At 41.6% G+C, this 72,089-nt stretch overlaps 2 protein-coding genes, 1 long non-coding RNA gene and 1 pseudogene across 4 annotated transcripts; 2 read left to right on the forward strand and 2 right to left on the reverse strand.

Moving 5' to 3' along the window:
* The first annotated feature begins 2,715 nt into the window (after window positions 1-2,715).
* Window positions 2,716-3,426, forward strand: LOC102968102 (annotated as a pseudogene).
* Window positions 3,427-27,702: 24,276 nt separating this feature from the next.
* LOC122233023 lies at window positions 27,703-47,504 on the reverse strand. Its single transcript, XR_006210445.1, has 3 exons — window positions 47,344-47,504; window positions 28,308-28,482; window positions 27,703-28,069 (listed from the first exon to the last, which is right to left on the reverse strand). It is a non-coding gene; the product is annotated as an uncharacterized LOC122233023 (long non-coding RNA).
* Window positions 34,624-37,980, forward strand: LOC102969290 (procathepsin L-like). 2 transcript variants are annotated; one of them, XM_042963967.1, is made up of 7 exons: window positions 34,624-34,753; window positions 35,288-35,403; window positions 35,502-35,636; window positions 35,832-36,056; window positions 36,503-36,665; window positions 37,311-37,428; window positions 37,880-37,980. In XM_042963967.1, exons 1-7 carry the CDS (start codon window positions 34,624-34,626, stop codon window positions 37,977-37,979), a joined length of 987 nt encoding a protein of 328 aa, XP_042819901.1. In that variant the 3' UTR covers window position 37,980. The 2 variants fall into 2 exon arrangements, with proteins under 2 accessions (XP_042819901.1, XP_042819900.1); XM_042963966.1 differs by having other exon boundaries at window positions 34,624-34,749; window positions 35,281-35,403; window positions 35,502-35,648.
* A 1,671-nt stretch (window positions 47,505-49,175) lies between the features above and the next one.
* LOC107178968 (procathepsin L-like) lies at window positions 49,176-53,023 on the reverse strand. Its single transcript, XM_042963911.1, has 7 exons — window positions 52,898-53,023; window positions 52,486-52,605; window positions 52,249-52,383; window positions 51,826-52,050; window positions 50,963-51,125; window positions 49,948-50,065; window positions 49,176-49,466 (listed from the first exon to the last, which is right to left on the reverse strand). The coding sequence occupies exons 1-7, from the start codon at window positions 53,021-53,023 to the stop codon at window positions 49,367-49,369; spliced, it is 987 nt and encodes a 328-aa protein (XP_042819845.1). The 3' UTR covers window positions 49,176-49,366.
* Window positions 53,024-72,089: the final 19,066 nt, after the last annotated feature.

Raw genomic sequence — 72,089 nt, forward strand, 5'->3', positions numbered from 1 at the left:
ACACCCGACATGGGGCTTGAACCAACAACCCAGAGATCAAGAGTCACATGTTCTATCAACTGAGCCAGCCAGGCTCCCCCAACTAGTAAGTTTTATACCTATTTCATGACAGTAATTTTACACCAGAAGCTATAAGGTCTGCGACTCTGTACATTCACGTTCATATTTTTATGTGTTGTAAACGCTTCTACATTCAGATGGCATTGCTAAAATTCCCTTGTGAAGAACTCTATTTACCTGGTTCGAAGGCAAATGACAGTAAGCACTGGGCATTCTAAAACTGCAAAAGGTAGAGACCAACCCAGATACTTTCAAGTTCAAAAGATCTAAGAAATTATTTGATAAGTTACTTTAAGTTTGATGGTTTAATTAACACAAACACATCTTTAGAGTTATCAACAGTAAATAAACAGACTTGTATTCTACCTGAGTTTGCTAACCAAATAAGTTATCTCTTATAAGATCTTACAGCCACAAAAAAATAAATAAATAAAATAATAGCCTAGGATAAAACTTACTTTGTCTAATGCCTAATAAAGCTTTGTAAGTAATCTGCACAAAATTGTTAAAAACAAGTAGATGAAATCTCAAGTTTTGGAGTAAATTTTTTAAATGTGGATCCAGGGGCCAAGTGCAGGCTGATCCAAGATGGGCCATTTTGGCAAAAAGATTGTTTTGGAGTTAAAAGAAACCAAAACCCAGCTGATTCAGGAAAAACTCTTTACCTCTCCCCTTAACTATCTGTCTGTAGAAGGAAGGGGACATTAGCCTACAGATTGCTCCTTCCCTAAGAAACTAAACTACACAACAGGACAAACATTGTTTTCCAAACATCCTGCTTGCCAATGGTCTCCCTCCTCTTTGTATCCCCAGCCCTGACCTTTCTCCTTATCTCAGGATGTCCTGTGAGCCTCATGTTGCCTGTCTTTGGAATTCCATGACAACATGGGTTCCCTGTATGTATGAAACTAAATTTGATTTTTCTTCTGCAACTGTTAGATTCTTAGCCCAACTTAAAGGGCAGAGGAAATTTTTCCTCCTGGTAACTAACAAAATTCAACCAAATAAATTTGGAGATCTAAGTGGCTTTCTGAAATGCTTCATGAATCAGGCAGGACCCCACTAAGCATATAGAGATGTGCATCCAGGAGTAGTACAAAATGGAAGACTTTATAGAAAGGGGTGTCCAGAGAGTTATTAGCAAAGGAAAAGGATTGCTCCTGGCAGTGCTCTTTCTAGGGGACAAAACATGGTTTCTACCTCACCTCTTTGAGGGACGGAGAGGACCCAAGTGGCAGACTCATTGGACTAGATTGAAAAATTCATGGCTGACAAGTTAATATTACATTGGTGGGGTAGGTGGAAACTGCAGTTAGGTTCTATATTAAGAACCACTTTGAGGGGCTCCTGCGTGGCTCAGTCAGTTGTCTGACTTTGGCTCAAAGTCAAGATCTCACGGTTTGTGGTTCAAGCACCGCGTTGGTCTCTGTGCTGACAACTCAGATCCTGGAGCCTGCTTCAGATTCTCAATCTCCCTATCTCTCTGTCCCTCTCCTGCTCATGTTCTGTCTCTCTCTGTCAAAAATAAATAAACATTAAAAAAAAAAGAACCAGTTTTGGAACTTAGCTGAAATGACATTCTGGATTTAAAATGACTACTTTTGAAGGGTATTGCAAAGATTATAGAGGATAAGTTATATGGCAGTCAGCATACAATCCCTAGCATATAGCTACTATATTATTCTTCATGATGTTCTGGTATTTAAGAGGGCCCTTATCATCAAAACACCCTTGTTAGGGTCATATCTTAAGATATATCACTGAAGATTTGAGAACTGTCAAACAGTCCAGAAATAATAGGACACATGACAAGCCCTTGAGGTCTGGGGAGGGAAAAGCACCTGAGGTCACAGGACCCAACAGAGATAGACAGAGGATTAGGGTCAGAAGGCCACAACTCTCTCAGCTGGAGCCATTCCAACACAGTGTCTCAGGTGTGCTCTCTGCTCAAGGTTGGATGGAGAATAAAGGACTAAGGTGCACTTGGAGTCTCTCAACCAAACCAGCTTCCATCATCATAGCTTTCTGCCCAGATTTTCCTTGCTTATTGGGTCCCCAAATGGGCATGATGCACTGAAAGAGGTCAATCGTGGGTAGATCTTTGGGCAAAATGCAATGCTGCCTCCTGGACTCACCTCAGTGAATCTTGCTCATCAGTGATCAAGCTGGTGTTCTTCCCCTCTTTTCTTGCGCATTCTCAGAAAAATAATCAGCAGGTCAAAAACTACTTTCTCCACTTCTAGTGGATTCACTCTCCAAACTGGACTTGTCAGAAAACATGAGTCAACAGTTGCCTTAAAATTTCAGTGTCTAGGTCTTGACCTATTTGTAATCTAATGGAAAAGGTAGTGGGTTTTTGTGCAAATACAGAGTATGTGGATGTTTAATTATCAAGTGGAACAACTAACCAAACCAGCGACCTGGCTCGTGAGCAATAGTGTCACATGTTGCTTACATGGTCGTCCTGGGGATGGGACAGGAATGCCTCATTTCCCTGGCTTGTCTCCCCCCATTAGAGCTTTCATGAACAACTTGGCAGGGGCTGTTTTTAAGGATTCTCAGAGGGACCTTGGCCATTGTCCTCCCAACAATTTCTTCTGTTTTTTAATTAAAAAAAAAACAAGTAGGGAGCAACCTGGGAGAAGGAGGGCCAAGATGGCGAAAGCAGCAGAGTCTTCGGGAGAGCCAGGGACAACGTGGCCCAGGCCCCTGTTTGCAGGCCTTTCTGATATATCCATCTCACAAGACATCCTCGTGGAAGGAGAATTCACCATTCCTATGAGATCTCACATTCGGGAATTTGACAGCTCCACGTTAAATGAATCTGTTCAGAATACTATTATGCGTGATTTAAAAGCTGTTGGGAAAAAATTCATGCATGTTTTGTACCCAAGAAAAAGTAATAGTCTTTTGAGAGATTGGGATTTATGGGGCCCTTTGATCCTTTGTGTGACACTTGCATTAATGCTTCAAAGAAGCTCTGTAGATAGTGAAAAGGATGGAGGGCCCCAGTTTGCCGAAGTCTTTGTCATTGTCTGGTTTGGTGCAGTTACCACCACCCTCAACTGAAAACTTCTTGAAGGAAACTTATCTTTTTTCCAGAGCCTCTGTGTGCTGGGTTACCATATACTTCCCTTAACAGTGTCAATGCTGGTTTGCCAGTTGGTCCTTTTGGCCGAGCAGGGACCAATAAACTTCATGGTCCGGCTTTTTGTGGTGATTGTGATGTTTGCCTGGTCTATAGCAGCCTCTACAGCTTTTCTTGCCGATAGCCAGCCTCCAAACCGCAAAGCCCTCGCCATTTATCCTGTTTTCTTGTTCTAGTTTGTCATCAATTGGATGATTCTCATCTTCACTCCCAAGTAAATCAGGAAATGGAAATTAAAAGCCAGTGAATTGAAAGCTCATCTGAAGGATACAATTCACCATGGAGCTTTGCCTCTGGCCCTCTTTTGTCTAATTTTGGAGATATTTTGAGATGAAATGGGAGCCATAAAGCACCATCGCCACTTATATAAGGAACTGATGTTTGAAAGGTTGTCCTTTTCCTCTTAATGTCATTTCTTGAAAATACATAGTATACACAGTATAGTGCTGCCTTAAGGCATGATAGGGTCACTGTGGTCCATTTGAGTGACAACCAATGATTTAGAAAGCACATGGATACATCCTGCAAGTTGAGTAGAATTAGTAAGTGTATTTTCAGTTTTGAGAATACCAGTTCAGGTGTAGCTCTTAAATACATTGCCTTATGACTATTAGAGTATGCCTCTCTCTTCATAAATAAGAATGGATAGTCTGTATCCATTTTCTTTTATTTCTCTCTTAGGCTTAAAAAGGCAATGACAGAGGTTGGGAAGCGGTTTCATAACTGGGTAGGAGAAAACATGCATTCACCGGTGTTCAGATTTTGACAGGGGAAAATTCTACACTTGTTGCTTTTTTTTTTAATCTTTTTTAACATTTATTTAATTTTGAGACAGAGAGAGACAGAGCATGAACAGGGGAGGGTCAGAGAGAGAGGGAGACACAGAATCCGAAACAGGCTCCAGGCTCTGAGCGGTCAGCACAGAGCCTGACGCGGGGCTTGAACTCACAGATGGGACCGTGAGATCATGACCTGAGCCGAAGTCGGACACTCAACCGACTGAGCCACCCAGGTGCCCCTACTTTTTTAAAAAGCAAAGGGCAGCTAAAGAATTGGCTTCTTTAGTCTTTCCATATAGTCACCTTTCTGCCATGCTTAACAGCACCTCAGTGACACTCTAATTTTTAATCTTACCCCCCCTAGCTCTGAATATGCAAACTGTTCGCAGTTACCATATAATTTTCCTTTGATTAAAGCTCTCCGTGGACCAGTGCTTGAACTTATCCAGGTGGAAGACCTTAGTCCTTCATTCATATTATCATGTGGGCACTTTCTTCTTAACAGTAGGAGGTAGTTTGGATACAGCATAACTCTAAAGAATTATTCTGCGTAGTCTGGCCTCTAACTAGAAAGTAAAGCTAAATCAGAAGCCTGCACTTAACCATGTGAACACGGAGGGATTTAGTGTTCTGATGGCTGGTTCACAGAACAGCTAGATGCTTAGAGCATGACGTAGGATGAGTTAGGTTTACAGCTGCCACCTTTTCATAGTGGGCTTAGCAGTTTTTCATTAGGTGTGCTTGTCGGATTGGGGAATAGCAATATATTTTCTTGGTTTTAGACTTTATTTGTAAATCTAATTAACTCTTCTTTAGACAAGTACTTTTTTTGCACATGTGCACCTGCTTGTATTCTCAGCTATTTATACACACAAGTGTGAGGGCTTTTCAGGGAGCAGAGTGTCTGGAAAGGCTGATTTCTAAGCTAAACTGGGCTCCTTTAAGGTAATATGAGCTACTGCCTTCTATAAATTGCCCATTGAAGAACTCTTAGTAGACAAAAGATTGGGAGTCAGGCAGACAACATCCACTGTATATACAGTTACTTATAAGAATAGGAATTTATTCCACATTTTTTCTTTACCATGGAATTTAAATATTTATTCATTTTGTATCTAAAGACTATCTACACATAGATATATAATTTTAAAAACACACTTTCTCCATTCTCAGCTTAACTAAGAACAATACTAGGACAAATGGGTTCCTGGAGTGATAATAAATTACAAAGCATTACAAAGTTGGTCGCCTCTGTCCCAGCCTTGTCCAGAGTTTTTGGTTATATCTTTATTTCAGCTTCCCTTCTAAATTTCAAAATAAACCTGTGAGCACAAAGCCAATGTTTCAGTCTTAAAGTGGTAAAGAAAATATTTTGAAACTGGTTCTAATTGGTCCAAAAGTATCATCCATTTCCATTGTCTGAAATTTTCTAACTTCTTACCAAAAACATCTCTCTTCCAAAGTTATTTCATACTCTGTCACAATGGTTATAATGTAAAATTTTAAAAAATAATACTGTTTCTCAAAAGGGAATTATCTGCTGAATTTTATTCAGGCTAAATATTTTGGTCAGGAATTTTTAGGGCCACAAATGAAGTAGGGGTTGTGTGGGGGGTGGGTGGCGGGGGTTATACATATTGGGTGTTAAGGCAGCTTGTTCTGTATATTAACCTGTTGCTCTTTGGTGACTTCAAGAATGGTTTTATTTGATTTAAATGAAGGTGGGTAAAATGGAGATTATCTTTCTCAAAATGAATGATCCATTTTATGGCATAAATTATATTTTCTTAATATTTGCAAAAAAAGTGCATTGCTTTCTGTAGCAGAAGACCTGATTATCTGGAAGTTGTAACCCTCAACACAGCTTTCCCTGATTTGCTGCAAAGGCACATGGCTAATTATAGAAAAAAAGACTAGAAGAGAAGGGGATTTTAACAAAGGAAACCCTCTTCCAAGAACTGGGAATTTTCATGCTTTAGATGAAGCTCAAGTGTGTGAGCATCATTACCAAATGTGGTGGATCATTGCCGAGTGTGGTGCATCACTACTGTCGTGGCTTGTCATTTGCTGCTCCTGCTTCTGAGATTGAGCCTCCACTGTCATATTCTTTAGCAATAGGAAGGGTAAAGACTGGATTTAATCGTTGTTCAGATTATAAAAACTCAACTGATGCAAACATATTTGAATGTGCCATGTAGTCATAAATGTCAGCCATACCATTAATTTTCAAGTCTTTTGCATTTTAAAAGGCTTATTACATGAATTCAATTGGATCTTTTTATTTTGATGGGGTTTTGTTTTGTTGGGCAAGGTGGGCTTGTCACAGAGCATGGGACTGGTAAGCATTTAACTGTTTACTATATTTGTCTTTTTATAAAGTATTCCCCAGATGTGATGAGAAGGTTAGCAAGCCTTTGTATTTGAAGATTTAATTGTACACTTTTTTTTTTAATTTTTTTTTTTTTTACCTTTTTTTTTTAATTTATTTATTTTTGGGACAGAGAGAGACAGAGCATGAACGGGGGAGGGGCAGAGAGAGAGGGAGACACAGAATCGGAAACAGGCTCCAGGCTCTGAGCCATCAGCCCAGAGCCTGACGCGGGGCTCGAACTCACGGACCGCGAGATCGTGACCTGGCTGAAGTCGGACGCTTAACCGACTGCGCCACCCAGGCGCCCCTAATTGTACACTTTTTATAAGCTAACTACTTACTGTACCTGGACTTCCTGTTTATTCCTGGAGATGAAAATGAAAATCTCCTGTCATTTCAAATCTTTGGGTCATCAAGTCATTGAAATGTATCTAAATGCTATCATGATATGATCAGACATCCATTGCATGCAGCTGTTTTATTCCAGGTAAAATACTGACATTGTTACTCTTCATTAGACTGTTAATTTCTGAGACAATTTGGATAGAAATAAATGTGTGAATGTTAAAAAATAAAAAATTAAAAAACAAGTAATCACTTTGAAAATATGACAAAGTTCTGGTAAGTGAGATTAAAAAAAAAAAAAAAAGCATCCAAAATTCCAGTCTACTTCCTTGTGGCCTCACGAAACCAGTAGACAACTGGGATTTATGGCTCACTCAAGGAATACTCTGTTTTGACTGATGGCCTTTGATCATCATAATAACCTTTATCTTATCTTACAGATGAATGAACTAAAGCTTAGAGAGGTTTGGGATCTTCCTTAACAAGCAAGCAGGGAGCCAGGATTTTATCTCAGGAGCTGTAAGCTATAATTCCAGACCAGAAAGCACTTAGCACCACAGGGCTGTGCCAGACCCAAGATGGAAGGCTGACAATCAGTGAAGATAATGGAAGAGAATTGCAAAGGATAATAGTTAATGTTTTATGCTGCAGCCAAGGGACCTCACACCTTCCCCACCACCTCCCCAAAATCAGTACCCTAGGCACAGTCCCTAAAATGATGGTTTGGAGAATTGTTGCCAGGCATGGGAAGACAGTTGTAGAAATCAGAATCCAGTTGTTAGGATGATCAGTACTAGAATCTACTATGTACAAAGCTGTGTCTGAAACATATAATCTCTCTATAATCACTTCATTTTTACCAAAGGTAGTCAAATTAATATTATTTGCAAAATAAGTCTAGTTTTGAAAAATACTTGGCCTGATTATTTACCTAAGTGCAGCAAGAATAGTGATTGACATATGATTTCATTCATATGTGGAACTTGAGAAATCACAACAAACAACATAAGGGGAGGGAAGGAAAAGTAAGATAACAACAGAGAGGAAGACAAACCATGAGACACTCTTATATACAGAGAACAAACTGAAGGCTCCTGGAGGGGAGGTAGGTAGGAGGGTGAGTTAAATGGGTAATAGGAAGTAAGGAGGGCACTTGTTGGGATAAGCACTGTTATATGTTAAGTGATGAGTCATTCGGTTCTACTCCTGAAGCCAAGACTACACTGTATGTTAACTAACTTGTATTCAAATAAAAAAAAATAAAAAATAAAAAAATAAAGTAAAATAAAATAAAATAAAATAAAATAAAATAAAATATAGTGATTGATGATGTAGGCTCTTTAAAAGCTGCTTTGATGGAACTTTTCATTAGAAATTTCTCAGTTGAACTTTTAATAGCCTCTCAAGGCCAGGAACCAAGCTAATTACTTGCCCTCAGAGTTCATCTGCAATACCTGTAGGTTTGGGGGGATTCTTCTCTACTCAAGGTTCCCCAAATATCCTGAGGTTCCTGTACCTGTCAGGAAGCCACCCTCTTTACTCACCTGGTAAGGCTGCTGGGAACTCTGTCACAAGGCTGACATCTTCTTGGGGCTTTATAGGCTCCATAAAGTCAACCTTAGTTCCTTAAAGCTGTCTGGTCAGATCTGAGTCTGTGCATGTCTTTCCCAGGTAGGTAGGACATTCCAGTCAAAGCCTTGGTCATATAACCAGTGTTTCCAATGTGTCCCTGTTCTAAGGAAAACAGATTCTTACTGAATGTATGCAAATAAATACATCGCCATAAAAATATAAGAGTACTCAGTGAGGTTCTGAATTTTGGAGGGTTCAAGTGGGGAGAAAAGACGGCTGTTTCAATCCTGCTTACAACAGTGTAATACATCAAATTGCTAGAAGTCAGTTAGCTTAAAAGAAAATGTTTCCTTAACTCTGGGAAAACAAAACATTTTTTAAGTGAGCATGAAGTCATAAAAATGCTACCAATCCTCCTTGGTTCATTCAGTCCCATGTTATTAAGTCTTGTTCTTCTTGAATCCAGTTTTTCCACTAGTTCTGGATATTTTTACATAGCTCGGTTTTATGATCTTAAGGTTGTCAGAAATCTATACTCAGAGGTTTAGTTTCTGGTTTTGTTTCTATGTTTTATTTTTTTCATAAGCCTCACTGAAGATGAAACACATTGGCAGGAAGCTTTTATAAAAGTATTGAGTAGAAGTATAAATGTCTGTAAATAATAAAAAGCTTGAAAACGGCCATGGTTAAAGAACTGGTGAGAGTTCATGACAATACAATTGACAAGGACATATGATTGTTTCTATGACACACAACACTTCAATATAATAACAGACCTGGACATCAGGTCTCTGTGGGCTTTATACAATTTTATACGATTTTGAAACACTTATTTTAATAACATCTCTATACAATTATAATCTAACAGAATTTAGCATCACTTACTCGACAATGCTTTAATTTATGTCATTTTTAACACACCAAGAAAGGCTAATTAATTTCTCAGAAAATCTTTTAAATGTTCATATATATATATATATATATATATATATAATGTGTGTATATATGTGTATATATATGTATATATACACACATACACATCAAAAGGTTTGAGCATTTGATTAAATGGGATCATAGATCATTATGTAACAGTAGTTACGCATTTAACAAAGTGACAATAAAGGATGTCAAAGGCAAAAAAAAAAGAAAGAAAAGAAAAAAGATGTCAAAGTTTATATAGTTATAAGCAAAATTTGTTAAGATTTTTAATAGAAAGACTCGGTTTTCTTAAGTTTTCAAAATCCAGATAGACATAGAAAAGTATTTTCATGGTATATAGAATCTGGTTTTTTGTTTTGTTTTTTTAGCAGATAACTTTGAAGGTAAAGAAAAACCTTTGTTTATAATTTTTTTTAACGTTTATTTATTTATTTTTTTTTTTTGAGACAGAGAGAGACAGAGCATGAACGGGGGAGGGTCAGAGAGAGAGGGAGACACAGAATGTAAAACAGGCTCCAGGCTCTGAGCAGTCAGCACAGCGCCCGACCCGGGGCTGGAACCCACAGACCGCGAGATCGTGACCTGAGCCAAAGTCGGATGCTTCACCGACTGAGCCACCCAAGCGCCCCCCTTTGTTTATAATTTTTAATGAACAGCCAACCATTAATTCAAGAAATATTTGTTCTTTTAACAAAGAGAAACAAATTTTCCACTAGGGTGCTTTTTTTTTTCTTTTTCTTTTATATAGTTTATTTATTTTGAGAGAGAGAGAGTGCGCGTGCACACACAAGTGGGGGAGGGGTAGAGAGAGGGAGGGAGAATCCCACTGACAGTGCAGAGCCCAATGGGGAGCTTGAACTCACAAAACATGAGATCATGACCTGAGCCAAAGTAGGACCCTACACCAGGGTGCTTTTAATATCAAAATTCATTTCTGGGGCACGTGGGTGGCTCAGTTGGTTGAACCTCGGACTCTTGATTTTGTCTCAGGTCACGATTCCAGAATCATGGGATCAAAACCCAAGTCCAGCTCCATGATATGTGTGGAGCCTGTTTGGTATGATCTCTCTCTCTCTCTCTCTCTCTCTCTCTCTCTCTCTCTTTCCCTCTGAACCTCTCCCCCGCTCACACACACTCTCTCTCTCAAAAAAAAAAAAATTTTTTTTTTACTTAAATTTATTTTTTTAAATTCTTTTTAATGTCTATATTTTTGAGACAGAGAGAGCACCACCTGGGGAGGGGCAGAGAGAGAAGGAGAGAGAGGAACCCAAGCAGGCTCAGTGCTGTCAGCACAGAGCCCTATGTGGGGCTCCATCACATGAACTGTGAGATAATGACCTGAGCCGAAATCAGGAGTCTAGCACTTAACTGATGGAACCACCCAGATGCCCCAAGATTAGTTTAATTCTAGCTTGTACTGACCAAACATAAAACTCCTCTCCAAAGATTACTTTTCCATAAACCTTTTACAACTTTCCTTCTTACATTCAGATATTGTCTTAACTTTTTGTTGTTTTGTTCGTTTGTTTTTGCCCCCAATCAGCCTCACATTAAGAGAAAAATCTTCTTTTCTCTAATAAAAATATATATCTCCATCCTAATACCATTTTTTGACAAATTTTGCAATAGAGCTAGCCTGCACTTATTTGAATCTCAGCAAACACACAATAAAAGTCTCATATTTAATGCTGATAATTCTAAAGACACGTCTATTTTAATAAAATCAATAACCTTAAATTACCTTTAGTACCAAATAGAGCTCTTTCACAACTTAATGTTAGCAATACCATCTGGAGGAACAGAAATCATCCCGCATTTACAACATGTGCAGACATATACACAGACAAGATAGTAAAAAAAATACTAATTTTCTGGAGAGGACTTAGGCACATTTTTCAAATATCTCCTCTATTTTTTTTCTTTTTTTTTAAATTTTTTTTAATGTTTATTTATTTTTGAGACAGAGAGAGACAGAGCATGAACAGGGGAGGGGCAGAGAGAGAGGGAGACACAGAATCCGAATCAGGCTCCAGGCTCCGAGCCCGACGTGGGGCTCAAACTCACGGACCGTGAGATCATGACCTGACCCGAAGTCGGACGCTTAACCAACTGAGCCACCCAGGCGCCCCTACTTTTTTTTTTCTGATGACACCTTTTTCTCTACAGTTTGCATTTCAAAAAATGGCTTTAGGTCTTGGAGAAGATGGGGGTAGAAAATTTGTATCACAAAGCTGCAGAAAGAGTGTTTTAAGTTTTCTCCAAGGTAGAAATTAAGAGCATATCTTACTGATATCGGAGGTGGTAGAGTGTGGGAAGAAGAGCCCTTTTAGCAGTTTGTATTTTAAAAAGCTCGCTAAATTAATCAAGTGAGCAAGTAAGCAAGTAAGTAAAATTTTTTGAAAGGCCACTTTCCCTACTTTCCCCCTCCCCCCCCCGAACCTCCCCCCTGCACCCCCCCCAGCCCCCCGCCAGGCTCAGATGATTCGGGCTGTCTTTACATTTTAAGACAAGATTTATAATTGTAAGAAGAGAGAAAATAATGTACACTTTTTTTCTAGAGTTTCAGAATAACTGCTATTTAAAATGGATCCTACTTGGGACACCACGAGTAGCTCAATCAGTCAATCAGCCACCGGGTAGCTGACTCTTGATTTCAGCAGGTCATGCATGATCTCATGGTTTGTGAGTTCTAGCCCCACATCGGGCTCTGAGCTCACTGTGCAGAGCCTGATTCAGATCCTCTGTATCCCTCTTTCTGGCCTTCTGCAGCTCACATTCTCTCTCTCTCTCTCTCTCTCTCTCTCAAAAATAAATAAATGTTAACAAAAACATGAAAATGGATTTTTTTTCCTGAAGTACAGGACAATTTGTTCCCATATCCTGATCTTTTATAACATCCAGAAACATTTTGAGAGGAATAGGTGAGTTTGGAGGATTGGTAAATACATGTGGATTTGGACTTGTTTTTAGGGTTCTACTTCAGGTCTTGCGGAGATTTGGAAGACAGATGGTTGTTTCTAATTTCCCAAAGAACTGGATTATAGATTGAATATCAAGGGATTGGCCCATCTTTTTAATGAAATGATTTTGTTTCTCTGTTTATATCAGAAAGACTTTTCACTGAAATGGGAATCAAAAGATTTATACCTTTGTAAAGTCTGTGTAAAGCATTTTCACAAAAGCTTTCTTTCTGGGTGCCCAATGAAACATGGCTTCTATTAACCCCTGAATATTGGCCTTTTGCAGATCATTTGTAGGAGGGCCTAGGGGAATTTTAGTCCTGTTTCCTCTGTGAAGGTGGGGGGGGGGTAGTGAATAGTTATTATTCTATTTAACTTCTCTCCACAGCTGGTAAGATATATTTTTTTATTTATTTATTTTGAGAGAGAGAGAGAGAGAGCTCAAGCAGGGGAGGGGCAGAAGGACAATCCCAGGAAAGTTCTGCACTGTCAGCATAGAGCCTGATATGGGGCTCAAGCTCATGAACAATGAGAACATGACCTGAGCCAAGATCAAGAGTGGAACACTTAACTGACTAAGCCACCCAGGCACCCCTCTTGTAGGACATTTTAAAACCAGGGGCAAAAAACTTTATAATTTAAAAGATCTGTTGGTGCCCAGAGGACGCCAATTCTTTGGTGGTGGGGCTGTAGGATACACCTGTAAAGAACATTGGATAAGAATGTCTGACCTGCAGCGCCTGATGATAGAGCCTACAGGCAGGCAAAAAGTGGGCCTTACTGCCGGTCTCAGGTGCTTTTGTTAAATTCTTTTTCCAGCTTTCAGCATTTAATTTGAACCTGGAGATTGGGCCAGAGTGCTCCCTGAAAGTTTTTAGGGCAGGGAAGTAGTAACAAGTAAATGAAGCCCAACCTTAAGAATGGCAGGCTGTCCTGTAGTAACGCCTGGGAGTGAGGAGCAGGGGCTATGGATTTCCTAAAGATGGCTCCTGCCTTAGAATATTCTCCTGTGTGTTTCCCCACCCGCCCCTCACAGGCAGGCTGGTGTGGCTAGATGCAGAGGTGAGGCTGGAGTGTCCATGGCTGTGGGCCTCTTGCAGGTGTGGCTGCCAGTGTTGCGAAGAGCTGGGGGCAGGGATGGTGGGAGCAGCAGGGAACAAGAGGAATCAGAATTCTAAGCCAGTCCCTCCTTCCAGGTGGTCAGAAGAGTGTATTTGCGTAAGTAGGAGGCAGGACACGTGCTATTTCCCTGTTTGTTTGCTTTAATTTTCTACTTCAAGTATTTACCCAGGAATGGGGGCCTCTGTGTGCATTCCTGCCCATGGCTCACAAAGTAACTGAGTCTGGACAACCCCATCCAAGTGCTATCATAACTCAGAAATGACCTTCTACCTGGTCTCTCTGCACACTGGGAGGGAAATTCCCTAAGTGGGTTCCATCTTGCTCCCACCTGCTGAGCACACCTGGACCAAACCAATCTCCTGATGTAGGTTTGTCAAGCCACCTACCTCTCTGATTAGATCTCCTCAGGCATCGTTCTCCCCCAGACCACCATGCTCAAGCCCTGGTGCCAGGCCTATCCCCCTTCCTTTTGGTGTATTTCCTGTGACACACCCAGCTCTCTACTGCCCCAGGCCCTTTGCACTCACTATTCCCTCTGCCTTCCCTCAGCCCCTCCTCTGCTGCAGCCTCCCCTCTCTTGTCCTTCTTGTGCTGGTTTAAATGTCATGGGCAGAGAGGGGTCCCCTGAGCAGTCAGTGGGAAGTAGTCCCCCACCCCCTTTCTCTCATTTCACCCTGTTTGAATCCCTGCACTTACACCAGGCCAGCAATCCTTTCTGTAATAGACCAGGTGTTTTCTCTCGTGACGGTCATGTGTCGCTAAACCAGTCATAGACAAGAGGAAATGAAAGGGGTGATTGTGTTCCATAACAGTTTATTTACAAAAACATGCACTGGCTCCTAGGCTGTTGTTTGCCAACCCCTGACTGGCATTTTCCTTATTTGTTTACAGCCTGAGTCCTGCCACTTGGGCGCTGTGGTCTCCCCTGTACCTAGAACAGGTCTTGGCATATCTGGACATTGAATATCTTTTAAGTGAATATCGTTTGGTAACTGCATTGCTCTTTGGAGCCCCAGTGAATCTTGGGTTCTACTTTCCCTTTTTCCAGAACATTTTCCCCTGGCCACGTAGCTTCACGCTCCTTGCAAAAGTGACTGAACTTCAGCATATTGACTGGGAAGCACTGTCAGAATCTGGGGACACCAGATAGCAGCAGGGAGAGGACAAGGCTTTCTGCACAAGGCAGGATGCATTTAGACCCAGCAGGGAAGGAGCTGCAACTCTTCATGATGCAAATGCAGTTTATCTGTGGTGACTTTTTAATCCTGGGCAAACTCCCAACTTTGTCCTCTTTTCCAGTATGTTCCTGGGCACCTTCCTTCACTGTGCTCTCTTAGGCTTAGAAAAATAACTGCTTTGATATCAGTGTATGAAGCATCTGATTGGAAGGACCATAAAACTAAATCAAAACAGACTAACTTCTTAACCACTCCCAAAACTCGGATGCTAAAATCAGATCAGCAGGGCAGGCGTGGTGACAATAAACTAGATGCACTCGTGACATCTACCTGTACCCCCTCCCCACCATTCTGACATGCACCCCTCATCTTCCTGGGAGGCAGAATTGGTCTAAGCAACAGCACAGTTCTGGGCAGGTCTGTGCAGCTGTACTGGCCTGTTCACTTTGGGGCGGGGCACAGGGCAGAGTCAGAGGGGCCGCTCCTTTTGTAAGAAGGTGGTTCCCACAACCCAAGGTGTGGCTGTGGGTCTCCTGAGCCCCCAGAGCAGGAGTGGGCTGCTTTGCCAGCTCGCTGGGGGCAAACAAGCCTTGATTTGCAGCACCGGCTGCTTCCTGGGATGCAAATACTGCCACCAGGGCTGATTCCAAGCCCCAGTGTGAGGGCACTGAACCCGCAGGTGGGAAGAGACGCATGTGGTAGGCTCTGCGGGGGGCACCAGAGGCTCCCACACACCGCTGTCCCCAAGTCACTTCGTGGTGAACTGGGTCACAGCACACCTCTCCCAGCTCAGGCCTGTCCCGGCTTCTTCCTTCCCCCACAGGCTCTGGCCTGGGCCACTCCCACCCCACCCTGCCCAGATGTACTGGCTGCAAGGTCTCACCTCCCCGAGGTCAGCCCCCAGAGCTAAGGACACGGGCCAGCTGAGTAGCTGTCGTTGGCCACATTGTGTGGCTGCAATAGGATGGAAATACCCAGAGCAGAGGGCGAGGGAGTGTCCAGGAGGAGCCCTGCAGGGGCCGCGGCTTGCTGTCCCCAGAGAAGATCACATGGGAGGAAGTGTCTTCTGTCCAGGGTGCAGAGGTGGCTTCTCCGTCAGGCCTGTCACTTTTCACCACTAGGGGTCAGCAGTTAGCAAAAATGTTTTCCCAGGATGATTTCAATGTTTCCCTGTGAAATTATTATTTGTATGATACTGTATACAAACTCTATTCTAATCTTTTATCCCCACAATGCAAACCAGTGAGCTCTAGAAATACCTGACATTTACCAATCTGATCTGTTCTTGGCAACCACGAGCCCATAGTTCACTAGACAAGTCTCTTCCAATGGTCTTTCCCAGCACAGGATTCATCACACATGGAATGGACAAACTCATTCTTCTGAAACCTCATAGATTTTGTCAGACTCGGACTAACATTCTACAGAGAAATACACTGACATGTGGACTACGATAGTGTTGAGAATTGAGTCATTTTGTTTTCTTCCTTACATTTCTGTTTGCCAAGTGTCCCAGTTTTAGAATCAGAGAAACAGGTACATTTAAGAATAAAGGTTCCAGCTTTTCTCCTTCCCCTTGGATATTCCCCTTGTCCATGTCCTCAGTGTGATCGTGACCAGCCAGCCAGGACCTTCTGCCTGCTCGTCCTATCTTCTGAGCTCTGAGCCAGCAAGAGTGGGGGAGGCTGTGTATCTTACCTGCAAATGCTTGTGTGCTGTGTAGACTGCTGTAAGGTGCCTAGAGGAGGAGACCATGGGGCCCACATTTCACCTGTATTCAACCCAAGCCCTGTGTACCTGGGGCGGGATCTTCTCCTGTGCAGGTGATCCTTGCCACCAAGTCTGACCATTCTAGTAACACCATTTGGCACAGTCTCTGTTGGATTTGTGCCCAGACTTCTTGGGTTCCCCTGAGCTCACTAAGCATCCACTATACAAAATCATGGGGAACTGACCTTAGAACAGTTCCCCCTTTGCAACAGGAATGCACACAACACAGGGTGGAGGAGAGTGGGGTGTGGGGAAGGAGTTCACCAGCTAAGACTGAGAAACTAAAATCTGAGCACATATGGCTGATGCAGCCAAAATGGCCTAACCTATTAGAGAGACTCTGGCATTTTCTTTTAATGTGTGTTAACCTTAATCCTTGTTAGTATCTGAGTAGAACTGGAAGTGAAAGTGTATCCACTGAAATCCTAGGACAAGCCTAAGGAGGGAGAGTAAATCTCAATTCCCCAGAATGCATCAACCCCCTGCCACTTCCTTCCATTTTCTGTGAACTAATTAGCCTTTGTCATACTCAACTATGTCTGTAACCCAGACTTTGGGCATAATTAACCTCCACACTATTGAGAACTACCATATTCCTTTATTCTTCTTAAAATCAATGTGACTTAAAGCCACCATGCAAAATCTAGTCTCTTTCATTCATGGAGCCCCTCCTTCTCCCCATGGCTGTGCAAGGGTCCTGGAGTTTTATAAACATTCTGTTTTTGCCAGCCCTTGGTCATTCCAGGATGCCTGGAAATCTTCCAGAGCCCATCCTTTCTAGACCAGCTTCACATAGCATGAGTACAAGCAGGCTACTGTCCTCAGTCTGAGAATCCCTTGCCCTTCTCCCCTCTTGTCCCATTCCACTAAGCAATAGACACTTCATTCCTTGATGACAGACACATTATAGGAGGTATTCTCTCTCCCTGCAATTAGGAAATCTTTTGGTTTTGTTTGTTTGTTTGTTCGTTACTTTGTCTTCAAACTTGGCTTTCAGAGCCCTTGGACTCAGGAATTCTAAATGAGACGTCAAGTGCTGAAAAGTGACTCTTTTCCTCTTTGCATTCCTGCTGTTGAAATCCTCATTTTCCATGAGACAAGGATGTCCCTGGCCATAGAGGATACCAGTCCCTAGAAATGGAATGCAAACAGGAAAAGAACACTGACATTTCAGACAGTACCACTGCCCTGTGACACACATGACACAGGTCTGCAGGTGGCTACAGGGCCCCTCTCAGCATCTGATACAGTCTCCCCTCAGCCCTGACAACGGCACCCAGGACCTGCTCTAGAAGAAAGAACTCAGGAGTGGGAGGTCTTCTGCTAGGAGAAGAGAGTTGTGGTTCCCGGGGGGAGAAGGGAAAATCTCCCCATGAGGCAGTGCAAGTCACAGACACAGGAGGCACTTTCCAGAAATGTTGAATGGACACAGTGACAGAGGGTTAGGGACTGTGCCTGGGGTAATGATGTGGGGCCCCAGGGAGGACTGTGGTGCCTTGGTTGCTGTCCCCAGGACTGCAGCATAAAGCATTGGCTATTGTACTGTGCAATTTTCTTTAATGATCTTTACTGACATCCAGCCTTCAATCCCGGGTCTGGTACAGCTCTGTGTGCTGCCTTGTTTGGAGTTACAGCTCCTGAGATCAAACCCTGGCTCCCTGCTCACCAGCTGAGGAAGCTGCCAAGCCTCTCCAAGCTTCAGTTCATTCATCCATAAGATGGGATAAGGGGAATTATGGTGAACAAAGGCCATCACCCAAAGCAGAGTGTTTGTGACTATATTCAGTTGTCCACTGGCTTCAAGAGGCCACAAGAAAGTAGACTGGGAATTTGGATGCATATTTTTTCCATTTTTCTTATTTTATTTGTCTTTTAACTTAAAAGAAAGAGAGAGAGGAAGGAAGGGAGGGAGGGAGGGAGGAAGGAAGGAAGGAAGAGAAAAAAAAAGTAACAAAGAAACTCTGGAAGGACAAGGGACAAGGTCTCTCTGAGAATCCCCTTCACAACAGCCACTGCCAGTTTGTTCATGAAGGTCTAGTGGCAGGGCAACCTTGCATTACTGCCCCCCCCCCACCAGGGACATGACATAAGGAATGTGACATTGTTGCTCATGAGCCAGGTGACAGCTTTGGTTGATTGTTCCACTTGGTAATGAAACATTCACGTACTCTTCATTTTTATAGCAAACGACTGCATTTCCATTAGATTATGGATACGTCCAGGACTTAGAGACTGAAATTTTAAGGTAATCTTTCACTCATGTCTCCTGGCAAGTCCAGTTTGCCTGGACCAATTGTAGACTGACTCTACTGGAAGCTTACAAAGTCATTTTCACTTGTTTTCCATTTTTCTGACAACACGCAAGAAAAGGGGGGGGAGGAACACCAGCTTCCGAGATGGATCACTGATGAGCAAAGTTCACCAAGGCAAAGCCTGGACTCAGCATTGCATTTTGCCCAAAAATCTGCCCACAAGTAACCTATTTCAGTGTGTCGTGCACATTTGGGGGCTCAACAAGCAGGGAAATGCAGGGCAGAAAGCTTTGATGATGGAAGCCAGTTTGACTGAGAGACTCGAAGGGCACCTACTAAGGTGCCTTCACTCTTCATCCAACCTCGAGCACAGAGCACACCTGAGGTAGCCTGTTGGAATGGCCCCAGGTGAGTGTTTGCGGCCTCGTGTTGCTAATCCTCTGTCCATCTCTGCTGGTCCTATGACCTCAGGTGCTCTGCCCTCCCCAGACCTTAAATCTCTGTCACATGTTCTATTCTTTTTCTGTGTTGTCTGATAATTCTATAATCTTAAGTGATATATCTAAAAGCATGGCCCCAACGAGGGTGTTTTGATGGTTTAAGGGCCCTAATAAATTCCAGAAAATCATTAAGAACAATAGTAGTAACTACATGCTAGGGATTGTATGCTGACCACCATATAATGTATCCTCTATCATCCTTACAATATCAATCAGAGGTAGGCATTTTTAATCCCCTTTCACAGATGAGAAAATGGAGGCTCTTTAAGGTGAAGGGTCTTGCCAAGGTTATACATGACTAGTAAGAAGCAGAATCAAGATTTGAATCCAGAATTATTTAATTCCAAAACCAGTGGCCTGAATGACTACATATTTATTTGATTATTGTCTGCCTTTGCCTGTGAATCAATCATCATGTTCATGCAGGTCCTAAATAAGTATTTGTTGAATGAATGAACACTATCTCCCGTCCACACCTAAGGAATGGAGGTATAATGGTGGAATGGCAGATTGTTATGACAGCTGAGCAAACAAAGAGAGGACCTACCCCTACTTCCCCTCTTTGCTCCAGCTAAACTGAGTTCTCACCAGGCCCCTACTCGTGAAGTATGAAGTATGGGGTTGCACTATACCCAAAGGAAGTACTCGAGTTTTCTAACTTAAACAAACAGCTCTGGGGAACATGTATGAGAAAGGATAGTAAGAGAGTGGGGCAGTGGGGAGAAGAACATAAACTTTTACTAAGATGAATTTCTTGACATGGACTCCTCAAGAAGAGGTTCTACATTTAATGATGGAGCTTGGGGAGTCAGAAAGGGTCTAGCAGTTTCACATGGTTGTGAAACATGGACCAAAATGTGTCCCATAGTGACTGAGTGGAAATTCCAGACCGGCTCTGGTTTAATGTAGAATAAGGGATACACGGGTGTAGAAAAATTGGAATATTAGATAGGATTTGTCACTTAAGACATTCTTACCCACACTGGGAAGATGCAGAAGACATATTTTGGACCACTCTTGTGAGAAATGAATTTGTAATGGGTCCAGTGGCAACCCAAGGCAGGGTTGGTGCCATCACTGTGATGGACAGCAAAGTCAGACCAGCAATCAGAATTGTCTGCTTCACACACACCTGTGACGTTGGCTAGTTGATCAGTGTTCCTAGAGGTCAAACAAATATGAAGCTGCTAAATTCTTACTAAGCAGAAAAGTTCCAGATTAAGTGAACAAAAGTCTAACCTGAGTCATAAATGAGAATCACATCCCTTAATCAATTCCAGACTTGATCCAGTTTACAGACCCTGGACCATTGAATGAAGGGGAGTCCAGGGCCACTTGAGGAAGGACCCTGGTACACTAGCAAACATTTTTCCTGTTAATCCCTCTCCAGCCTTTCCCCAAGGCATCTCTGGCTTTGACCAGGGTAAATACATTGGAAATAATCAGACATTTCAGGGACTACTGGAGACTCACTCTGAATCAGCACTAATTCCGAGACCCAAAATGTCGCTATGGTCCACCAGTCAAAGTACAGGCTTATGGAAATCAGGTGATCACTGAAGTTTTAGTACAGATCCATCTCCCAGTTGTCCTAGTGGGTCTCCAAACCCATCCTGTGATTATCTCCTCAGTTCTGGAATACATAATTAGAATAGATATTACTGAGCCCTGTGTTTTGCAGAATCCACATATTGGCTCCCTGACATGTGAAGTGAGGGATATTAATGATGGAAAAGTCAAGTACAAGCCACTAGAACTTCCTCTACCTAGGAAAGTAAAACCAGAAGTAATACCACATCCCTGGAGAGGTTACAGAGGTTAGTGCCTCCATCAAGGCCTTGAAAGTCATAGGAGTGGTGATTGTCATTGCATCCCCATTCATCTCTCCTATGTGGCCTGTGCAGAAGACAGTTGGATCCTGGAGAATGACAGTGGATAATCGTAAGCTTAAGCAGTAGGTCACATCGATGACAGTGTTGGACCAGATGTGGATGCATGGCTTGAACAAATAGTGTGTGGCTTTGATTTGGTCAAATGCCCTTTTCTCCATCTCTGCCATAAGTCTAATCAGAAGCAGCTTGCTTTCAGCTGGCAAGGCCATCAATATACCTTCCAGGTTCTATGTCAGGGATATATCAATACCCCAGCCCTCTGTCATAATTTAGTTCACAAGGGTCATGATTTTCCCTCCTTCCAGAAGATATCACAGTGGTCTATTACATGACATTATGCTGATTAGACCTAATGAGCAAGAGAGCAATGACTCTAGAATTGTTGGTAAGACATTTTTTGTGTTCGAGGGTAAAAAAATAAATCAGACAAAAATTCAATGGTCTTCTCTTTCTGTGAAATGCCTAGGCACCCAATGGTATGGGGCTGGTGGAGAGACCTCTTCTAAGGAGAAGGATATGTTATAGCATCTCCCCGCCGCTAACCAAAAATGAAGTACAAGGCTTCCTTTGGGTTTTGGCATCTTTGAATTAGGAAACAACATATTCCTCCTGTGGATGTCATGTCATGTCTATTTACTGGGTCCTCCTGTGGATGTCATGTCATGTCTATTTACTATTTACTAAACACACTGCTGGTTTTGAGTGAGGTTCAAAAACAAGAGAAAGCTCTGCACCAGGTACAATAGCTATGTGGCTGTTCTGCCGCTTGAGTCACGTTCAATGGTGTTTGAGGTCAGTGGCAGATAGGGGTGTTGTTTGGAGTCTTTGGTAGGCTCCTGTAGGTGAATCACAGCACAGTGAGGATTTTGGAGGAAATCCATATTCTCCTTTTGAGAAAGAGGTCTTGGCCTGCTCCTGAGCCTTAGTAGAGACTGAATATTTAACCACGGGTCATCAGTTTACAGTGTGACCTGGGCTGCCCGGCAAGCATGGATGTTATCTGATGAACAAAGCCATAAAGTTGGACATGCACATCAACACCCTTCATCAGATGGAAGCGATATATGCACCATTAAGCCCAAGTGGGCCCTGAAAACATGAGTAATTTACCCTAGGGAGCAGCCCAAATTCCATGGCCCCAACCCTGCCTTCTTTTGCCCAGCCTGCACCTATGGCCTCCCTAGGAGTTCTCTACAGTCTATTGACAGAGAAAGATAAGATTCAGGCCAGGTTTACAGGTGGTTCTGCACAATGGGTAGCATTCACTTGGAAGTACACAGCTGCAGCACTACAGTGGTTCCAAGGAAATTTTCGGGGAAAGTATGTGAACAAACCTTTCTTAATGGGTAGAAAGATATTTGTGTCCTGTGCGAATGCTCACCAAAAGGTGAGCTCAGCAGAGGAGGATTTTAATAATCAAGTGGGTAGGGTGAGCTGTTCTGTGAATAGCAGTCAGCCTCTTTCCACAGTCACCCCACCATTGCCCAAAGGACTCACAGACAAAGTGGCAGGGATGGAGATTATGCATGGGCTCAGCAACACGGTCTGCTTTCACAAGGGCAACCTGGCAATGGCCACTGCTGAGTGCCCAATCTGCTGGAAGCAAAGACGAACACTGAGTCTCTGATATGACACCATTCTCCAGGATGATCAGCTAGCTACCTGGTGGCAGGTTGATTACATTGGACCCCTTCCATCATGAAAGGGGCAGCCTTTTGTTCTTCATCGAACAGACAGTCTGGATACAAATTTGCCTTCCCTGCATGCAATCCTTTTGCTGAAAGGATTCAATACAATTATGGTATCCCACACAGCATTACCATATTCCAGGACCTCACTTGACAGCCGGTGACCTGCAGCAATGGTCCCATGCCCATGGAATTCCCTGGTCTTCTCATGTTTCCTAACATCCAGAATGGCTGGCTTGATAGAATGGTGCGATGGCCTTTTGAAGACTCAGTTACAGCACCAGCTGCATGGCAATATCTTGCAGGACTGAGGCTCTTGCAAGGCTTTCTAGCAGGCTGCATGTGGTCTGAATCAGCATCCAATATGGTGCTATTTCCCCAATAGCCAGACCTCCAAGGTCTAAGAATCAAAGAGTGGATATGGGAGTGGCAGCTCTCACTATTACCCTTAGTGATCCAATAGTAAAATTTATGCTTCCTGTTCTTACCACCTTATTTTCCTCTGCTCTAGATGCCCTAGTTCCAGAGGGAGAAATGCTTCCACCAGAATATACACAATGATTCCACTGAACTGGAAGTTAAGACTGTTGCTTAGCCACTTAGGTTCATCACACCTTTGAGTCAACAGGTAAAAGAGGGAGCTATGGTACTGGCTGAGGTAAATAATTCTCACTACCAAGGAGATATTGGACTGCTACTATACAATGGAGGTAAGGGAGACTATGTCTGGAATACAGGAGATACCTTAGGTTGACCTGTGATTAAGGCCAATAGAAAATTACAGCAACCCAATCCAGCAGGCTAGTTTGGTCTAAGACCCTTCAAGGATGAAGGTTTGGGTCACTACACCAGGTAAAGTATCATAACCAGCTGAGGTGTTTGCTGAGGGCCAAGGGAATGTAGAATGGTTCATCTCCAGTACCAGGGAAAGGGACAGAGCCTGTGGAAGAAAGTAGTTATAAATACTAGATATGTAGTACTATGTGGCCACTTCCAGAATGAGGGTTGTCATTATCATGAACGTTTCCTTCTATTTTGTCATGAATGCACATGTGTATGTATGTGCATAAAATATCTTTGTCTTTTTCCCCCTCTCTTATTCCTTTATCTAATTACATAAGATGTGCTGACTTTGTATCATAGTATTTAGTTATTGTTGATTTTACATCATAGTATTTTAGTTTTGGGGTATCAAGGACAAGAGTAAATAAGGAAACTTATTTCCTCTGTGGAGAAAGGCATTAGTGCATTTTTGGTTGTACAGTTTATTTGGATCATTTTAGGCAGAATTATGACCTTGTCATTGTCTTTATCTGGAGATGAAGTATGGTTTGAGAAGATGTGTGAGTATGCCAAGTGGACAAGGACTTGAATTGTGAGAGTTAAATTTATGTGTCAACTTGTAGTAGTTCAGAGAATAGTAGTTCAAGTAGTTCAGAGAATACTTGAACATCTGTTCAAACATTCTCAGTGTGTTTGTGAGAGTGATTTGGAATGAGAATAACATTGGATTGGTATACTAAGTAATGCAGACTGTCCTCCCTAATGTGGGCAACCATCTTCCAATCAGTTGAAGGCCTAAACAGGTTTAAAAAAGAAACAATTGACCTTCTCCTGAGTAATGGGGAACTCCTCCTGCTGCCTGACTTCTAGCTGGGACATTGGTCTTTCCTACCTTGGACTTGAAGTGAAACGCTGGCTCTCTTAGGCCTGGAGCCTGCCAGCATTTGGACTGGAACTTGAACCATTGGCTCTCTGGGTCTAACACCTGGTACTCAGGTCGTCCCAGTCGGACTGAACTACACCTTGGGATCCTTTGTGTTTCCGGCTTGTTGGCTGTAGATGTTGGGAATTGTAGCTTCCTGAGCATGTGGACCAATTCCTTATCATAAATCTCTTTCTCTATATATACATCCTGTTGCTTCTGTTTCTCTGGAGAACCCTGACTAATAAAGACCGCCTGAAGTCTGTCCATGAACCCAAGAGATCAATGGACATCAGATTGAGAAGCCTTGCCCTAGAGGACTTTCGGTCTCAGGATTTGTCTACAAGGCATAGTATACACAGCACAGGGCAAATCCAGAGCCCAGAACTGCAGAGTTACAGAGACAGCCTCCCTGCAGCAGGAACAACGACAGTCCACACTGGTCTGACAAGCTAGTCAAAGTAGCCATGAGAGTCATGACCAAGATTGTGTTAAGAGAAAGTAGACACTCTGCTGCACTCCTCTATCGGATGACACTGCTGAACACCCAGTACTCATCTGCAGACAGGATCAAGGAGCCATTTTCGGCACGGGTGCCTGTGGATGACCCTGGACAGAACACAGGCAACAACAGCAGCCCTTTTGTTTGGCTCTGAATGAGGTCCTGACATTTGTGCACTATGTGCACGAAGGAAGACTTCTTATCTTCACCAAGGAACATATGCAGATGGCCAATGAACACATGAGACAGTGTTCACTACTATCAGCCATTGGAGAAATGCCAGTTTAAGCCAGGATGATCATCTTTACACACCTATTAGATTGGGTAAAATACAAATAGCAGCAACACCTAATGCTGGTAAGAACGGGGAGAAACTGGACCACTTAGTCATTGCTGGTGGGAATGTAAAGTGGTACAGCCACTCTAGAATATAGTTTAGCATTTTCTAGTTTTCTCAGTTTTATTGACATGTAACTGAGATATAACATTGTATTAAAGTATACAACAAAGATTTGATATGTGTATAAATTGCAAAATGATCCACAATAACTTTAATTAACATCCATCACCCCCAAAGTTATAATTATTTTTCCTTGTGATGAGAACTTTTTTTTAAGTTCATTTATTTAGAGAGAGACAGAGAGAGAGCTGGGGAAGGGCAGAGAGAGAGGAGACAATCTCAAGCAGGCTTCAAGCTGCCTGCACAGAGCCCCATGCAGGGCTCGAATTCACAAACTTGAGATCATAACCTGTGCCGAAATCAAGAGTCAGAGGGTTAACCAACTGAGCCACCCAGGCACCCCTATGATGAGATCTTTAAATTTTACTCTCTCAGCAACTTTCAAATATACAGCACTGTTCACCGTAGTCACCACACTGGACATTACATGCCAAGAACTTATTTATCTAATAATTGGAAACTTATACCTTTTGTCTTCCTGCCCCCATGTCCCCTACACCCAAACAGAGTCTTATAAAAGGAAACATTCTATTACCCTATGACCCAGCAATTGTACTCTTCCCCCCCCCACCCCGACTTACTCACCCCCTCCTCCTTGAGAGTGTTTCAGGTGTCACTGACCAAACCTATCTCCAGGACCAAGCCCAACATCTCTTCCTTCATCTACAAGCCACAGAGATATATTTATTTTAATTATTTTTAATATAATTTATTGTCAAATTGACTAACATACAGTGTGTCACAGATATGTATTTAAAATGAGCACCTGCTGCAGGCTCGTTAGAGCCAGTGGAACAATTCCAAGACTGTCTATGCTATTCGACAAAATCCCTTCTCTTTTCTGAGGATGTCATCCTTAGAAATAGATAAGTCTATAATGGTCAAGAGTGATTATAAGAAGTCTGAGTGAAGCCAACAGCCACGAGTCAGAGTGGATGGATGGAAGGAACGCACACTGGGCGTGATTACATCATTCATGGAGGCTCGTCCCACACCTACTAAGCTTTGGAATCCAGCTGTGCTTGAAGAGAAACTACCCTGTTTCCCATGCAAAGGCAATATACTATTTTCAAGCCTATTGAGTTAGGTTTCTGTCATTTGAAACTGGAAGAGTGATGTCTAATAGAGAAACTGGTACTTGGAAATAGGGTCTTACAAATAAAAGTCTATACAATGTGGATTGGCTGGGCTGTGATAGGGTGGATACAGTGAGGGTACGTCTCTCCTTACTAAGTAAGCTGAGAAGCTGGAAATGTCAGTTACAAGGTGGTTGACCTGTCACCTATTGTCCCTGGGGGTATGGACAACACCTAACCAGGCTGGAATATTTGGAAACTTGGCAGAAAAATGTGAGAATGTAGGATGTAGTTGTTACTCCTTGTTCCCTGCACTAAGCTCCAGCAAGAAACACACTTCCTTTACAGAGAAACTTCTATGCACGCCAGCCCATCAGGAAACAGAAAGAAGAAAAGAAAGCATTGTTAAGAGAGACTCTTTCTATGCACAATAATTGAAGGTGTTTTAGATTCTATGCATTGTTTTACCTGCAGGGTTAGAGGCAATAAATCCTCTGCCCCAGGCTAATGTTGGAATTAAAGAAGGAACAGAAGGTAAGATACTTTTTTTTTCCCCTCAGGCTTCTTTTTTTCTTTTTGTAATATCCTTTACTTTTTGACCCCCTTCCCATTTCTCCCACTCCACAGTCCCTGTGTCTGCCAACCACTAATCTACTTTCTGTATCTATTAGCTTATTTTGTGTTTTTTTTGTTTATTTGTTTTGCTTGATTTTTGTTTTTTTGCTTTTTGTTTTGATTCCACATTTGACAGAGATTATATAGTATTTACCTTTCTTTGTCTGACTTATCGCACTTAGGATCATGACCCTCAAGGTCCATCCATATTGTCACAAATGGCAAAATTCCATTCTTTTTTATGGCTGAGCAGTATGTGATTGTATATATATGCCACATCTTCTTTGTGCATTCATTCATTGATTGACACTTAGGTTGTTTCTATATCTTGACTCTTTTATATATAATAGTCTTTTAAATAATACTGCAATGGATATGTAGTACATATATCATTTCCAGTTAGTATTTTCACTTTCTATGAATAAATACCCAGAAGTGGGAATTATTATAGTAGTTCTACATTTAATTTGGGGGAACCTCCATACTGTTTTCCACATGAGCTGCACCAGTTTACATTCCCACAAAGTGTATACAAAGGACTCTCTCTACAAAGTTTCTCTACATCCTCACTATGCTTTTTATTTCTTGTCTTTTTGATAATAGTAACACTAACAGGTGTGAGGTAACATCTCAATGTGATTTTTATTTGCATTTCCTGGTGATTAACAATGATGAGCATCTTTTCATGTACTTTTTGGCCATCCATGTGTCTTCTTTGGAAAAATATCTATTCACATTCTCTGTATATGTGTGAGTTTATTTCTGGACTTTCTATTCTATTCCATCCATGTATGTGTTTGTTTTCATTTAATTAAGAAGGACATGGGTTTTCTCTGTAGTATTTCTTACAATTGCATGTGACTACAATTATCTCAAAAGAAAACATTTAATAAAAAGAAAAAGCTTATCTGTATCTTGAGAAGCTAAATGGGGGCTGCCATGTTGAACAAAGGCTATTTCTTAGCCACCAGCATCCATTTCCTCTTGTCTTGGTAGGAACAGCGTGCTCTCGTTTGTGGTTTCTTCTTCCCCATCACATGCAGTCTTGTGGGAGAGGGGGCTATATTAAGATGCCTTTCCCTCCCTTAGACACGGGATGAAATATTGACAGACATTGTCTTCCAGGTTTTTCAATCTGGAAGCAGAATGATGCAAGGATGGAGGAAACAATGTGAATTCTTTTATTACAGCAACTGAGCCCTGACCACATTGCTGACTAGTTCCTGCTGCTTAGATGCCAGATTTGCCCTGGATTCCAGGTGTTTTGGTCCTGACATCTATTTCTTAGCATTGCTATGAACTCTGTCAATATCCCAATATCTTCTCCAAAATTCTATTTAAAATAAAAAAAGAATATAATTGGTTTGGATTACCTGTCTTTTGCTCTTCAAAGATACCTTAAAATACCTGAGCTGTCAACTACCCTAGTTTCACATCATGTCATTTTTCTTACTCTTTGCATATGGACTAACTTAGAGTTCGCCAACTCCAAATTTTCATCATTGGGACGTGCAACAAGGATTCAAAGACTCTTTCAGGCAGAAGTCACTGTGAAAGGAAATAGAGTGATATATTTAAGCCATGTAACAATGCCTAACATATCACAAGCTGTTGACAACTACCACAAAGGTGATGATGATGATGATGGTGATGATGTTGGTTTCCTGGACTGTAGAATGTCTGAAGCAAAAGTTGCAAGTAACTTGTTCTTATTGTTGATAAAGTGAAACCAAGTAGACTGATGATCTTAATAAGTAGCTGATATACTTGTAATAATCTGGCCATCTGAATGCAGATAATAATACTAACCATGTTATAAGCATTTTTTTCTATTAAATAATTTAAAACATTTTCTACACTTGCTTGAACATTAGTTTATTCATGATATTCTTTCTTAATATACAGTGTGGAAGGAAAATTCTCCTGCCTTGGGTGAATTATCACAGATTAAAGTTGGAAAAAGAAACAGAAAAATATATAAACATAAATGTGAATATTTCAGCTCCATTTATTCATTTTTAATGTGACCAAAATGAGAGCAACTTTATGCATGGATGTACTTTGCAAATAAAAAAAAAAGTCAAAATCTAAAGGAACTGAAAGTCATAATTTGGTTCTGCTGCCCATATTTTTAGTGCAACATGCAACCTTTCTTATTAATCAAGCACCTGCTTACCCAATCATTGAGATTCTGGGTTCAATGGTGTAATAGACATGAACATGACTTTGAGGAGCTCAGCCTAGCCAGGATTACCAAAAACTTACAAACACTGTAACAGGCACCCTGAAAGCTTTGAAGTCCAAAAGCTCTGGAGACACAAAGAAAAAATCCATTTACTGGCTTTTCATAGGGGACTGGAGGGAAGAGCAGGATTCCACCAGACATTTAAGAGGTGGAATGGAAAGGAAGAACATTCCAGGGGGAAGACACAGCTTGGCAAATACACTGAGGCACAGGAGAGCTCCTCAGAGTAACATCACGTCATCAGAGTAGCGCGCTGATGGACTGCACTGTTTATGGCATTGAGGCAGGGATGAGATATGAGCCTGGAAATGCCATTTAGGGCCAGCAATTAAAGAATGGCAGAAAACAAAGATTATGATGAGGGTGATGGTACTCCTTCAGAATGGGATAAAAAGACAATGAGCCCAGGGATAACACTGTGAAGGACTAAGTAGTCCAACAGTCACGGACAATTAATCAGAAACCACTTGCTATGACTTTATACCATGTGAATTAAATATTTCCTGCTTGTATTGCATAAAGGTTGGGGGCACTTGGCCTGTTACAGTGACATCAACAGTGCACACTGTGACCTTCTCTTCTACTTCCTGTTAAATTTCCCTGAAGCGATGTATTTCTTCTATTAAAGGATCATTATGGTGCTACCTGGAAGATGCAAAATATTTGGAAACTATAATGAATGTGATATAAAATATAAAAGTGTGAATTTTTAAAGGACTCATAGTCTCTATAATTTGGAGTACTGAACCAGAAAACTACCCTGAATAAATGTTGACTGAAGTAATATTTTTTTTAAAGAAAGATTTCCCCCAGAGCATAAACATATTGTAAATCCTTGAACACAAGCACTATTGTGCAGTTTTTATTTTGTATGAAATGACAGGAGCATATACTTCAGTAGAAATGAGGTCCTCACATAGAGAAACAGGCTTTACAAACAGAAAAGTCAAATACAGAAGTAAAACCAGCTTTTCTCCTGAAGCAAAGTCAGTTCCCACATCTCCCCCTCTTCTGCTCCTTCCCAACAGGTGCACACGTCTTTGCTTCCCTAGGAGATGTTCTAACTGTCTACTTTAGAAACACAGACTAAGAATCTGGAGGAAACTTTTATTGTTTTACAAATAAATGCGAAATCAGTAACTAATTGTTCTCTTGCTGCTTTAAAAGATTAAAAATGCCCCCTGGGGCGCCTGGGTGGCTCAGTCGGTTAAGCGTCTGACTTCGGCTCAGGTCACGATCTCGCGGTCGGCGAGTTCGAGCCCCACGTCCGGCTCTGGGCTGATGGCTCAGAGCCTGGAGCCTGCTTCGGATTCTGTGTTTCCCTCTCTCTCTGCCCCTCCCCCGTTCATGCTGTGTCTCTCTCTGTCTCAAAAATAAATAAACGTTAAAAAAATTAAAAAAATAAAAATAAAAATGCCCCAAATGTCCATCAGCTAATGAATGGATAAAGAAGATGTGGTATGTGTATATATATATATACACACACACACACACACACACACACACACACACACACAATGGAATACTACTCGGCAATGAAAAGAAATGAAATCTTGCCATTTGCAACAACGTGGATACAACTGGAGGGTATTATGCTAAGTGAAATAAGTCAGTCAGAGAAAGACAGATATCATAGATTTTCACTCATATGCGGAAGTTGAGAAACTTAACAGAAGACCATGGGGGAAGGGAAAGGAAAAAAACAGTTACAGAGAGCAAGGCAAACCATAAGAGACTTTTAAATACAGAGAACAAACTGACAGTGGTACGGGGTGGGGAGCGGGAGGGCAGGGAAAATGGATGATAGGCACTGAGGAGGGCACTTGTTGGGATGAGCACTGGGTGTTTTATGTGATGAATCACAGGAATCTACTCCTGAAACCAAGAGCACCCTGTATACACCTTATGTTAGCTAACTTGACAATGGAAATTGTCAAATGAGTTAGGAAATGAGTCAGGAAAAAAAAAAATAAAGATTCAACATGTTATTTAAGTCCTGTGTCAGCTGAGTATTTTCAGAATAATTCACAGAAGAAGAGAATAAGGGCCTCATGGATGGACAGGCTTCCCAGGATCTCATCCTGAGTTCAGACCACTCTGTCCACTGAGAGCTGCCCTGTGGCTTCAGGTGAACCCAGGCTGCAGGCACTGGTGACCCAGAGAAGCTGGAGGTCAGGCTTTCCTTTCACAGCTGCTTTTCCGAGGGAGTCTTACTGTCGCTGCTTATTTCCACCACATTAACAAGCACAGATAGTAGTCTTACTTGGGGCACAGCTCTAGGTCAATAGAAAGATTTGGCTACTTTCTACAGATTTTTTTTTTCAGGGAAAAGTCAGGAATTTGCTCAGTATCCTGACAAAACATCCATGTTTTACAATTTAACTTTGTGGGTTTTTTTTTCTTTTTGCTTTGATCTCAAATTTTATCCTAACAAAGTTTCTATTGAGGTAGAATTTTACATAAAATGAAATTAATAGATCTTAAGTATATAGCTGAGTAAGTCTTGACAAATACACGCACCCATGGAACTATCCCCCAGATCAGGGTATAGAATTTCCCAACATTCTGGGGCACCTGGGTTACTTAGTTGGCTAAATCCAACTCTTGGTTTCAGCTCAGGTCATGATCTCACAGTTTATGCATCAAGCCCCACATCTGACAAGTGCAAAGTCTGCTGTGGATTCTCTCTCTCCCTCTCTCTGCCCCTCCCTTGTTCTCTCTTTCTCTCTCTCTCAAAATAAATAATAAAAGAAACTTAAAGAAAAAGAATTTCCCACATTTTAATGAGTTCTCTTTTGCCCCTTTCCAGTCAATAATTCCCCTGAAAGTAACTACTGTTATGAGATCTATCACCACAGATTAGTTTTGCCTTTTGAACTTCATATAATACACGTAGATATGTACTTTTGAACATGTGCCTTCTTTTGCTTGACATACTGTTTTTAAGAATCATATACTGTTCAGGGCACCTGGGTGACTCGGTTGGTTAAGCATCCGACTTTGGCTCAGGTCATGATCTCACAGTCGGTGAGTTCGAGCCCCACATCCGACTCTGTGCTAACAGCTCGGAGCCTGGAGCCTGCTTCAGATTCTGTGTCTCCCTGTCTCTGACCCTCCCCCATTCATGCTCTGTCTCTCTCTGTCTCAAAAATAAACATTTAAAAAAATTTTTAAAAAAAGAATCATATACTGTTCTTTTTTAAATGTTGAGTAAGAATGTACTACAGTGTGTTTATTCATTCTCCTCTGGTTTCCAGTTAGAACTTATTGTGAGTAAAGCTGATGTGAATATTCTCACTTGGGTAGATCCTAACACTACAATTGCTGAGTTAATGGTCACGTGTATAGTTACTGTTATAAGCAAGTGGTGAGCCACCGTCCAGAGTGGTTTACCATCTACATTCCCACTAGTAATGTATGAGAGTTTCAACAGTTCCACACCGTCACCCACATTTGCTATTGCACCCTTGTCAATATTACCCATCCTGAGGAGTATGAAATATCATCTCGTTGTAATCTGAACAGCTTGTAGAAAAACTTGAGCCACCTTAGCACACTCAGATGACTGCCTAAATTCTAATAGGAAAGAAAAAAAGCTATCTGTAATTTAAAATGTGATATCATCTCTAGCATAATGGGTCAAATGAGAGACAATAGATTGTATTTTAGGTTCCGTGGGTATAGTTAGGATATGTATGCCTCATTTATCAGTTTGGGAGTATAATTCAAGAATGTTAACCAGATGTAGCTTGGCTTTTTAATGTATAGGTTTACTTAACCACTATAATTTATGATTCATTTCACTAAACTGGTGACCTGGTTCACAGGAAGAAAAGAAGTCAATAGGGATTGCCTATGTATCAAATTCTCAAATAAATACTTTCTGAATGAAGCATGACCTTTGGAAGGACTTTCTGTGACCTCACAAGGAAGTAGTATTAAATTAGCCCTACTCTATGCTCGTGCCTCACATGTATTATCTCATTTAATCTTCACAAGAATCCTCTAAGGAAAATCAAATTATTGCCCTATGTCTTCACTGAGGAAACTGAGGTTAATAAATACCTTTTTGCTTGAATTAAATGTCTTTCTAAAAAAAAAAAATGTCTTTCTGAAACGTTTAAAATTAAATCTGAAGAAAAACATGTTGGATACTGAGAAACATACTAATCCATAAGACAGACAGTAGGCAGGGAAAGGGTGTTTCTACATTCTGCCTGTCCTCCTTTTATTAAACCATATTATTCTGGAAATAACTCTTTTCTGTCAGTTTTGAGAAAGGCTTGAGAGGGAATAAGAATCTCTACCTGGGGGAGGCAGGACAGGAGCATTAAAAAATGCCATGCCTTCTCCATACACCCCTCCCTTCTGCCCCTTTCCCTGAAGGGACTTGAGCCTTGCCCAGCGCATACCCTGCTTGGGGAACTGCCTGCCCTCTCCAGACTCTTCCATAACCCAGGGGCATCCCATCCTGACACACTTATAACACCTCCCCATGTGGGCTCTGCACCCTCCACCTGCTGCACCTTCGATCGGAATAAACAGGAACCACTAGACTAGATTATCCTGTTCTCATCCCTCCAGGAGATTTTAACCAAAAATCCTAGGACTAAAGGACAGGCAGGGTCCTTAAAAGCCAGTTGGGGTTCCCTGTAAGTTATTTTCATGAACCATCCGCCAATGCATAAATTCATGGTAATTATTTGATGTGGGTCCCCAGGGAGGCGCCGGATCCCTCCACAGGGCTGTCCCTGGTTCCCCAGCTCACCTCCCCCTGGGGCCACTAAAGCAGGCACAAATTCCCCTGGGATAATTAGGGACCCAGGCATCACATGCCCAGAGCTCCAGGGCACAGAGGCCCCGCCCACAGGATGGATCAGCCAATTGCAGGGCACGCAGGTGGTGGGGGCAGGGCTGGTAGGGCCAATCTTAGACCTTAAATGGGCAGCCTCCCAACCATTGCCAGGCCTCCTGGACATCCCCTGACCTGAAGGTGTGACTGAGCTGCACAACTGCACCTACCACTGGTGAGATCCCCAGAACTGGCATGAAGGGTGGGCCACCTCTGAAAACACTGGGGACAGCTGCCTTGGGGGTTTGGGGCTCCCAGGAGGCACTTTTCCAGGACCTGACCCCTCCAGACATGGCAGCTTGCCCCCCCTCCCCACCCCACCCCCACCACCACACCAGGACTCAGGGCTCCTCACTCCCTGCACTGCCATTTACATGCTTTGGAACCAGTAGGCAGGTCACAGGGCAGGGAGTGGGAGCATTGCACGTCCCACATCCTCAGCCTTCCTCCACAGCCCTTGTAAACACTCAGGAGGATAAATTCAATCTTTTTGCTCTACTTCAGTGGCTCTAACATCTCAGAAGGAAGAATGGCTTTTTAGGTGGTTTGATCTAATCAAACACTCATTTTTTTCTTTCCTAGGTTTTCAAACATGCATCCTGCCTTCTTCCTGGCTACCCTTTGCCTGGGAATAGCGTCAGCTGCTCCACAAGTCAATCAGAGCTTAGATGAACAATGGTCCCAGTGGAAGGCAACACACGGGAAACTATATAGCATGGTTGGTAACATTTAAACTTTCCAAGGGACTCTTGCAGAGAACATTCCATGCTGGTGGGAGTTCATAGCAGGGAGTAGCTTCTTGAGGTTATTCTTACCTAGGCAGTAAGCAGGGCACTGGGACTGTGCACAACATGGGCATATGTCCTGCTGTGTGGTTGCTGGAGAACAGTTCCCAGAAGTCTCAGGCCATCCCTGGTTGTGTGGGATATCCTCCTCTCTGTGAGCACATCCACTAGGTGTAGGTCATTAGGTTGTTTTATTTTATTTTTTTCACATTTATTTATTTTTGAGAGAAAGAGAAAGACAGAAATTGAGCTGAGGAGGAACAGAGATAGAGGAAGACACAGAAACCTAAACAGGCTCCAGGCTCTGAGCTGTCAGCACAGAGCCTGACACTGGGCTCAAACCCCAGACCACGAGATCATGTCCTGAGCCCAAGTTGGATGCTTAACTGACTGAGGAACCTGCACATCCCAGGGCAGTAGATTTTAAATAGAACAAAGATGGTAAGTTATATGTTTGTCTCCAGGATGAAGAAGGACAGAAGAGAGCAGTGTGGGAGAGGAATATGCAAATGATTGAACAGCACAATCGGGAACACAGCCAAGGGAAACACAGCTTCACAATGGCAATGAATGGTTTTGGTGACATGGTGAGTGTGACACGGATTGCTGAACATTTCATGCTTCCTCTAAGTACTTTTTCAAAACATCTCATGCTTGTCAACATTCTGTTTCCTTTTCCTTGAAGACCAGTGAAGAATTCAAGCAGGTGTTGAATGACCTTAAAATCCAGAAACACAAAAAGGGGAAAGTGTTCCAAGCACCTCTCTTTGCTGAGATCCCTTCATCTGTAGACTGGAGAGAGAAAGGCTATGTAACTCCCGTGAAGAATCAGGTGGGACAGTACTCAGCAGATCCCTCTCAAGAGTAAAGCCAAAAGGAATCAGTGTTGTTGCTTTGGAAATTGAGGCACAATATGCAGTTTGTTATGTTTTAGAAGAGTTTTAAGATTTATGGGCTGTTGTCAAAGCCTTGCAATTTATTTTGTAGGCTCAGAGTGTTTGCATTTTGTTTTCAGGGTGACTGTCATTCTTGTTGGGCTTTTAGTGCAACTGGTGCCCTTGAAGGACAGATGTTCCGGAAAACTGGCAAACTTGTTTCACTGAGTGAGCAGAACCTGGTGGACTGCTCTTGGACTCATGGCAATAAGGGCTGCCATGGTGGCCTAATGGATAAAGCCTTCCAGTATGTTAAGGACAATGGGGGACTGGACTCAGAGGAATCCTATCCATATCATGCACGGGTAAGTGGAGTTCCTTATCTTTTATCAAAGTTGAGCATTTCAGTAGAAACAGATCCTGTACTTAGAATTCTTGTATTTGATTGTTGACTCTATACCTGCAAAGGGTCAGAACTGCCATTAAAATGTATTAGCCTAGCACAGCTCTCTGATCACCTCATTACCATATAGCTGTTCCTACAACTATGTTACATGGTGTCACGAACACCATCTTATATACAGTACAGGTCTCCAGAGTGAAAACTTTATGAATGAGTAGACCTAAAGAGTGTCTCATTGGATAGACACTGCTAATTTTTCAACTTCAAAACAATCAATCCCATTTTATGTCCTGAGATGCCTTATAACAAACTTGACTTAGAAATCATTCAGTTGCAAACAATTTTGCACTCCTGTTCCCCTGGAGGTGGATGGTAGTGATCAAGTCTCTCCCCCTTTACCTTTGAAAGAACGAATCCTGCAAATACAAGCCTGAGAATTCTGTTGCCAACGTGACTGCCTTCTGGAGTGTCGTAAACAAGGAGGATGGCCTAATGACCACAGTGGCAACTGTGGGGCCTGTCTCTGCTGCTGTAGATGCAAGCCTGAATTCCTTCCAGTTCTATAAAAAAGGTCAGCATGTGTCTACATAGAAAAGTAGGCAGGACAAATGGGGAACCACCATCATATAAGGCAAGATAGACTCTTTGTTGTGTACAGATCAGGAGGGTATGGACTTCACGTAGTTATTCCTTCAGCACATGTGATTTTGTGCCTGTTGTTCAGCATGTTGACATGACTTCACCCAAATTCCCCTCTTTCAACCACTTCATAAATATATTTAAATGGCTACATAATTTGATTGGTATAGTTTCACTTACTTTAGTTCTTCCCACCTGTTAGACCTGGAAGATTTCCAAAGAGTTTTACTAGTGAAATGGACGCTGGAAAGAAGCCCTTGGCTCAAGTGATTTTGTGTTTTTCTGCTGCTTCCCAATGCTGACATGGTAGAATAGAATGACAAAGTTTCAACGAGTGTTCTTCTATGCCTCTTGACTGTTCTTTACAAAAGAGATTGTGATGATGTGTGTGTGATGATGTGCATGAGAGCCTAAATCCCCAGCCTTGCTAAACAAAAAGAACTGATTTCTAAGTCTTATTGGATTTATATTCCACCTGAATTCTGAGATGCCTCCTTTACTGCGGTGACTCGGTTATTGTTAGATGTTATCATGTTGCTTTGATGTCCCATCTTGGAATTGAAATTTACTTTTCCAGGCATTTATTATGATCCAAAGTGCAGCAATAAACGCCTGAATCATGGTGTTCTGGTGGTTGGCTATGGCTTTGAAGGAGAAGAATCAGATAACAAAAAATACTGGATTGTCAAGAACAGGTATAAAAAGCCAAAAATATTTATCTTTGGAATTGAAAAGGAAATCGTTTTTGCAATCAGTGTTTGGATATAGATCATCAAACCCTTGAGCCCACTTCTGAGACCCCAGAAGTGTTTGCCCCACTTAGCGGGAACAGAGACATAGTCATTTGATGACATTAAGCTACTGTTTCAAACTTGCAAGGGTCCTGCTATAGTTTGAGTAGTACTGCATCTAAAACACATCTGACCCAAGACTTTCCTTTTCCTATTTCTCATATTGCAGTTTTGTGAAAGGTTTGGGGATAGATTTCTCTGCTGGGTTAGAACTCAACCATGAGCAAGGATGGCCTCTCTTGATTCTTCCTGAATCTGTCCTGGCCTCAGGCACTGCTGAGTATCAGGTGCTATTGTCCATAAAGAGAAATGTGTTTCTTCCTCTGTAATAAATGAAAAAAAACATTTTTTTCAGCTGGGGTGCAAATTGGGGCAAACACGGCTACATACTCATGGCCAAGGACCGGGACAACCACTGTGGAATCGCCACCATGGCCAGCTTTCCTATCGTGTGAGATGATGGTGTAAAGAAGACCTTGACTGGCAACAAATTATCCAGAAAATGGATTTTATTTCAAGCCTACCACACCCTGCTGTGTGGGGTGAAACACTTGAATCATTTAAAAACCAAGTTGTGATTTGATTGTGCGACATTTTACACTGTGAATATTACCACTTCACTCATTATTGCTGTAAATACTTTTGTATGAGTGACTAGTCTGGTAACTTTTGAATTTTCAAGTTTCTTTTAAAAATGTATGAAATTTTACTTTTTAAAAGTAAAACAACTGCAGGGTGCCTGGGTGGCTCCGATGGAGAGTGTCCAACTCTTGATTTCAACTGAGGTCATGATCTCATGGTTCCAGGGATTGAGCCCCTCGTTGGGCTCTGTGAGCTGACAGTTTAGGATTTTAATTTCTTTAGAGAAACCCACAAACGTGGCCTAGCTACCATTAATGTTTTCTTCCACCATAAAATGTTGGAACAAAAAAGAAGGACTTGAATAGTGTGTGATCTCTAAGTAAGCTTTAGTGATAATGATTGAAATATATGCGCTGCTGGAATGGAGATTTCTTCACTCTTCTGAGTCCTTTGCTCCTAAAAGAACCAAGTGGGGGTGCCTGGGTGGCTTGGTCGGTTGAGCGTCCGACTTTGGCTCAGGTCATGATCTCACGGCCCGTGAGTTCGAGCCCCGCGTCGGGCTCTGTGTTGACAGCTCAGAGCCTGCAGCCTGTTTCAGATTCTGTGTCTTCCTCTCTCTCTGCCCCTCCCCTGTTCATGGTCTGTCTCTCTCTGTCTCAAAAATGAATAAACATTGAAAAAAAAAATTAATTAAAAGAACCAAGTGTTGTAAGTACACACACACTTGTCCAAATTCCACTTTCTAATTTCTGAATCATTTGCTTCCCTTGCAATTTTTTTTGATAGAAATTATAAAGGTCTATGGAATGTAGGAAACACTGGTAATTACTTTATGATACATGCAAGACTTAGGGAGGAGTCAAAATTTGTTTTCTGCTTTATTTATTTCATGTCTATAAGCTTCTCTTAGAAATAGGATTTTTAAGTTTTTTTAATTTATTTTGAAAAACAAAAAGGACAAGCAGTGGAAAACTCAGAGAAAGAGGGAGAGAGACAATCCCAAGCAGGCCCCACACTGTCAGTGTACAGCCTGACATGAGACTCAATCTCAGGAACTTGAAACCATGACCCGAGCCAAAATCAAGAGTCTATTTCTCAACAGACTGGGCCACCCAAGTGCTCCTCAAAATAGTTTTATGAAAGATGATTTGTGATTTTCCAATTTTTAAATAAATATGAATGGCTTGTAAATTACAGAAGCTTCTAATATCTGCTGAATTGTTCACACATCAGTCGGATCTACCCACTTTCTGTCCCATCGGCACCTGCACATGTTCTCAGAGTCTTGGGCTGAACTCCCAGGATGGTGTGGACAGCAGTCTGAGCGAGCCTGTCATGGTGAAGCAAGATGACTTTTACAAAGAGTCCTTTCTAGGGGATGTTCAGAGACTGACTATGGCAGACTGCATGTTCCAAATGGACCCAGCCTTGTCTTCCATCCCACACGCCCCTCTGCTCAGTGGCTTTTCCTCTCCCCATCATGAGGTGGGGTCTCAGCCCTTGCTTGGATCCCTGGGCATCCCTGGTGACAGGCTCAAATACAGTACAGCAGCAGAGTCTCCCTGGGGACCAAGGCCAGGTCATAAGAGCCTGGAGCTCCTTGTGGGCATCCTGGCACACTTGTTATTAGGATGTTGCACAAAGGTCTTTGTTTTCTTAGACTCTTTCAGGAGTAAACTTTGGATCATGGGGACCTCTTCATCCATACCCTCTCCAGAAACATCCTTACATCCATGGTAGAGACTTATTCTAATCCTGGAAAGTTGTCGCTGAGTCCTTTCATAAAGAGGCTTCTTGGATTGAGTCACGATTAAAATAAATATATTAATGGTGATCTCACTGGCCATTAGCAGACAGCAGATCTTTCAAATTAGAAAATGTTCTATATTTAGAACATTTCTTAGAGAGTTCTCCTTCCTAGCAGCTGCCTTCTTGGTATTTAGGGGAGGATCAAAATGAAAAGAAAACACATGGGAATGCAAGCTGGTGCAGCCACTCTGGAAAACAGTATGGAGGTTCCTCAAAAAACTAAAAATAGAACTATGCTATGACCCAGCAATTGCGCTAGTAAGCATTTATCCACGGGATACACGTGTGCTGTTTCAAAGGGACACATGCACCCCCATGTTTATAGCAGTGCTATTGACAATAGCCAAAGTATGGAAAGAGCCCAAATGTCCATCCATGGATGAATGGATAAAGAGGTGGTATATATATATACAATGGAGTATTACTTGGTAATCAAAAAGAATGAAAATTTGCCATTTGCAACTATGTGGATGGAACTGGAAGGTATTATGCTAAGTGAAATTAGTCAGAGAAAGACAAAAATCATATGACTTCACTCATATGAGGACTTTAAGAGACAAAAAGATGAACATAAGGGAAGGGAAACAAAAATAATATAAAAACAGGGAGGGGGAGAAAACAGAAGAGACTCATAAATATGGAGACAAACTGAGGGTTACTGGAGGGGTTGTGGTAGGGGAGATGGGCTAAATGGGTAAGGGGCACTAAGGAATCTACTCCTGAAATCATTGTTGCACTATATGCTATTTGGATGTAAATTTTAAAAAAGAAAAAAGAAAATTAAAGAAAAAGAAAAGAAAACACAAACCAGTATAAGGCTAGCCTTAGGGAGTCTCTTAATAAAAGAACAAAAATCAGAATAAGAATCAAAAACCAAATCTGACATCAATCCCCCTTCTTATATCTCCTTCATCCCCACGCCTCTGTCCCTGACCCTCCAGGAGATCTTTTGGATCTCTGGGCTCCTGGTCTAGAAACTTTCCCTTCAAAACCGAGCCCCAGCTCTTCAGCCAGTTCCCTTAAATACAAAAACTCCAACTCTCCCAGAAAAATCCTGAACGCCCAGCTCCTTATTTTAACTATTGTTTCTTTACAAGATTTATAGAGAGTACTTCAGCCTGGCCTCCTGGCCTGGGAAATACAGTTTGTTCCTGTAAGTGCTGAGTGTTGAGAAGTACATCTAGCAGGAGTGGCCAGGAAGGGCGGTAAATCTCATGCTGCGGTCTATACAATTGCTCAGAGTCTCGAGGGCTTCGTGATCAAGCTCTGCCAGTTCCAGGCATTCCTGAGCAATGTCCTCGAGGAGGGTTTCCTGGACCCCTGTCACAAAGAATTCATGTCCCCTGGACAGTGACAGACCTTCTCAATTATGAAGTCCCTTTACCTCTACTCTCAGAAGATCCTACCGAAATTACAGAGAAATTTTAAAAATTAATACCTTTTTACAACCCAACTCACAGACACCTTCACTGGCTGCTAAAGGGAGTCCTTCCAGCCCATGAGTATATGGCTGTTACCAGGCAGGCCAAACAGCCCCCCTCACAGGGGACACAGAGGGCCACAGCGTCTCTCTGGCCCTCCTGGGAATGACCAGGAGAAGGCTCAATTGTTCAAGGGTTAATAGGAGCAACGGAAGAGGCCTGTTTCCCCAAAGTGAATTGGTCTACGGATGAAATATACACTCAGGAAGAAGTGCATTTGTTAAGCATTTTATACAAACTTTAAAAAGCACACTGTATTCAATCCAGTAGCCCCAGAACATAAAATTCTTGTAATTTCTGCTTCTGTGGGAAATTTCCCCCCTGATATTAAAAAACAGGGGCACCTGGATGGCCCAATCGGTTAAGCATCTAACTTTGGCTAATGTCATGATCTCACCTTTTGTGCATTCGGATCCCCCATTGGGCTCTATGCTGACAGCTCTGAGCTTGGAGCCTGCATCAGATTCTTTACTTGTCTCCCTCTTCCCTGCTCGCACTCTCTCTCTCTCTCTCAAAAATAAACGAATAAACATTTAAAATATAGTTAAAAAAAAAAAACACCTGACAAGTCCACGATAGTGTGGTTGGTGGGAGGCGGCAAACACCAAACAAAATAATGGAGACAGCTACCTGCATCTTTGAAAATAGCTCTCAAGAAAGCCAACAGGAATAAAAGAAAGGAACAGAAAACAAGTCTTGCCTTACAACTTGAATCTTTGGAAAGGTGAAAGCATGATGGAGAATGACTCCAGCCCACTCTGACGTGTCCCCGTTTGCCTCCAGACAACTGCAGATATTGCAAATAATACAGGACATTGGGGGAGAAATTGTCCTGCACTTAAGAAAAAGGAAAGTCTAAGAAACAATTTCCCCTAATCCCTGTAACCCTGAAAAAATTCATTTTTCTCCAGAGGGACAATTCTCCCTTTAAATGATGGGTCAGCCAGTACTCAGTCAACACCAGGACCTTCCAGAAAATTTTAAACAGAGGCTCAGGAACTAGATTTCTTGAGTCGCATTGGTGTGACTGTCTCTCCCATCTGCTCAGAGGATTGATCTCTACCTGTCTCCTGACTCTGTTCAGGCTCTCAGAGTCTCGGGGCGACCTGTCTTACTGCCCATGTCCCAGCCCAGCCCAGATTCTTCAGGCCCTGTTCACACTCCCAGGCCCTGCTGCTTCCCAGGTGTTAACTGGCAAACCTTCTTGGTAAAGATTTGTTATCTACATTTAATGCCAATGTAAATTGCAATAAGAAAAGTCACTTTTGTTTCCTCACCTTCAGGTCAAGCTCCAAGTGTCCTGCTGTCTTTACTGGAAGTTCATCCTGAGATAAATTCCTCTGAAGAGGATGGATGTTTAAAAGATGCCCGAGTCAGTCTTTGGGCTACACACACAGTTGAAGTTGAGTTGTTAGGAAGTGGGAGCCTGGGTGCATTTCTTGGGAGAGGGACCCACCCTCACCCTCGTGGCCCAGCACCCTCCCTCTAGAGACTCGGAGCAAGTGATACCCTTGTAACAGAGTCTCTCTTGAACCACAGCATCCTTGTCTTTACCACCCGACCCTGTATCTCCCCAATCTTGCCCATAAAGAAAGAAGGCAAATGTGACTCAGAGGGAAACCAAATCCATCAGTTTGCACAGGATTTAGAAGCCATAATCTCTTTCATAATTTCTCGGCATCCTGTGCCCTGCAATCCAGCTGATAATTTTCATCATTCCTGCTGATGCAACCTGGTTTACAGAAATGACCTGTGAACAGCTTCCTTTTCAATTCCTCTGCACCCTGACTCCTGGTTTCTTGTGCCTTCACAGTTAAAAGGAGACCATTCACCTGGCCTTGCATACCCCAAGGATATTTGGTGTATGCAATATTTTCCCAAGTCCTTAAAGTCCAGCTAGACACTGTAACTTCTACCCAAGACTCCCTGCTGGTACCCTTTATTCTATAAACAAAGCAAGCTGGGAGCTTTTATGGACTCCCTCATTCTCTTAGGGGCATTAGCTGAACAAGGCAGACAGCTTATACAGCTCTACATCTAGACTCCAAGAGATGTAAACAACGGTTTTCTATTTAGGATGACGTGACCTGTTTAGGACATGCCTCAGGGCATTCAAAATTTCACTCCAAATATTCTTGAATCAATTATGTCCATCCCTCTCCCCAAAATGAATACACAGTTACATAAATCTTAAGGGGCAGCTGGCTACTGCCTCCAAAGGGTCCCTAGTTTGCAATCTTTGATAAACCTTTGTATACTCTTCTCTCAGATATCAATGGACTTTAGAGGCATTAACCTCCTTTGAAGCCTTAAAACTGGCTCTGTCCACACCCCACCTCTTAGCTTACTTAACTTTGACAAGCCCTTTCATTTATACTGAATGAAAGGCATGGTGTTGCTGCATGCTTTCTGGGACAGCCTTTTGCCAATCAGATACAGCCAGGAGCACATTTCTCATGCCCATCAGATGCTGTGGCATCAGGTATGTCCCCATGCTTTCCTGCAGTGGCCACAGCTGCCGCCTGATGGACAAAGCCAGCACTCTGACATTAAGCTCCCCTATTCACCTGTGTGTCCCCACGTGGTGCCTGCTGTCTTACAAGTTCATAAATCATAGCACCTCTCTACAACATGACAGACCCATTACAAACAAGCGCTTTTAACTAACCCTCCGTCATCTTATTTCCGTTGCTAAAAGGCTTATAATTGCTGACATATTACAACTATTCACCCTCCTTCTAAAACCATCATTTTTCACTGTCCAGCACATACTAAGACAGCTGATGTTGCATCTTTAGAAAATGATAGGGTTGGCAGAGCTGTAAGTATGCACCCCAAACAGGCCCCCTTGTTCTTTCTCCACCCAGTTGTGAACCCTGCCTTTATCCCTGACTGACAATATTCATTACCCGGCAAATGCCCCACAGTCTACAAAAGACAGTCAGATACAAAAAGGTGTCAAACAACTATCAGATGGATTATACAGTGGGCCAAATGGACTTCCTAGAGCACCCTTTCTTTTGACCCTGTGGCTTACACTTACCACCCACCAAATTGGACACAAAGATAATGAAGGACCAAAAAGACAGTTGGATTTGCCCAGGCATCCACAACATTCCTGACCACATGCTTTCCCAGTGAATGATTTGTAAACCCCGGGAAATCTCTGGAAGAAATCAGCACACCCCAGGAAGGCTTCCTAGGCCCACCTGCCCTCTGTGGTTGTATAGACGGATTTGATAGATTTGCCCCAAGCCCTGTGCTATTCTGTTTGGTCACTGTCTGCATGCTCAGAGAGCAGATGCTCTCTGACTAGATGTGCCACTGCCACAGCAGGTAGTAAGGAATTTAACACCTCCATTCGTCATGTTGCCACCAGAAGACCAGGTGGACCTCAAGATCTTTAGAAGAAAACGTGTGCCGTCACCTCGCTGGGAAGGACCTTATGAGGTGCTGCTCACCAGCTACACTGCTATCAGCCAGAAGAAAAACTCTCCTGGTTTCTTGCAAGCCATGGCAAAATTGATTTTATTTAAGATTTTATTTAAGAATGAGTTTTAATGTTTTCATTCATTTTTGAGAGACAGAGAGAAACAGAGCACAAGTTGGGGAGGGACAGAGAGAGAGGGAGACACAGAATTTGAAGCAGGCTCCGGGTTCTGACGTGTCAGCACAGAGCCCAGCTCGGAGCTCCAACTCACGAACCATGAGTTCATGGCCTGAGCTGAAGTCAGACACTTAACTGACTGAGCCACCCAGGCGCCCCTAACTTTGGACATTTTTAAGTCTTTTATCATTTATAGACAGTTAGACTTTTACTCAGATGCTTTTACAACAAGCTTCTGCAAATGTGTTTCACCTGCATGAGGCTGATGGAAAGAACTCTTTTGTATAGGCTTCTGATAACCTTAAGATCATAAAGCTAAACTGGGTAAGAATTTCCAGAACGAATGGAAGATCTGGATTCAAGCAGAATAAGAATTAATAACATGGCACTGAATGAATGGAGGATGATTCTCATTTTTACAAATTTTTTGAAACATTGCTGATTTTTAAATGTTTTTTACAGTATTAAAAAACTATTTTAAGCTATGACTTACAGCCATTTGATAAAACATGCCTTTGTGAACAGACTGAGACACTTATATTTTTCTCCTTACCTGATCTGTCCAGAATTCAAAAACTTTCAGTGAGTGTTTTCATATTTTCACAACAATATTTTAATTTGCATAAGTTGAATAAGAATCTGCTTACCTTGTTAACAGGACGTATTTGGAAACACTGGTTACATCACCAACACTTTGACAGAAATGTCATATTCAAGCGGGGACTTGCACAGACACAGATATGACCAGACTGCTTGAAGGAACTCAGGCAGACTTTATGGAGCCAATAAAGCCCATTGGAAAAACATCCTGATACTTATATCTGAGTCTTTAAGCAAAGCAGTCAGTTTTTATACATTGTGACAAAGAGACAACAAATTCATGATGAATTAACAGGATGAAGAAAACAGATGTTTGGGACTGTTAATTAGTAAGGAATCTTAAGAAACTTTTTCTCATAAGCTATGATTTACAGCAGTTTCATCATCAGGCCAACTTAAAAAAAAAAGCAACTATTACACTTTGCAAACAAATTGGTCTTAATTTGGCTGTCCTTGGTAAAAATGAGGGTGATTATAGAAAGAAACATTATGGGGGCGCCTGGGTGGCTCAGTCGGTTAAGCGGCCGACTTCGGCTCAGGTCATGATCTCATGGTCCGCGAGTTCGAGCCCCGCGTCGGGCTCTGTGCTGACAGCTCAGAGCCTGGAGCCTGTTTCAGATTCTGTGTCTCCCTCTCTCTCTGACCCTCCCCTGCTCATGCTCTGTCTCTCTCTGTCTCAAAAATAAATAAACGTTAAAAAAAAAAGAAAGAAACATTATGTTTCAATTACACATCATTGTGGATTTTACAGTCTAATAGAGTTCACTATGAACTGGACGAGATCCTAATTTCTTCTAGTTTCCTCTGAAGCCTGGCCACAATCTCCAAACTAATGTTTTCCACTTTTTTTCTATCCTTTTGACTTGGAATCACTGGATACCCAAAACTCCCCTTTTCCTGAAGCCCTGCAAATTGAATATCAACAACTTGATGTAACCTTCTGAGAAATCACCACAATAGCTCATATGTAGACAATCTTCATGCCTGTTCCTCTATGAGCCTCTCAGAAAGTCTGTCAGCCTGCCACTGCCTACCTACCTTATCTGCCTAAAGATGCTTTAAGCCCAGCATCTAGAGATTCTTTCAACTGGCTATCCTTGGAACTCAGAAACTGGTTTATAACTGGATCCTTTTATTAATAAACATTATCTTTCTTGTACTGCCATAGAATTTCTTCTTATTTATTACCTGATTGTTTGAAGCAGAGGCCTCCCTCTAGGAAGATACCTGCATTGCCTCTTCCTGAAATGAATTTGACTGAACTGACTCATTGTCAGAACAAAGAGACTGGATTAAGGAGATAAAACTATCAGCTCAACTTTGAATCCGTGAATCTTCCAAGAAAGTTGCAGAGGAAGGAACCACCTAAAAATGTGGACCAAAAATCTGGGCTTTCTTGGCTGAGTGACAGAACCAAGCTTTCTAGCTGCCAGAGCCAAATCAGAACACTCTGAAATCAGCTATTTTGAAACGTGTGCTGCTCTCAAAGCCTGAAAGGACCACAAGAAAAATGGAGATGTATGAACATTAACACTATCAATTAACACTCCAGACTTTGAAAAGTACAGGTTTCAACCTCACCTTGTCTATAAACCACATTGTTTTTTTTTTCTTTTTGAGAGACTGAGAGAGGGCCCAAGTGAATGAAGGGCAGAGATGGACAGAGAATGAGAGAGAGAGAGAGAGAGAGAGAGAGAGAGAGAGAGACAGGAGGCTAACTTGAAAGGGGCTCGAACTCACCTGATATGTGACTCAGGCTCATCAACCGTGAGGTCATGACCTGAGCTGAAGTCAGATGCTTAAGGACTGAGCCACCCAGGCACCCCTGCTCCTTTATTTCATGTGGTAACAAAGCATATAAAGGGCTCCCACCTAAATGGTCAGAACCATATGGACTTGGATACCTGGCTCTTCTGTCACTGTGCTTTGTGACATCATTTGTTCATAAAATTGTGCCACACAACATGCCTGTTGAGGAATCATAGAAAATCGGATGATACATCAGAATTCCAGGTTCTCTTCAGCATTAAAGATCTTATTCCCAAGTTTCAGAGATGGTGAATTAGAAAAGGCAATCCTAAATCTGTCTATGATAATGGAACAAGGAGGGTTCAATACCACTATGCATGCTTTGAAAACACTCCAGTCAGAAAGTAAAAGCTTAGCCTCTGGGGGTCTCCAAAGTCATCATGTTCTAGATACCGGACTGCCCAGCAGGGGGAGCTCGTGCAATCATCAGTGGAAAATGTTGCTTTTTATCTAACCCAAATGAGGCGCATAATAATATCTAACTTAAATCTACTTTAAAAAAGGAATTACTATTTTCCACCAAATAAATGAAACACATTTATTTGAGCAGATCTATTTCCAGGATTGTGGGACTCATTTCATGAGGTGTGGGGAAATGCGTTCTCTTCTATTTATTCATCCTCTTGCCTTCTTTTTTCCAAATGTTTTGAGCATAAATGACACACGATGTTACCGTAGTTTCAGGTGTACAACATAGTAACTTGCCAACTGTATACATTATGCTGTGCTCACCACAAATGTAGCTACCCCCACCCTACATTGCTATTAAAATACTGTTGACTATATTCCCTATGCTGTGCCCTTGATTCCTGTGACCGATTCATTCCATACTAGAAGCCTGTACCCCACACCCTCGTTCACCCATTCATTCATCCTCATAGTGATCTATGCTTTTCTTATTCTTTGTAGATTTCTTACTGCTCAATCCAAACTGGACTTCTCTCTCCACAGTCACCTGCTCAGCTATTTATTATATAAACTTTCAGGGGAGTTTCAGAGGAAGAAACTCTGAGCCCCAGGGAGGCCACCCCAAAATGTGCCACCATGGCATATTGACTATCTTGAGTTGAAGCTACTTGGGATGCAACCGGTGCAACAACACCCAGGCTGTCACATGCCCCTCCTGAAAGCAGGAAATGAGTGGCCCATATGAAAGGTCCCCTCCATGTGCTACCACGTAAAGAGACATCCTTATCAGCAGAGATGGGGCTTCAAAGCTGAGAAAGCTGTAGAAACAAACCTTGTTACTTTTTCACTCATATACAAACTCAGCCCAGATGCCACTTGGAATTCCTACAATTTAAAGCTCCCACACACCTCTTTTTCCTGTCAATTCCTCACAAATTATTGTCTTTGTCTAAAATATATAAGACTGCCAAAAAAAAAAAAAAAAAAGCAAAACCCTGCCCAACTTGATCATTTTTTGGGCGGGGGGGGGGGGGTCGGTATTCAAACTCATTACTGGGCCTCCCTGCCTGATAATAAAATTTTGAGGCTTTTTTTCCTCCCATTGACCCATTTCATCTCAATTAAATTCTTAAACCACTTGGAAATAAGGAAGGAAATTAGGAGGAATACTGGAGGAAATAAGGACATTTCTTCCTCTCCACAAAACCTTTGCATTTTTTACTATAAAGTAGTTTATGTATTAAAAACAGAATCACACCTCAGCATATGACAGTAAATTTTATTTTAAAAGGTAAAACTTTCATGCAACCTTTTAAAACATGAAATTCAAAAGTTATTAAGCAAGTTAACCACACACCACTGATTAGAGCAGGGATTAAAGAAGTAGTTTCATCACTAGTGTGAACGGGCACAGAATCCAATCACAACTTGGATCTTCGGTGATTCAAGTGTTTTATCCCGCACAATAAGATGTGATCGACTTTAAAATAAAATTTATTTTCTGTATATTCTGTTGCCAATCAAGGCTTTCTTTATCACCATGATCTTACACGATAGGAAAGCTAGCCATGGTGGCGATTCCACAATGGTTGTCCCGGTCTTTTGCCATTTTTATGTAGCCGTCCATGCCCCAGTCAGCACCCCAGCTGAAAGAAGACAGGGTTTTCCAATTGTTACAAATGGTAAAACACGTTTATCTTTATGAATAATAACACTTGATACTGAACAGTGCAGCAGAGACCAGGACAGATTTAGGAAGAATCAGGAGAGGCCGTTCTTGTTCATGGTTGAGTTCTAACCCAGCACAGAATTCTATCCCCAGACCTTTCACAAAACTGCAATGTGAGCAGGAAAAGGAAAATTTTGGGACCCAGATGTGTTATAGAAATTTTTTAAAATTCCAATTTAGAAATACAGTGGTACCAAAACTATATTAGGACTCTAGCAGGTGAGGCAATATCTTAACGTTGTCATTATATGACTATGTCTGTGTTCCCCCCTAGATGGGGTAAACACTGCTGGGATTTCAGAAGTGTGCTCAAGGGTTGGGGGACCTGCGTCCAAACACTGGTTCCAAAAAACATTCCTTTTTCAAATTCAAAAGTACGTATTCCTGGATTTTCATACCTGTTCTTGACAAACCAATATTTTTGGTTATCGGATTCTTTTCCTTGAAAGCCATAGCCAACCACCAGAACACCGTGATTCAGGTCTTCACTGCTGCACTTTGGATCATAATAAATGCCTGGGGAGTAATATTCAATGCTGGGGTGAGGATTCCCACGTGACATGTCATAGTAACCCAGCCTATCAACCACAGTAGGGGAGGCATTTCAAAATTCAGTTGTGATATTGATATGAATTCAGATGAGCTTTAAACGTCAGATATTTTTGTTTAGTGGGAAGGGGTGGGGATTTAGGCCCTCATCTCACACCAGGAGAAATACTAACTGTCACAATCCCTTTTGAAAATAATAGTCAAGGGTCATTAAAAAAATCACCCACTGAAACCTTATTATTCTACTTGTAGGATGTCAACCTAGGGAAACAGCAGAGAACATAAAATTACTTGAGCCAAGGGCTACTTTCCACTGTTAATTTCAGTAGCAAAATTCTTTAAAAGTTATCAAGGTCTAATATTTAGAAAAAAGTACGGGGCGCCTGGGTGGCTTGGTCAGTTAAGTGTCCGACTTCGGCTCAGGTCATGATCTCACAGTCCGTGAGTTCAAGCCCCGCGTCGGGCTCTGTGCTGACAGCTCAGAGCCTGGAGCCTGTTTCAGATTCTGTGTCTCCCTCTCTCTCTCCCCCTCCCCTGTTCATGCTCTGTCTGTCTCTGTCTCAAAAATAAATAAACGTTAAAAAAATTTTTAATATTTAGAAAAAAGTAAAGTAAGCCATACCAATCAAATTATGTAACCATTTAAATATATTTATGATATACTTATCCTCATGGGGATATGTCAAGTCATGGTATATGGAAAGAGCAGGCATAAATATTACATGTACAGAATGAACAACTATGTTAAGTCCACACACCCCTAAATTCTACATTGAGTTCTACATACCAAAGTGTCACTCTTGCTGTTTCTTAGGGTGGTTTTCCAATTTTTCTACCTAAATTTCTACATCGACAAATGCTTACCTTCTTTATAGAAGCGGAAGGTATCCAGGCTTGCATCTATAGCAGCCGAGATAGGCCCCATATTTGCCACTGCCATCATAAGGGCCTCCTCCTGCTGAGGGATGTTCTCGAAGGCGGTGACATTGGCAGCAGAATGCTCAGGCCTGTATTTGCAGGGTCCATCCTTTGAATGGTAAGGGAAAAGAAACTTGATTACAACCATCCACTTCCTGGGGAACATGACTTCAAGGCAGCTTACAGGTAAAAGATTTCCAAGTCAAGTTTGTTGTGAAGCAACCCAGGAGGTGAAAGGGTATTTATTGTTTTGAAATTGAAAAACTAACTGGTGTGAGGGGCCCTGGGTGGCTCAGTCGGTTAAGTATCCAACTCTTGATTTCGGCTCAGGTCATGATCTCACAGTTGTGAGATGAAGCCCCATGCTCTGCACGGAGCATGGAGCCTGCTTGGGATTCTCTCCCTCTCCCTCTCTCTCTCTCTGTACCCCTCCCCCTTTCATGCTCTGTCTTTCTTGCTCTCAAAATTAATAAATAAATAAACTTTAAAAAAAAGCAAAGCTAATTGGTCTGGATTCAATGAAACACTCGTGGTCTACCTGTCCATAAGAAGTTTTTCACCTTGGAGAAATCTGTACCCTATATAGAAAGGCATGCATATCTCCATGTGATGTAGAAATAAAAGCAGCTATGTGGTAACCATCTAAGCAGAGAACTATGCCAGCCTAATACCGTTTAATGACAGTCCTGACAGGCTGCAGATAGTCTACAATTGAAAATGCGAATGTTAAATATGGTGTCTGTTTTCTTCAAAAGCATTCAGCTCTAAGGGCAGAGCTGGAATGGTGACAAGTGAGGAGCTCCACTCACTCTTGCAACATATGGATAGGATTCCTCTGTGTCCAGGCCTCCATTGTTCTTAACATACTGGAAGGCATTGCTCATTAGACCACCATTGCAGCCCTCATTGCCTTGAGGCCAAGAGCAGTCCAGGAGGTTCTGCACACTCAGGGAAACACGTTTGCCAGTTTTCCGGAACATCTGTCCTTCAAGGGCACCAGTTGCACTAAAAGCCCAGCCAGAAGCACACCGACCCTGAAAACAAATTATCAAGGTCTCAGTCTACAAAACCAATAGCAAGACTGACAGCAGTCTATGGATCTGAAAACTCTTTTAAAATATAGTTAACATGGTAGATGGTTTCCACAACAGGAAACCATAGCAAGGGGGACACTTTCTTTTTGGCTTTCTTCTTGGAGAGAGACCTGATGATTGGTCATCCTTGATACTCACAGGACTTACAGCAGGTGTCTGTCTCCTGTCCACAGGTACATAGATATCAGCAAAGAAAGGTATTTTAAACATTTTCCCTTTCTCATCCTTCTCGATTTTAAGGCCATTCATCATGTGTCTGAATTCTTCATTGGTCTTCAAGGAAAAGAAAGTAGAATGTTGACAAGCATAAGATTTTTTTGGCAAAGTACTGAGGAGAGAGAGAACAAAACATTCAGCAATCCGTGCCACACTCACCATGTCACCAAAGCCATTCATTGCCATCGTGAAGCTGTGTTTCCCTTGGCTTTGTTCTCGATTGTGCTGTTCAATCATTTTCATATTCTTCTCCCACACTGCTTTCCTCCAGCCCTCATTCTAGAGGCAAACATATGACTTATCATCTTTATTTCTGTTTAAAACCTACTGACCTGCGCCAAGTGGATGTGCTCACAGAGGGGAGAAGAAATCACAGCCAGGGATGGCTTGATGCTTCTGGGAGCTGTTCTCCAGCAACCACACAGCAGGACATATGCCCACACTGTGCGCAGTCACGATGCCCAGCTTACTGCCTTAGGAAGAGCAGCCTCAAGATGCTACTCTGTGCTACGAACTACCACCAGCACGGACATTCTCTTTGGGTCCCCTGGATAGTTTGGATGTTACCAACCATTCCATATTGCTTCCCATGTGTTGCCTTCCAGTGAATCCATTGTGCATCTAAACTTTGATCAAGCTCTATAGTAGCTGAGGCTATTCCCAAGCAAAGGGCGATCAGGAAGACAAAAGGATACATGTTTCAAAACCTAGGAAGGAAAAAGAAATGAGTATCTGATTAGACTTATCTGTCTAAAAATCCATCCTCCTTTCTTCTAGATGTTAAAATCACTATGATGGAGTAAAATCCTTGAATTTATTCTCCCAAGTACTTACCCAAAGATTGTACCAGCCCCACCGGGTTGCTCACCTGATCATGTAGCTGTGCAGATGCTGTCAGAAGGTGTAGTCCCAGGGATCTCTGATGTTGGGCAGTGGCTTTAAGGCCACCCATCTAAAGCCCTGGGGTTTGGCCTCACTGGCCCTGCCCACACCAGCTGGGCACACTGTGATCTTGTTTGTTTTGCTTTTGTTTTCCAAGCTGATGGCTTCTATTCTGAAGTTTTCTTGATGATTATATCTTGTTTTTAGCAGAACAAAAACTTCTAGACAATCATGTGGACTCATGTCCCCCCTCAAATCGTCCTTAATTGGTTTGACTAAAACAATGAGCTCACAGTGGTCCAGCTGACAAAAACAAGTATACGCATATTCAGCAAAGAAAAAGATGTCCACCTCCAGTTAATTGATGTCATTATAAGATGGGGAGGACGTGTGTCATAAAGGCACATTGGAATACAGTTAGTGATCAGATGCTATCAACTGTGGATCTAACACTGTGATAACTACATTTTTTAGACGTTTTTCTCACAACTCAGGTCAGATAAGTGTATTTTCATTTTATAGATAAAGAAGAGAGATAAGAGAAATTTTGGTCACCCATTCAAAAGAATAAAGCCAAAGTCAGCTCACTGACAAGTTTTAACTGTAAAAGTATGTTGAAGGTGGTCATTCTGAATGGAGGCAAAAGACAGCACAGGCATCCACAGAGATACTGCCACTTCAGTTCCAGACCACTGCAATAAGGCAATATCACAATGAAGTGAGTCAAATGAACTTTTTGGTTTCCCAGTGCATATAAAAGTCATGTTGACACTACACTATAGTCTATTAAATGTGCAATAGTATTTATGATCTTTAAAAAAATGTACAGACATTAATTAAAAAATACTTCATTGCTACAAAGTGCTACCCATCATCTGAGCTTTCAGCAAGTGTGACCTTTCTGCTGGTGGAGGGTCTTGCTTCAGTGTTGATGGCTGCTGACTGGTCAGGGTGGTGGATGCTAAAGGTTGGGGTGGCAGAGGCAGTTTCTTAAAATAAGACGACAATGAAGTTTGCTGCAATTGACTCTTTTCTCATGAATGACTCCTCTGCCACACGCAATGCTGTTTGTTAGCAGTTTACCCACAGTAAAACTTCTTTCAATTTTAGAGTCAGTCCTCTCAAACCCTATATCTGCTTTATCAACTCAAGATATGTAATATCCTAAATCTTGTGTTGCCATTTCAACAATCTTTACAGCATCTTCACCAGGAGGTCAAGATGCTTTTCCATCTCAAGAAACCATGTTCTTTCTTCATCTATAAGAAGCAACTCTTCATCCGTTCAAGTTCTACCATGAGATTGAAGCCATTGAGTCCCATTTCCAGGCTCCACTTCTAATCCTAGTTCCCTTGCTCATTCCACTCCACCTGTAGTGTCTTCCTCCCACTGGAGCCTTGAGCCCCTCAAAGTCATCCATGAGGGTTGGAATCCACTTCTTCCAAACTCCTCCTCATGTTGGTATTTTCACCTCTTCCCAGGAATCATGATGATGTATACCTACATCTGTTTTGAGCTCAAATATTTCCACATTTACATATGAAAAAATAAAATGCAGACCATCCTGCATTTAGCAGAATTTGCTCTGAGCACACATCCCTCAGCACTCGTAGACAGAATATTTTCCCATATATTTTCTCCAATATTGTGTTCTTCATAGAAATGTCAATTGGGAGTACCAAGAATTTCAAATTTATTGACCAAAAAATGTAAATTTTGAGAAATATTCTAGGCAGTCTGATGAAAAATTAAAACAAAGTCAATATTGAGAAAAAACATATTCCTTAGAAATAATAGCAGTGATAAGCTATGAGATAAGATAGCTAAGGAAATGCGAAATTGTGTGAATATATAACAGAAATAATTACTGTGTTTATATTATTTTTAATGCTTGGGTAACCATTATAAGTGTTTCATTTTCCTTTAAAGCATATATATATATATATATATATATATACACACACATATATATTAAAATATATAAAATAATTTTATTTTTATAAGTATTTTGTATGAAATATTATATTTTCTATGTATACCATAATAATTGAAACTAGTGTTAGTGAATATTTCAAAATTTATATTATTGGAATTATTTTCATGTTTTTTTCCACTCTCAAAACTATACCAATTTGAACTAAAGTTGATTTGGACAAAATAATTAAACAGGTGACAGCATTATTTTTTTTCTTTTTTCCTTTTAATACCCTTCACCCATTTCTCCCACACCCCACTCCTCACTTCTAGCAACCACCGGTCTGTTCTTTGTACCTATGAGCTTGCTGAAGTCCATGTGCCCAAAGTACAATGAAAACCAGTGAATGGTCCCACCTTCCCTGTGCTTTGGGGGATGCTAGAAAATGGAAAGAACTCCTGGACTCCCCCTCAGACAGACCCAAGCATTTACCCTGGGAAGCTGATCAGGAAGAAATGAGAAACCAAGAAGAAAGGGGTTCTCTGATCACAGGCTAGAGATCCCAAAAGTTCTTCCATCCCCTGCTTATGGAAGGATGGTCACTCAGGCACCATTCCACCAATGTCCTCAAATCTTTGATATGTGGCCTCTGAGAATGGAGTGGGGGAGTCCCAAGCTCTTCCCAGCTCCCTGTTTTGGGATTTCACTTGAAGGGACCCAGGGCCTCAGCTTGAGGAAAGAGGCATATGAATGGTGCATGGGTCTTCCCCTGAGTGTTCACCACATTCATCAAAGCAACACACACCATGACCAAAGGTGCTGTCTCTCACCTCTGTTTCCAGCAAAACCTTATCCTCATGGCTTTGCAGTCTTTAGACCAGGTGCTGTACACTCACCAAATTAAGGTATTCCTAAGAGATTTTGAAGATTTCAGTTGGAATCTTTGAGGTGCACATTTCAGATAACGTCTCTAATAAAGCATTAATAGCCCATTGGTTAAAATCAGAATGTTTCTTGAAAAAGAAAATTGATGTTTCCTTTTGGAAGACTGAAAATGTCAAGTACATATTAAAATTCTGCTGCTTCTATTACTGCTACCAAGCCATAGTTAACTGAGGAACAATCCTGGGTCCTGAATTATACTCACCCTGAACTCTGCATTGGGTTGTACGAGCCACCCTGCCCAAGGCTGCAGTAAGAAAGGAGAGCATGGCATCCTCTGATGGCACATTCTAGCCTCTACATCCCTACCACTGTTGCCTTACTCTAATGCAAGACTTCAGTGGATTGTCTGATGTTGAGTCACTTTGAATCCCTGGGTTAAGCCTGATGTTGTCCTGGTGCATCTTTGATTTAGATATTTTGGGGTTTGATTTGAAAGTATGAGCTCTAGGTGCTTATTCCTTGTTGGTTCAGTGATGAGGCAAGCTGACTCTCAGGTCTGGTCAGGAGCCTCTGTATGTGAAGCCTTGTGGTTCGGGGGGGGGCAGAGTCCAGCTTAGATTGGATGGAAGGTCACCCAGAGAGTGCTAGATGGCCTCTCAGGGTACCTTCAGTGTTCAGCATCATGGTAAGGAACCCACATCTCAAGCATCAACTTGACTAGATAGTTTGCTGGTGTTTAAATGACCTTTCCTCTTGGCCCTGAGACTGAGTTAACTCCCACTGTTTGCATCCCCATAGCATCCTGCACTGCCATTGAGATAGGAAAGACAGGAGTTTGTAAAAGCAAATGAGAAGGCACATGTAGACACTTAGAAAGAAGGCCATGAAAGGCTCCTGGACCCAGTTTCAATGTCTTACACAGCACCAATCCATTCTCAGACCCCAGTGGGGTATCCAAAAATTCAACTCAATTAAAGACACCCTATGCAGAGATAGCATTAGACCCCCCAGGTTAGTGCTCAGTTCTACAAGACTGCCCTTCCTGCCCACTTCAGATGCCAGTCACAAGCCCCGACTCTTGTCTGGGCTTCTGACCCACTGGCTATGAGTCAAAGATTCCCAAGATGCCCTCTCTGGGTTCAATTAATTTGCTAGGGCAGCTTCCAGCTTTAGTTACTGACTAGACCACAGTTTTTTAATAAAGAATATAACTCTGAAATAGGCATATGGAAGGGTTACACAGGGCAAGCTATGGGAAAGGGCACACAGCTCCCCTGCCCTCTCTAGTCCTGCCAGCTTTCCCCAAATCTCCACATGCTAATCAACCTGGAAAACTCTTTTAGGGGCTTTAAGGAGGTTCATTACATAAATACAATTGACTAAATCATTGGTCATTGGCAAGTGATTCAACATCCAGCCCCTCACCTCTCCCCTTCTGGTCAGAGGGCGAGGCTGAAAGTTCCAACCCTCTAAACAGATGGCTGACTCTATTGGCAACTAGCCTCCATCCTTAGGCTCCTTCCAAAAGTCACCTTATTAACATAACAAAAGACACATTGATCACTCTCAACACATAGGAAATCCCAAGGGTTTAGGGGGTTGTAAGCCAGAAATTGTGGACAAGGACCAAACAAATATTAGAAATATATTTTGGTCATTGAATGAGCAAATACATGTTTCTTATAAATCACAATATCACAGGTCAGAAAAGAAGTGGACATATGCTCAGGAGAGACCCATGCCAAGAAGGAGACAGTAGCCAAGGGACCCAACACTGCCCAGGGATAGGGTCAGAAGAACTGGACAGTGTGCTCCTGATAGAGTGGATGGAGTCATATCTGGCAGCCTGAGGTGGTAGCAGGAGATGAAAGACAGTCACTGTAGACAGGCATCCTAGACTCCAGGATCTACCTGAAGACAGAGATAGGGCAGTGGCTGGAGGAACGTTTTGGGATTTATAAAGTAATTTTGGTTATTTCTTAAGACCAGAGAGTTCTACCTGTTATTAAAAGCCAGTGAAGCCAGGGGGAAGGATTGCTTCTCCTCCAGCCATGGACCAGAGGCCAGAGGGCCATGGAGAGGGTGCCACCCTGTGCAGAGAGACTGCAGGATCATAGCTCAGAGGAAGGACAGAACTCCGGTCAAGGAGAAATCAGTGGGAAGGAACCCTGGTTTCATACACAGAAAATGTGGTCTTTCTGATGGTTGAATGGAGCTGTTTCAGAAGCATCAATGGTGAAGACTAAAGATTTTAATTAAAAACCTTCCACTTTTCTGGGGCACCTGGGTGGCTCAGTCGGTTAGGCATCTGACTTCAGCTCAGGTAATGATCTCACGGTTCGTGAGTTCGAGCCCCGTATCGGGCTCTGTTCTGACAGACCAGAGCCTGGAGCCTACTTTGGATTCTGTGTCTCCCTCTCTCTCTTCCCCTCCCCTGCTCACGCTCTGTCTCTCTCTGTTTCTCAATAATAAATAAACGTTAAAAATTAAAAAAAAAAAAAACCTTCCACTTTTCTAAAGAGTCTTTCAAGCTCATGCTTTAGAGCTGTGGTTCCCACAGTAGCATGTCTTAGAATCACCTGGAATCCTGACTCTGGAGGCCCAGAGTTTCTGATTCTGTAGGCCTGGCCAGATTGGGGGGGGGGGGGGAGGGGGACAAGTATTTGTGCTCCTGACAAGATTCCTGGGGATACTGATGCTGCTGGTCCACTTTAAGAATCTGCTCTGGGGCCTGGTTCTTCAGAAATCTGAAAATAAAGCCAATTTTTTGAATACACCCAAGTCAGATAAAAATGTAATTAGTTGCACCAAAAAAAACCTATTAGAAAGAATGCAACATTGTGAAAATAACAGATTATTAAAGGGAACATGCCACTTAAAGAAAGGTAAGATTAGGTTTTACAATGAACTTTTTAGGGTATTGCTAGCAGAGAGCAGACTGGCCCCTTATTCCATGACATTATTGAGAAGGGCATTGTTCTGTTTCCTATTTACATAATCACCAGTATGTCCTCAAAATTTTAAAGGTATTTTGCTCACCTCCATCATTTTGTAATTCTCTGGAATTTTCTGCTCAGCAGGAAATCAGAACAGAGCATCTAATTAAACAGCTGAGGTAGCTGTGCTAGCAAACAAGACACAGGAACTTGAATGACTCAGAAGCAGTGAGGCCAGCAGTTTGTATTTAACCCTTGCACATGGAGCACTATACTCCTTGGGTATGGGGGGCTAAGAAGCGTGAGCTTGGAGCCTCAACTTGTCACAGATGTCATAGCCATGGGCTCTGGTCTGTGAAGCTGAATCCATTTTCATTTTCTGATTTGAAAACTTGACTGAAGTCTGCTCGCTCACCTCTCCTTCAAAGCTCCCTCACATCTGCCATATAAGGGTACAGAGCCTGCCCGAATGTTTGTCCAGAATTCTCCCCCATCCCTGACGGCTTTGCTGGGTAGTCAGAAGCCCAGATGAAAGTGGGGAAAGAACTCCTCTCCACCCCGACCCCAACTCAGCTCCTGACAGCCAAGGCCAGAAGTTTGCTACTCATTTTTCCAGACTCATAAGTTTTGATTTACTTGCTTTTTAGAGCACAAGGAGGTAGGGAGGAAAAGGAACCTTCAAGAGGTATTGGGGAAAGTGAGTTTTGAAATAGAGTGTCAGTTGCAGCTCTGTCCCTCCATTGAGAATGTTCACTGCTCCTTCCTAAGCATCCCCACCTGTCCTGTCTCTCTGAATTCGCACTCATACCTGCACTGCTGCCATGGCGAAGGGAGAGGCTTTCTGAAGAAAATGTTCCAAACTGTAGACATGGGCTCAGTGTGGGGGGGGGTATGAAGATGGAGGTGAGGGGCAGGCAAGGACTAGGTGTTCAAGGTACAGCATGTGGAACAGGGAAGAGCCCTGGGCCAGGCTGCCTGGGCTTGACTCCACCTCTGAGGCCTCTTGATGTTGGGTGAGTTATCTAAACATTCAGACTCTGAGTGTTTCATCTACACAATGGAGATGATAAAGATATTTCCCTCAGAGGGCTGGTGAGTACGTACAATGAGATACGGCACAAAATCAGAGCTTAATGACCTTGGTTGTTATAACAGTTAAGGAGCATGGCTTACAACTATGAAGAGAGGCTATGGTTTTAGCATCTTAGGTGATTTCTTGGCAGGATGCAGACAAATGTGTTCAGAAACAAGGGAGAAGTCCAAGAATGGCCTTTGCAAAATGGCTCAGGTAGAACCATTTGTTAACATGGCAGCTCATTCCCTCCAGATGCATGACCTTCAGCTCAAAATCCTGAGAACTGCACTTCCTTCAGTGGTCCAAGTAGATCTGAAGCCCACGCCTCTGGCAAAGGGTTCTGTCCAGAGACAATAACACACCATGTTCCTCTTTCCTCTTCTGCAGACCTCAGAGGATGAGTCTTTGAAAAAAAAAAAAAGTCCTGTAGCCAGGATGCAATATCAGTCAATGGGTTATGCCCTCCGTGTAGTACAACCTGGTGGCTCTTTCCACTGGACAAGGAAAGGCTCTCATCATGCTTGACCCAGGGGTACCCAATATGGCAGAATGAGCATTTGGGACTCCATTGGCCTCTATGCTTTAGTTCCAGTCCCCTGGAATAATTCCCTGGTCATTCCTAATACTTGAATTGGGGCCAGAGAGTCTACTTTGGGGAGCCAACACCATCATCAAAAAACATTAAAGACTTTGCAGAAGGTAAGGCATTTAGGGGTTCTATAAGGTCATTCTCAGCAACCCAGGCCCTGTCCTTAAAGAGTTTGTTATCCAAAAATGCATTTGACCTCTTTGGTTTATGGGAATACAGTGATTTAAGAATCCCACTGCTGCCAATTTTTAGACAGAAACAGATTTTTTTAGAGCAGGACCATCCAATAGAACTTCCTGTGATGATGGGTATGTTTTGTAGTCTGTGGTGTAAGACAGTAGCTACTACTTCATGTGACTAACGAACACCTGCAATGTGGTTAGTGTAAAAGAAGATTCAAAATGGAGTCTTCTTAGCTAGGCTAGAAGACTAGCTTTCAAATGGAACAGGAGCGGTAAGGAAACTGAGACTTATGCATGTCTTCTGACTCAAATTCTCAGAATTGTTGCTGACCTCAGCTAAAAGACAAAGCACCTGCTGCCTGTGAGAATGGACATAAATGGACTTTTTGCCTAGTTCTAACCCTACCAACCAATCCCATATGCATTAATGTAAACAAAGACAATAAATCTGTCAGGATAAAAATACAGGATAAAAAATAAAAAACTTAACTCTGGGAGCTTCAATTAGTAGGGAATTCTGAAAAAAATTGGGGCTGGTGGTAAATTGGTAAAAAGTAACAGGGCTATTTATAACAGCCTTCTTGGCTCTAAATTTCCCATCTCTGGTCATCTCTGTCAACCTCTTGGTAAAAGGAAGGCACTTTTTACATGACAGATATATTTACTACCTTTAGGGGAACAGAGGGGGAAGTGAGTGCCCTTCCTTGCACAGGCTGTCTGTTAAATAACTTTATTTAAAATAATCAATATGCCAAAGTGGCCCATCTTGGGGCAGCCTGCCTTGACCCCTACAGTTCCCCCTCTGAAACTTCCCTGGAAGTTTTACACATGCAAAGTTGAGCTGGTGTCATTCCTTCTTTAAATCTTTTTTAACGTTTACTTATTTTTGAGAGGGAGAGAGGCAGAGAGAGAGGGAGACAGAGAATCGGAAGCAGGTACGAGCTCCAAACTGTCAGCACAGAGTCTTGAGGCAGGTCTTGAACCCATGAACAGTGAGATCATGCCCTGAGCCAAAGTCGGACACTTAACAGACTGAGCCACCCAGGTGCCCCTCATTCCTTTTCATTTACCCAGCATCTTAAGTCAGTTATGATAGAAGGTCACTTTAGTTCAATATTTTAGAAGGCAATGAGGTAGGTGTTTTCAAAGTTAGGGCTATGGTTTAAGCAATCAGGTACTAAATCAGAGGCATCGCAATAGAAACAAAAGAAAAACAGTGGTTAATCACTGGATCAAAGTATAAACCAGTTTCTGAGTTCTTAGACCCAGCCAGTCAAAAAGTCTACATGTCAGGGAGGAAACACCATCAGATACGGTGAGGACAGGCAGTGGCAGTCTGACAGATTTTACCTGGTAGCAGTTCAAATGTCTAGCCCACAGAGCGACAGGCATGGAGTGTGTCTATACATGAGCTGTTGTGATCTCTCTGAAGTTTATATCTAGTTGTTTGTATTAGTTTTCTGGGCTTCAAGAAAAAGGGCAGCTTTGGTTTCAAATGATTCCAAGTTAGAAAGCAGGGAGAATAATCAAAAAGTAGTTTGAGAGCTGCTTCCAGAAACTGGAGGTAGCAGGATTGGGGCACCTGGGTGGCTCAGTCAGCCAAGTATCTAACTCTTGATTTTGGCTCAGGGCATGATCTCAGGGTTTCTTGAGTTCCAGCCCCGCTTGGACCCTGTGCTAACAGTGCAGAAGTTGTTTAGGATTCGCCCTCTTTCTCTGCCCCTTCCCAGCTTGCACTCTCTCTGTCTCTCTCAAAATAAATAAATAAACTTAAAAAGAGAGAGAGAGGGGCGCCTGGGTGGCGCAGTCGGTTGAGCGTCCGACTTCAGCCAGGTCACGATCTCACGGTCCGTGAGTTCGAGCCCCGCGTCAGGCTCTGGGCTGATGGCTCGGAGCCTGGAGCCTGTTTCTGATTCTGTGTCTCCCTCTCTCTCTGCCCCTCCCCCGTTCATGCTATGTCTCTCTCTGTCCCAAAAATAAATTAAAAAAAAAAAAAACGTTGAAAGAAAAAAAAAAGAGAGAGAGAGAGAAATCAGGATCAACTCTAGTTTGGAATCTAATATTTACCCAGGTGTGTTATTGGAACTCAATTTTTCTTTCTATAATCACCCTCATTTTTTTTTTTTACCAAAGATAGCCAAATTGAGACTAATTTGTTTGCAAAGTGAGTCTAGTTTCAGTAAACTTGGCCTGATCGTTTATATAAGTATGGCAAAAGAGCAATGGATCCTTTAGGTTCCTTTAAATCTGCTTTGTTGGAATTTTTTTATAAGGAATTTCTAGATTAGACTTTTAAAAGCCTCTTGAAGCAGAAGCCAAGCCAAATACTTTCTATCAGAGTTCACCTGCAATACCTATAGATTTGGATAAATGCCTCTCTTCTCCAGGTGCCCAAAATATCCTGCAATTCCTGCACTTGCCAGGAAGTGACCTTCTATAAGGTCAATAACAAGGACAAATAAGCCTAATTAGGGTAATGTCTTCTTTTATAAGGACACCAAAATCTTCTGGAATGTTCCATAGGCCCTCTGGACCTGATAAGGCTTCTGGGAACTCTGTAAGCAAGGTACTGGGCTGACATCTTCAAGGGGCTTTATAGGATCCATAAAGTCAACCGTACTTATTTAAAGAAGTCTGGTTATACTTGAGTGGGTGCATGTCTCGCAAATACGGATTTTAGTCAAAACCTTGGTGATATAACCAGTGTTTTCAATGGTGTCCTGTTACAAAGAGAAAACATTCTTATTGAACTTATGCAAGTAAATACATTGCCATGAAAATATAAGAAGACTCACTTTGACTCTCTGAGTCCTAGAGGGAGAAAAAGAAACATTTTAATTTGTTCACAAAGTATATTTTGTCAAACTGCTGTCAGCCTAAAAGAAAAAGTTTTCTTCAATTTGGAAAAACAAGACATTTTTAAAATCAGCAATGTTTCAAACATTAATGTCATAAAAATTATAATTTTCCTCCATTCATTCAGTCCCATGTTATTAATTCTTGTTCTGCTTGAATCCAGTTTTTCCATTAGTTATGGAATTTCTTACCCAGTTCAGTTTTATGATCTTAAGGTTATCAGAAGCCTGTATTTGTCAAAAATTCTTTTCATGAATTTCTCTGAAGATGAAGAATATTTGCAGGAAGCTTTTGTAAAAGCATCTGAGTAAAAGTATAACTGTTTATAAATGACAAGAGACTTAAAAATGGCCCTGGCTAAAGATCTGATGAGAGATCATTACAACGGAGTTGACGAGAAAATTTGGTTATTTGTGTAATACACAACACTTTTAGGTAAAAACATACCAAGACATACCAGATTCCAAGGAGTTTTACACAATTTCTAGAACACTCATTTTAATAAGTTGTATCTACACAAATGTAATTTGAGTGTTAGTATCACTTATTTGACAATGTTTCTCATATAATTTAGCATAACAAATAAGCCTAATTAGGGTAATATCTTCTTTTATAAGGACACCCAAATCTTCTGGAATGTTCTATAGGCCCTCTGGACTATTTCAGTTAAATCGTGGTCAAAAGACTTTATTTTTAGAATTTGACTTTAGGAAGTATGTCAAAAAATATCAAAAGGTTTGACATTTCATTAAATTGGATCACAGATCATTATGAAACAATATTTATTTATTTAACTCAAGTGACAATAAACCATTTTAAAGGCAAATGCAGAAGGTTATATAGTTGTAAACAAAATTTAGCTCTTAATATTAAGACTCAGTCTTCTTGAATAATCAAAGTTTTGCTAAAGACAAAAGAAAATCTTTGTTTTTCTTTTTTTTTAACGTTTATTTATTTTTGAGACAGAGAGAGACAGAGCATGAACGGGGGAGGGTCAGAGAGAGAGGGAGACACAGAATCTGAAACAGGCTCCAGGCTCTGAGCTGTCAGCACAGAGCCCCACGCGGGGCTGGAACTCACGGACCGCAAGATCATGACCTGAGCCGAAGTCAGACACCCAACCAACTGAGCCACCCAGGCGCCCCCCCACTTTTTTTTAAATTTTTTTTGAGAATCTTTGTTTTTCTAAGCTGATTACATTAAAGGTAAAAACAGCAACTTTGTTCACAATTTCTAATAAAAACCTGAGCCCATAATCTAAGAAAACTTTTTTTCTTTTAACAGAGAGAAAAAACAAATTCTAATTTTGCTTCAGGGTTTTGATGTTAAAACACATTTTGAATAAATTTATTCTAGTCTTAGCTACTACTGATCACTCATAAAATCATTTTCCAAAGGTTTTTTTTCCATAAAATTTTACAACTTTTTAAAAATTTTTGTAAACATTTATTAATTATTGAGAGACACAGAAACACAGCATGAGCAGAGGAGGGACAGAGAGAGGGGAAGACAGAATCTGAAGCAGGCTCTAGGCTGTCAGCAGAGAGTTCGATGTGGGGCTCAAAGTCACAAACCGGGAGATCATGACCAGGGCCGAAGTCAGATGCTTAACCGACTGAGCCACCCAAGCACCCCAACTTTCTTTTTTACCTTTAAATTTTGTCCTTAGCTTTCCCTCTGTAAAAAATTAGCTTCACTTTAGGGCAAAATTATTTTCTTTTCCCTCAACAAAAATGTTGTTTTATTCCTTAAATCTTTTTCTTACCAAAAACACATCTTCATTTCTTTGCATACTGCTGTTTCCCTTGTTACTTTTAGTAGTCCTAATGACATTTATTAGAATTCTTAACTCTTAGAAAATTCAGTTTCTGGTGAAAACTAAATAGTAAGCAATTGTGAACTGTTACGTTGAAATTCCTTAAATTGGCAAATACATTTTATAATACATTTTCTAATTTAGAAAGATGTTTCTTCATAGTACTACCTTTTCATAAAGCACAAAACATGTTTTGCTGACATACCCAAGTTTATCATTAATTTCTCAGTAATAAGACAAAAGTATATAATCCTATGTTTAATGCTTAATGGTTTGTTATTTTATCTTATTTGGAAATAATCTAGATATTCAATGAATTCAACCTAACTCGTTACTTAGCCAAATGTGGTTTAGGTTACCAAAAGGATTTGAGGAAACTATTTGTAAAATTTACCTAAACACTTCTTTTTTTATTCACATCTTTTCAACTTACCTATTCTTAACAATTGTTTAGACTACCCTAAAACTTCATGAGACATTAGACAAAGTCAATCATTGTTCTAAGTAGGTTTGTTTCTGATAAATTTGGCAACAGAGATAGCATGAACTTATTTGAACTCTCAGTGAACACAGGCAGAATAAAAGTTTTAATTTTAATGGCCATAACTTTGAAGACATGTCTACGTTATTTATACCAACAACCTTAAGTTAGCCTTAATATCAAATAAGTTTTCAGATCACACAAACTTGGAAAACATTTGGATGAGTTTCTAGCTTTCTGAGTTTTTAGATTGCCCAGTCTTCACAGTGCTTGCCTTTAAACCAACTAAATAGAGCTCTTTTACAAATTAATTTCAGCAATACCATCTGGAAGTAGAGCAAATATCTCACATTTACAACATACATATGGACACAGATATGTACACATGGATATAACTAAAAATATTATAGTATTTTTACTAATATTTATGGAAAGGACATTATAGGCCCAGTTTCCAAATACCTCCCCCTGTTTTTTTCCCCTCTGATGAGAAACTTTCTCCTAAAATTTGCATTTTATTTATTTATTTATTTTTTTAAATGTTTATTTTTAAGAAAGAGAGAGAGAGAGAGCAAGCAGGGGAGGGACAGAGAGAGAGGCAGACACAGAACCTGAAGCAGTCTCCTTGGGCTCTCAAAGCAGGACTCAAACTCACTCAAGAGCTATGAGATCATGATCTGAGCTCCACCAACTGAGCCATCCAGGCACCCCCTAAAATTTGCATTTTAAAGAATGGCTCTTGGGTTCTAGAAAAGGGAGTGGAAAATTTGCATCACAAAGGCATAAAGTTTTTTTTTCCCCCCCAAGATGGACTTCTTAGGACATAGTGGCTTCTTCTCAAAGGTGTTAGAGCCTGGGCCCAAGAGCCCACAGGGGCTGAGAGCAGGTTGCCCCAAATGAGCCACTTCTGCCTGTGAATTATTTTGAGCCAAAGACAACTGAGACCTTGTGGGCTCAAGAGAAACTTTTGCCTCTCCCTTAACTACATAGAGGAATCTAAATTGTAGGATCTTTCCAGAATAAAGGTTATTACCAGAGACAAATTTTATCTAAGTAACCCATCTATATAGCAGGGCACACATTTCTTTACCAAATACTTACTCTTTGTTTTCTTGTGAAGTGCATTCCTTCCCTTTGAAGTCCCAGTCCCCTACCTCCTTCTCCTTAGCTCAGAATGACCTATATGCCTTATTTTGTCTGTCTTTGGAATTTGTATCTGTGTGTATCCCCATACTTATGCTATTCTACTTGATTTTCTTCTGTTGAACTGTTCCATGTCAATTTGACTCATAGTCCAATTAGAAGGACCTTTGAGGAAAAAGGAATTCTTGCTCCCAGACAAGCCCTTTTGAAGTTTGTATTATAAAAAGGCTTCTTCCCCCACCCCCCTTTTTCCCCTTCAGGCTCAGGTGATTATGGGCTGCGTTTTGAAGGTAATAAGAGTTATAACTTTAAGGGACAGAGAAAGAATGTAATTTTTTTTTCCTTTCTATAAGGTTTCAGGGTAATTGTGATTTCAATTTTACCTTTTTTTTCTTAAGCACAGGACAATTTGGTTCCAATATCCTGAACTTTTGTAATATCCAGAAACATTCTGAGAAGTAGAGGACAGGTCTGGGGATTGTTGAAGAAGGTGGGGTTTGACTTGTTTCTAGAGTGTGTCAGTGAGGGAGTCCTTGCTCTGTCCTATGGTCCCAAGAATTTTGAGGCTGCCACTTCAAAGTATGTGCAGAAAAAAAAATTCCTGAGGTGAGTGAAGGAAGCCTAAGGCAGGAACCAGTACAATGCTGCCTCACTGGGTCTCTGTTTGGGTCGTGGCTTTGGGGGCCTGGCTGACAGAGGTAGGTGCCACTTGGCTCTGGTTGGTATGAGAGTGTGGACTCTGTCCATTCTTCATAAACAGGCAACATCTTTTACAGCTAAAACTTAGTTGCTTAAGATAATATTCCTGGGGCTCCTGGATGGCTCAGTCACTTAAGTGGCTGACTTCAACTCAGATCATGATCTCACTGATTCGTGAGTTCAAGGCAGGTGTCAGGCTCTGTGCTGACAGCTCGGAGCCCAGAGCCTGTTTCAGAATCTGTGTCTCCTTCTCTCTGCCCCTCCCCCACTCACACTCTGTCTCTCTCAAAAGTAAACATTTAAAAAAAATTTTTTTAAAGATAATATTCCCCAGCTAGTTTTTCCCAGGAAAAATTGTTTGTTAAAAAAACAGATCACATTTTCAAAATTCAGAAGTTCAGGCCTGAATCTCTGAGAGTCATTTGTTTGCTGAGCTACCACCTATGTAGATTCTGGTCACTCCTTACATTTGCTTTTAGATGGAATAATTCTACTTGAAAGTCCCATTTGTATGCCCTAATATCAGGGCCTTGTGTTTACCCCAAGCTTTAGGACATTCTTTGTCTCTCAACAGGATTACCATGCTCTGGACTTCATGTGGCTATTAATACAGCCCAAACACTGCAGTCAGTAGAGTCAAAGAATTTCCAGATCAAGTTTGTAAAGTCTGGTTTAAGCTGAAGAGGAGCACAAGCTTGTTTGCAAGTGGGACCCTCTCTCACCAAATTCTGGGGGTGTCATTATTGACACCATTATCCTGTGATGGATAATGTGGTGTGGTGTGGTGTGGTGTGGTGCCAGCTTGGCCATCCCCAGAAGTCCTCATGACCTCCAAGGAGAAAGAGCTCATGATTCCATGTGACCGAGGGGCAGTCAATGAACAGGATCCAGGGACCTGCCTTTACTGCCCCAAACTGAAACTTCAGACAGGTTTCTTCTTTCTTTCATTTGTTTCCTAAATGAAATTCTCAAAAGTGCAGTTTCCTGTACCTTTCCGAGGGTTGCATTTTGTCATCCTGCACAAACCATCCGACGTCTTGAGGGCAAAGTCACAGGATGTGAATTGTGAGGTTGATAAAGTTAAAATTATGTACATGCTCCCAAGCTTGGAGATGTTTCATAGTGGCTCCATTCTATGCTTAAAAAGTCCTTCTGGAGAGCCCATGAAGGAAGATATTTATGTTACCACTAATAAATAAATAAACAAATAAATAAATAATAAATAACTAGGTAGATAGATAGATAGATAGATAGATAAATAAAACTCCTACATGAAAAATACCATAAATCTCTTTGAAGGAGAGGTTTCAAAGACGGAAAAAGTCATCAGCCCTGAATGACCGGCAGCAGGTAAACAGGCTTGACCACACGAGGACCCCTTGTCAATCTTACCACAGGATGAGCTCCCAAATAGAAAACCAGTGAAGGGAATGACCACACAAGCCAGGGAAGAAACACAAGTGTCTAGCCAGCAAATGGGAAAATGTTAATAGAAAGGGAACACAGATTAAAATGCATAAGAGATCGGCAAAGTTTAAAAGATGAATATGCTTGATGATGGGGAAGGAGGGAAATAAGCACTCTCATGAAACGTTAATGGAAATATAAATGTCACAACCTTTCCAGGGGACAATCTAGCAACATGATTTCAAATATTAGATACCCACAGCTTTTGATTTAGCAGTTTATCCTGATTTCCCCTAGGAATTTATCCTAAGGCAATAATAGTTCAACTAAAAGAAAGATAAATGCACAAAGATATGTCATTGCAGAATTGTTTATAACAAGAGGAACAACTGAAGTATCCATCCATAGGGGCTGGTTAATATCTTCTGGGATATCCACGATACTCTGGGCACATATTGTGCTGCACAGCTGTTCATTCATTAGAAAGATTATCGTTCTTGGGGCGCCTGGGTGGCTCAGTTGGTTGGACGTCCAACTTCGGCTCAGATCATGATCTCATAGTTCGTGAGTTCGAGCCCCACGTTGGACTCTGTGCTGATAGCTCAGAGCCTGAAGCCTGCTTTGGATTCTGTGTCTCTCTCTCTTTCTCTGTCCCTCCCCCACTCACACTCTGTCTCTCTGTCTCTCTCTCTTTCAAAAATAAATAAACACTGAAAAAATTTTAAAAAAAGAAAGTTTAGGGGTGCCTGGGTGGCTCAGTTGGTTAAGCGGCCGACTTCGGCTCAGGTCATGATCTCACGGTCCGTGAGTTTGAGCCTCGCGTCGGGCTCTGTGCTGACACCTCAGAGCCTGGAGCCTGTTTCAGATTCTGTGTCTCCCTCTCTCTGACCCTCCCCCATTCATGCTCTGTCTCTCTCTGTCTCAAAAATAAATAAACGTTAAAAAAAAAAAAAGAAAGTTTATCCTTCTTCACACATCAATAGCAAAACATGGCCACAAAATATTGAGTGAAAGAAAAGCGTTCCAGGAGTATATTCTCATATATACAAGCATAGACGTGTGACTATTTATGAACACAAATATGTATATGTATATATTAATATATACATATATAAACATACATTCAAGTATATATACTACATGCAAATATGTGTGTATGTATACCTACACTATATATATGTAGTATATATATGCATAAAGCTTCTTCTAGGAATGTGTCATCTTGATAGAGATTTCTAGAAGTTGAGATTATAGGGTTGTTCACATCCTTGCATTGTGTGAATATGTGCAATGACCATGTGTTATTGAAAATGGATCATTCCAATTCTCTCTATAGAAAGTATTACAAAAGCATTGTCATTTGCAGACACAGAGAGTATGCAACCAAATAAATTAACAAGAGAAAATCTGTCAGGTAGTTGATTAACAAAAATAGTGTACTCTTTTTCTAGATTTTATAATGTTTAATATATAGCATTAGCTTTTTAAAAATTATAAAATGTTGTGATTTCTTTTTCTGCTTTAAATAAATATTCACCTTTGCACCAAAAGTAAAAAGAAAGAAAATAGATCATTCTGTTTTGAAAAAGAAGTCTCCTTTCTCCCTTCACCCTCTCCTCCCCTCCTGTTTCCGGATAGCACAGACCCCAGGGGTTGGGAGTAAGGGAGGTCCTCCTGGATCAGTGTCACCCAGAGAGGGGGTTCCAGCTGGAAGAGTCAGGTCTATGTTCTAGTCTCACTGGGAATCGGGCAGGTGACACTGTGCAGTCCCTTCACCTCTCAGTGAAACTGGAACTCTTACAAGATATTTAAGGTCTTTCCCAATTCCATTTTAACTTTCTCTCCTCCTAAATAATACTCTCTGATCTTAAAATATATGTGTATATATATATACATATATTTCTCTCATATCCTTTCTCACAGCCCAGCTTCTCTGGCTAGAAGAAAGACACTTATTCTAAGGTAAAACTACACTTTGTAACTTTACAAAGCAGAGCAGAAGCAGTTTACGGGGATCTACACAGTTTCCCAAGAATAAGAAAGATCCATTAGGCTAGTATTTGGAAGAATTTTGACTGTGGCTATTAATAACAGATGCTTTTTATATCTAATTCAGAGCATATGTGCACAAGCACACACACACACACACACACACACACACACACACATGCACAAGCCCCACCAAAACAAAAATAAACTGCCTGTCTACTGTGTTCTAAGATATATTTTTCATTCTTTTCTGTTCAAATCTATTCTGTTCTGTTCTGATCTGATCTAATTCACTCTGTTCTGTCCCATTCCATTTATTTAGATGCATTTCATTAGAAAAACAAAAAAAGCATATTAGTAATGACCCATTAAATGGATTTTATGGCCCATTAAAGGATTTCTATCCACCCTTTGAAAAAGTGCTGCACTGGGCAGCTTCATAGACATTTCACTAGATCATAAAATTAATCTATGGGTTCAGAATGGAGACAGTGAAATAAAAATAAAGTAAAGGGAAGTGTATATGTTAGATACAGAATAGGTTAACGTTACTCAAATACCCCTTAAATAGCTGCCTCAATTTTTCACCCAATACATGGAACAGGTGGGATGTGTGTGGTATGGTCTAGACAGCAGGTTATTCTGATCTCTCCTCACCCTGTAACATTTGGTCAGTGGACTAGTCCCTCTTAAAAATAGAAAGTCGGTGTTCTCTTATCATAGAAATGTTGGAATACTGAGCCCAACGTATTAATCAATATTCCAATACTGATTCAAAAGTGAGGCCCTTCTTTTTTCCTCTTTTTAAAAATTAAGAATTCTCAACAACAAAAGTACATATTCCCCAACATAAAGCAAATCTCCAGAATTCACCAGTTGTTTTTTGACATGAAACTTGAGATTTAATA

Source organism: Panthera tigris, chromosome D4 (genome assembly GCF_018350195.1).
Source record: "Panthera tigris isolate Pti1 chromosome D4, P.tigris_Pti1_mat1.1, whole genome shotgun sequence".
Classification (NCBI taxonomy): domain Eukaryota; kingdom Metazoa; phylum Chordata; class Mammalia; order Carnivora; family Felidae; genus Panthera; species Panthera tigris.

Coding starts and splice junctions, on each gene's coding strand:
- LOC102969290 (XM_042963966.1), top strand. CDS start 34,624: ATGCATCCTGCCTTCTTCCTGGCTACCCTTTGCCTGGGAATAGCGTCA. Junction 35,649..35,831: donor TAACTCCCGTGAAGAATCAG/GTGGGACAGTAC, acceptor TTTTGTTTTCAG/GGTGACTGTCATTCTTGTTG. Junction 36,057..36,502: donor CCTATCCATATCATGCACGG/GTAAGTGGAGTT, acceptor TACCTTTGAAAG/AACGAATCCTGCAAATACAA.
- LOC107178968 (XM_042963911.1), bottom strand. CDS start 53,023: ATGTATCCTTTTGTCTTCCTGATCGCCCTTTGCTTGGGAATAGCCTCA. Junction 52,384..52,485: donor TGAATGGCTTTGGTGACATG/GTGAGTGTGGCA, acceptor TTTTCCTTGAAG/ACCAATGAAGAATTCAGACA. Junction 50,066..50,962: donor CTTCCGCTTCTATAAAGAAG/GTAAGCATTTGT, acceptor ATTACTCCCCAG/GCATTTATTATGATCCAAAG.